This window comes from Ambystoma mexicanum, chromosome 13, assembly GCF_040938575.1.
Source record: "Ambystoma mexicanum isolate Mex_15411 chromosome 13, UKY_AmexF1_1, whole genome shotgun sequence".
NCBI lineage: Eukaryota > Metazoa > Chordata > Amphibia > Caudata > Ambystomatidae > Ambystoma > Ambystoma mexicanum.
The window spans coordinates 495,639,443-495,711,531 of record NC_090938.1 but is presented as its reverse complement, the minus strand read 5'-3'; positions in this window follow the sequence as shown (position 1 = coordinate 495,711,531).

Genomic DNA, 72,089 nt, shown 5'->3' with positions numbered 1-72,089 from the left:
GCAAGTGCCCGGGCCATTATCCAATATTCAGCCAGATTACAGTCTAATTGCGAAAACTAATGAAGACACCCCCAGCTCTCTGTGTGGGGCTGGCTCCCTAATGGAATGTATGGGCTCTCAAAAGGGTGTTCATGAAGGCGAGAGCGGCAAATGGGAGAGCAGCTCTGCAGAATAATGAAGGCCAAACAACTCGAAAGAAAACTTCAGCTATTTTATTTACAAAAAACAATATTGCCTGTTTACGGCTTCCTCAGTTGCTTAGTCTGAACTTCACAATCAATTCAATCAACCCTGCAGATTCTGCCTAATTTATTAAAAAACTAGATTACCAGTCTCCAGCTTGCAAAAGGGTGGTCGGGGTCTCGGGAAAAGGGAGCCGGGACCCGATGATGTATGCCACCTTCCCCCCATCTCCACTAAGTCACTGCTTACAACCACTGTGACAATCAGAGCTCCCTTGCACTTCGTCATCACTTGGGGGTGGGGGGGCGCCTCCCAAAGTGAGCGCCTCTCACACCCAGTGCCCTGGGCGAATTGGCGCCCCCTTTCCCTGTGCATCCCTGGTCAACAGGGGGAGGGGCGGGGCAGCAGGAGCGCCACCATTTTTTCTGAACTCCCCACTACGGCTCCTGGCAGGGAGTTAATCATTGGAATAGGGCACTCATGCGAATGCGTGAGCACCCTATTCCAATGAAAACCGCCTCGCTCCCGCGTCGGAGCGGGGAGGTAATCATCTGCACCCTATTGTCATTATTAAATGCGCACCTCCGTCGCGGGCGCCCTTAATATCAAAAGGGAGACTGCCCTGAGGGGCATGGCGGACCGGGCGGACGCCTGGCCTACCCTGCTCTAAGGCCGCCCTGCTCACTACATCACTTCTCGCAACCTCTGCAGTTTCACCAATCAGAGAGGACTAAGCCAATCTATTAACAATAATTGTGCCTGCAGTTTGTGATCGTTTTAATGTCAGATGGGTTGGCTCTTTTATCAGTAGGGTTTTGTTAACATCCCACATTCTGAAGTTTCCCTCAAAGACAGTTTAAAATGGCTCGCGCTCAGCTAGCAAAATCATATGATGTCACTTCCTGTTCCACCCATTCCGTTTGTCTCAGCAGGGTACGGTAATGTCACTTTCGGTGAAATGATGTAACCGTCCTGAGCGTATGTCAGTAAAAGGCATATAGGAAGCGCGTGAGTGAGCTCTTTCCGGCCGAATTTACAGCAACACAAGTCATCCCGTCATAGAGTACTGTATATCCCACAGCACGCACTGTAACAAGAGAGGCACACAAGTTACGTGATAGAGCTTTCATACTGTGCCACTCCCCGGCCTAGTGGTCTTATGCCCCAGGACCTTGTTCTAGAGATTGATGTGTTTTGTTGTGCCCAGGCCTCGGCCAGACCAGACGGTAGCCTGTGGCAGAGGGAGAGGAGAGGACACAGGAGGTCGAGAGTGGGGCAGCTGAAGGGAAGGAGACAGGCGTAAATGGGGCAAGAAAGACGTTTGAGGTAGAAAGGGTGCGATTGCGTTAGTTTGGTTGGAAGGCATCTGTGGCCATGTGCAGTGGTCCAGCTGCGCTGCTAATTGGAAGAGTCATCAGTCCATGCCAATGATGAAATGCACCAGGGTGGGCACTAGGTTCTTTTGGATGGATCTACAACACAAATGTGATATGTTTTCTCAGCACACAGATGTTAGATGTTAATCTCTTGCTCGCTGTTTCTGCTAGTTAGGATCTCTGGAGTATGACATCAACAGGCAGGGGTACGTTTTCCTTCAAGATGGCACTGGGGAGAAGACACCCCCAGTCCCAGAGGACTTGCCGTAATGCATGTCTTGCAGGCAGGCACCACCACAAAGACTTCTACCCAGACAAAAATGTAACGAAAGATAGGTTTAAAATGAATCATACGCACTCGCATCACTCTGGACAAAGGTAGATATCACACGCTGGTGGCAGGACTAAGACTGATGTCCGGTTGGATAGTCCATTGCATAATAGGGCAGACAGGCTCAAAATGATGGGCTGGAATGCTGGCCAGAGCAATGCCAGTGGTTATTGTTAATTCAAAGCCTTGCATCCATCTCTTATGTACTGCCGAGGTACTGCCCATTTGGCAGATGCATCTCTCTGTACAAAACTCATTTCGTTTACATTGTATGATCTTTTGATTTTACTATTCTTTCTGCTCCTGAGTTACACCTCATGTGTCAACCCTAATCCTCTCACCTATTCCTAAGAAGGTAACCCCATCACAATAGATAGGTTATAACTAAGGTACCTCAATTTGGCGTATTCACCAGCTACGGCGATCTGGGTGAAAGCTGTGCTTCCCAAGTTTGTATCCTGGATAAGTAGGTGAAATATTTCATCCTATTAAGTCTGATAAGATGATAAATATTGAATCTCGCTGTTGTAGGGATAGAGAAGCAGTAACTAGAGGTCCAAGGGGGCTTAAGCCCAGGGGAGCTGCTTGCAATCCCCAAGCATGCACCACTGGCACCAGCAGGTGTCACCTGCACGCCTTGGATGTTGGGAGAGAGGGGGAGTCTAGAACAATGTGTGGAAGGTTGCTAGCTTCAGGTCAAAGAAAACTGCCACTATGCCCAGGACCAGTCCCCCTCCATCCGCACAGCCCCTATGCCCAGGACCAGTCCCCCCTCCACTCCCACATCCCCATATGCCCAGGACCAGCCCCCCTCCACCCACACAGCCTCTATGCTCAGGACCAGTGCACCCCTCCACCCGAACAGCCCCTATGCCCAGGACCAGTCCCCCTTCACCCGCACAGCCCCTATGCCGAGGACAAGTCCCCCTCCACCCGCACAGCCCCTATGCCCAGGACCAGTCCCCCTCCACACGCACAGCCTCTATGCCTTAGGATCAATGCCCCCCTCCACCCACACAGCCCCTATGCCCAGGACCAGCCCCCCTCCACCCGCACAGCCCCTATGCCCAGGACCAGTCCCCCTCCACCTGCACAGCCTCTATGCCCAGGACCAGTCCCCCTCCACCTGCACAGCCCCTATGCCCAGGACCAACCCCCCTCCACCCTCACACCCCCTATGCCCAGGACCAGTCCCCCTCCACCAGCACAACCCCTATAACCAGGACCAGTCCACCTCTACCCGCACAGCCCTTATGCCCAGGACCAGCACCCCTCCACCCGCACAGCCCCTATGCCCAGGACCGGCCCCCCTCCACCTCCACTGCCCCTATACCCAGGACCGGTCCCCCTCCACCTGCACAGCCTCTATGCCCAGGACCAGTGTCCCCCTCCACCTGCACAGCCCTTATGCCCAGAACCAGCCCCCTCCATCTGCACAGCCCCTATGCCCAGAACCAGCCCCCTTCATCTGCACATCCCCTATGCCCAGGACCAGTCCCCCTCCACTCGCACAGCCGTTATGCCCAGGACCAGCACCCCTCCATCCGCACAGCCCTTATGCCCAGGACCAGCCCCCCTCCACCTCCACTGCCCCTATACCCAGGGCTGGTCCCCCTCCACCTGCACAGCCTCTATGCCCAGGACCAGTGCCCCCCTCCACCTGCACAGCCCTTATGCCCAGAGCCAGCCCCCTCCATCTACACAGCCCCTATGCCCAGGACCAGTCCCCCTCCACTCGCACAGCCCTTGTGCGCAGGACCAGCACCTCCCCACCCACACAGCCCCATATGCCCATATGCCCAGGACCAGTCCCCCTCCACCCGCACAGCCCCTATGCCCAGAACCAGTCCCCCCTCCACCCGCACAGCCCCATATGCCCATATGCCCAGGACCAGTCCCCCTCCACCCGCACAGCCTCTATACCCAGGACTAGTGCACCCCTCCACCCGAACAGCCCCTATGCCCAGGACCAGTCCCCCTTCACCCGCACAGCCCCTATGCCGAGGACAAGTCCCCCTCCACCCGCACAGCCCCTATGCCCAGGACCAGTCCCCCTCCACCCGCACAGCCTCTATGCCCAGGACGAGTGCCCCCTCAATCCGCACAGCCCCTATGCCCAGGACCAGCCCCCCTCCACATGCACAGCCTCTATGCACAGGATCAGTGTCCCCCTCCACCTGCGCAGCCCATATGCCCAGGACCAGTCCCCTCCACCCGCACAGCCTCTATGCCCAGGACCAGTGCCCCCCTCCACCCGCACAGCCCCTATGCCCAGGACCAGTCCCCCTCCACCTGCACAGCCCCTATGCCCAGGACCAGTCCCCCTCCACCCGCACATCCCCTATGCCTAGGACAAGCCCCCTCCACCCGCACAACCCCTATGCCCAGGACCTGTCCCCTTCCACCCACACAGCCCCTATGCCCAGGACCAGTCCCCCTCCACCTGCACAGCCTTTATGCGCAGGACCAGCACCTCTCCACCCACACAGTTGCTATGCCCAGGACCAGCCCCCCTACACCCCACAGTCTCTATGCCCAGGACCAGCCCCATCCACCCGCACAGCTCCTATGCCCAGGAGCAGTCCCCCTCCACCCACACAGCCCCTATGCCCAAGACCAGCCCCCTCCACTCGCACAGCCCCTATGCCCAGGACCAGCCCCCCTCCACCCGCACAGCCCCTATGCCCAGGACCTGTCCCCTTCCACCCACACAGCCCCTATGCCCAGGACCAGTCCCCCTCCACCCGCACAGCCGCTATGCCCAGGACCATTTCCCTTCCACCCACACAGCCCCTAAGCCCAGGACCAGTCTGCCTCCACCCGCACAGCCTCTATGCCCAGGACCAGTGCCCCCCTCCGCCCGCACAGCCCCTATGCCCAGGACCAGACCCCCTCCACACGCACAGCCTCTATGCCCAGGATCAGTGTCCCCCTCCACCTGCGCAGCCCATATGCCCAGGACCAGTCCCCTCCACCCGCACAGCCTCTATGCCCAGGACCAGTGCCCCCCTCCACCCGCACAGCCCCTATGCCCAGGACCAGTCCCCCTCCACCTGCACAGCCCCTATGCCCAGGACCAGTCCACCTCCACCCGCACATCCCCTATGCCTAGGACCAGCCCCCTCCACCCGCACAACCCCTATGCCCAGGACCTGTCCCCTTCCACCCACACAGCCCCTATGCCCAGGACCAGTCCCCCTCCACCCGCACAGCCCTTATGCGCAGGACCAGCACCTCTCCACCCACACAGCCGCTATGCCCAGGACCAGCCCCCTACACCTCCACAGCCCCTATGCCAAGGAGCAGTCCCCCTCCACCCACACAGCCCCTATGCCCAGGACCAGCCCCCTCCACCCGCACAGCCCCTATGCCCAGGACCAGCTCCCCTCCACCCGCACAGCCCCTATGCCCAGGACCTGTCCCCTTCCACCCACACAGCCCATATGCCCAGGACCAGTCCCCCTCCACCTGCACAGCCTCTATGCCCAGGACCAGTTCCCTTCCACCCACACAGCCCCTAAGCCCAGGACCAGTCTGCCTCCACCCACACAGCCTCTATGCCCAGGACCAGTGCCCCCCTCCGCCCGCACAGCCCCTATGCCCAGGACCAGACCCCCTCCACTCGCACAGCCCCTATGCCCAGGACCAGTCCACCTCCACCTGTACAGCCCTTATGCACAGGACCAGTCCCCCCTCCACCTGCATATCCCTTATACCCAACACCAGCCCCTCTCCACCCGCACAGCCCCTATGCCCAGGACCAGTTCCCCTCCACCCACACAGCCCCTATGGCCAGAACCAGCCCCATCAACACGCACACCCCTATGTCCAGGACCAGTCCCCCTCCACCCGCACAGCCCCTATGCCCAGGACCAACCCCCCTCCACCCGCACACCCCCTATGCCCAGGACCAGTCCCACTCCACCGGCACAACCCCTATACCCAGGACCAGTCCCACTCCACCCGCACAGCCCCTATGCCCAGGACCAGTCCCCCTCCACCCCCACAGCCCCACCCACAAACTGCGCCTCAGATGAGGAGCGCGTGGCCACAGAATCTATGCTGTAAGAGTAAAAACAATCACGGTGGCAAATTCTTTCCCCAGTCAAGGTCCAGACAAGCCCCCTCCCACGGAACACATTCTAGTACTTTGTTTATTTCACATCACTGTTGGGAGGAGAGAACCTTGACTCACAATTGGGGGTACCATGAGCAATGGCCAAGCAGATCAAGGGGTAATTCAGCCTAGGATGCACACTATATATCATTGTCATCACCATCCTTATTATTATTATTATTATTATTGTAAATTAAGCATACCATAGTCAATTAAACTATGTATGAGTGAGGCTTTTGTGTGTAATGCACACTTCACTGAATAACTTCTAGCAGATCCCAATTTTAGCAGTCAAAAGAAAATTAGATCCCTTTAGGTAAAGTGATTTATGAAGAGGATCACATAGATTCAGCACATGGGGAAGCCTAGCTGTGGACTTAGGTTTTCTAGATGCACCGTTTTTATATGCGTCCGCTTCATGCTAAACATTATCCTGATGCATACTTAGTTGTCCTCGGTACAGGGTTGAGATATAATATGATATGATATGGCATTTATAACACGCCTATACACAAGTGTTTGAAAGGCGCAACGAGGCAAGGGAGGGGGAACATTAGGAGGACAGACAACGATGCTACTAGCCCAGGTGACATTCAGATCGCGCAAGTGCAGGGGAAGGGGGAAAGGGAAAGTGCCGAGTGGGAGGGGGTGGGACAGTGCTGTACATGGGATAAATAGAATAACAAAACAATAAGAGCAGTACAGCCAGTTGGTGGCAAGTGCAAGGGTAAGTGCAGACATCAGATGTCAGTGCTGGTGGGCGACTGTAAGGATACAGAAACCAGTACCCAGGTGCGGGGGTTGCCAGGGAGGCAGTCCCGGTGTGCAACTGGAGGGGGAGGGGACCTGGGCCTGAGATCAGGGGTGGCCAGGTAAACAGTGCAGTTTCAGCCAGGAATTCAGCAGGGTAGAGGGGGAGAGAAAGCAGAAGCAAAAAGAAAGGCTTTGAGGTGCTTCCGGAAACCGGAGATGGTTCTCCTCAAGTTTCAGGGAGCCAGTGAGACTCTTCCAGAGGGAGACCCCAGGCGAATAAAGAGATCTGCCACCAACTTGTTGCTTGGAGAAGCGACTGACCCTGAGGGAGTTGGAGGCTGATGAGAAAAGACATCGAGAAGGAAGATATTTAGGAAGAGAGAGTTGAAGGTATTGAGGCCCCAGCCCACCAAAGACCTTGTGGACAATGCAGAGGGTTTTGAACTTAATCCTCGCAGCCACTGGGAGCCAGTGCAGAGATTTCAGTCCTGGAGGGATGTGATCCCTGGGCTTGAGGCCAAGGACAAGTCTCGCAGTCCTGTTCTGGATGAGTTGCAGAGGGTGGAGAGTAGAAGCCGGCAGATTTAGAAAGAGGCTGTTGCAACAGTCAAGCCTAGAGAGAACCAGGGCTTCTGGGGGAAGGAGAGGAAAGGAAGAATACCTCTGAGGAGGTGCAGCTGGTAGTGTGACTTCTTAGAGACGTCAGAGATGTGAGGATAGAAGGAGAGAGTGGAGTCGAAGGTGACCCCAAGGTTTTTAGCCTCGCAGGTGGGAGCAGGAAGAGGGCCAAGAGAGGCCAGCCAGAGAGCTGCAGGAAAGTAGGGAGCGGGTGTGCTGATGAGGAGAATCTCAGTCTTACTGGCATTAAGGCAGAGATCATTGGCGGTACACCACTCCTGGATTGCAGACAGACAGAGATGAGAGAAGGAGAAGAGGTGGCTGAAGGTAGCCTGAAAATGAGCTGAGTATCGTCCTCATAACACTGAAAGTTGGGGCAGAGAGCGGCAATGCGGTTGGCCAGAAGTGCCAGGTATTGGTTGAACAGCCAGGGTAGAGGTTAGACCTCTTGATAAGATGTTTGTTGAGCATGGCTTTTTAGGTCAAATCATTCTGTATTCTTGCACAGTTTCTATAGTTTTATTTGGCCAGCATAAGATGAAGGACTGCAAGCGACAGACTGCAATGTGAGAAAAACTTGAAGGCCAGGATTGGCTGAGCATCATAAATGGGATCATTTGGGATGTCCTTAACATTTTTTCGTGAGAATATCACCTATGCTTGGTCGTTGCTTGAAACAGCCATGCATCTTATTTATTGTTATGCATGATTTGAATAGAATTTGCAGACCCACAAAAAACTAAACATAGAGTTAATCACATCAGTTGGTGGTTTTTAGTTTTAGAAAATGGTATTATATTGTAACTTTTTTCAAGAGAAGTTGGAGTACCATGTTATCAATACGAACAACACAGATTGTTAGTTCTTTTTAAAAGCAAAAAGCAACACAGAATCTTTAGATGTAATGTTGCTATCAACCTTGTGAAGCAAGGTGTACCGGGCCAGTAATCGCCTGCCACCATTAGCCTAGGCAGGGCCATTAATGGCCAAGTCTGCCCCCCTAAAGCAGCAGTGATTGCTATTCACACACTAGGGCTCCACCTAGGGTCCAAATAGTTTTTTTTCCCCACAGGTGACAGGTTTTGCGCAGATTGCGCACGTCCAATCTCCTGTAAAAAAAACAAGATGGCAGCTGCTGTAGAAAATTGAAAAGAGACCAAGTCCCTTTTCTATTTCCATGGTGGTGGCCGCAGCAGGCAGGACGAAGAGTGGGCAACCGTTCTGGCCGTGCAGGTAAGTGGAGGGATGTTGGGGATGACTTGGAAGGGAGAGGGGTTAAGGGAAGGAGGGCTTTTTAGGAGTCACACTGGCATGCACAGGAGCGGAGCACTAAATAAAAGATGGCAGCACCTGCGGAAAAGGCTCTGGTGGCTGGTGGAACACGTGTGGCACACTCGAAGTTCTCGCCTGTGTTTCAAGCCACCGGACTAAAACATATCCCTAGAAAAATGGAACTGATGGTCTGCAATTCTACAGGTTCAAATTCTCCCGCAATCCCTTGGTCTGATGAAATAAGCCCTTGCCCAATCCAGTGGACCACAGTAAGAAATCTTGGAACCACAATGTGAAATACCTTCACCCTTCATCCACAGATCAGAGCCATCGTCAAAGGCTGTTTCTCCCAGCTGTGGATGCTATGCCACATTTTACCTTCCTTAACATTCACCATCATTTATCTAATACTATCCAAAGTAGACTATGCAAACAGCCTCTATCTTGGACTCCCAAATTACATAATGAGGAAACTTCGAAGAGTTTGAAGTGTAGCAGCACGACATCTTCTCAGAATGAAGCAATTTGAACATATCACACCCGCATTATGTATTCTCCACTGGCTACTCATCAAAAAAAGGGTTCATTTCAAAACAGTGTGCATTTCCCATGGTTCATACCATGGAGGGGGACCCTCAATCCTTCAGAAGTAGGTCTCAACACTGCAGTCCCTCCAGAACACATTGCTCTGGCAATGCTGCAATAGTACCAGTCCCCAATTTTAATGGGTAATGGCAAGGAGGATCCTCTTTTTCAGTTCTGGCCACATAACTGTGGAACAACCCACCCATACCTCTCCACCTGGAAGTGAACCACCTGGCTTTCAGGAAAACGCTCAAGACCTGGCATTATAGTCCATCACTTTAAAATAAATTAAAGATATTACCAACCGAATGAAAACTATGAACCAGAAACTTGGCTAATATTACAACAAACAATAGCAAAATGCTTTGCGCTACTATCTTTGGGAAGCCAATTTGATTGGTGGATCCTCTGAAGTGTGACACTGGTGCACACCTGAATCTCAGAATTTGAATGTGCCAGTAGATTATTTTCATATTAAGTAAACGCTTTTGTTCACACACTTTTCTTATAGTAGTGACTTTTCTCTTCACAGATTGGAGATTTGTTTTTGTCTAACAGGTCATTTTAGAACTTGTTTGAATTGCTGTGAAATTCAAAAGCAATAGCTTTCTCACTACAGGTATTCTCACAGCTGTTATGCACAGGTGGTGCTGTTTCTTAGTGGGTGTTTTTAGGATAGTGTCACTGATTTGAAGTTGGGTTTGCTTTAGATCACTTTATATTTCATTCTATTCTTTATTGTGTTTTTTTATTTATTGTTGTTTGGCATAATTTGCCTTTAACAAATTGACAAGAAAATACAAAAGATGATAGCATATAAAAACATTCCTTTCACATGATTCTAATAAAGATAAAACATACATAGAAACCAACTCATGAGATATCCAGGTATGACATTTTTCCTATACATTTCCTTTTTACAGTACTAATTCATATCTCATCATTTCATCAGTCTAATACTAATTCACAGACCGTTTAATTTCCTAAAAATAGGTTACTGAGTTAAAAAGCAAAGAAGAAAATCTTAAAAACCACTTAAAAGAACAACCAGATATTCATTCAATTTAAATACATTTCTAAAGTGCTTATGTGTCAGTCATCTCGTAATTTCAATGCTTTTATTAATCCTACCACCATGAGGACCGTTGATGCATTTCTATCTGCCAGGCATTCATTCCACAATAAATCCCACCCCAAGAAGTGTCAAGACTTTTGCATTTTCTGAAGTATAGTTCTTGCATCCCCAAGAGCTGAGAACAAGCAGTTATCAAATGTCTAAGATCTTTGCTCACCTCGTGGGGTGCACAGTATCTGCAATTAGGGAATTCCGCAGGGCAAACACCAGATTTAATATTTATTTGCCTAGTTCAATGTAAATTCCAGCTGAATTTCAAAAATTGCCTCCTAACCTTACGTATTGGGTATATTGTTAGATATGGGGCTTTAATTCCACACTTTTTATGATCCGTACTCAAATTATGTAATGATTTATATGCATGAAGTTTCTCCATTGTGGCAATCCAATCACTTTGATACAATGCACCTTTAACATTGCATGGATTCAATGTGAGATCTTCAACTGGTAGATTAAGGTCCACCATTACATTTAGACAATGACTGGCCAACTCATTCAGGGGTTTCTGTTTCCTTTGATTACCATTGTGGCCATGTCAGTGTAGAGTGACTCGGGGACTGGGGTTATGATCTTCCTATACAAATTAAATAGTCTCTAGTTCGCTCTACTAGTTAGTGAATAAAAACAAGCTTGTATTGGATCGCTACTAATGGCACAGAACTCTGAATACTCAATACTCTTTGCACTTAGTTTGCCTCTAGAAAGTGCAGGAGTTCCAGCACCCAAGAAAATGTCTCTCTATCCCATATAAAATCTTGGGGATGACGTTACTCTCAAAGAACTTTAATACGGGAAGTATTGAAAAACGACTAAATCGGCATATAACCAAATAGTTTGATTAGCCAATGCTGACTCCCTAAAGATGCAAAAACGTTACTATATGCGTCCAATATAGACACTGGTCTATAATTCCTTGGGTTACATCTGAGGCCCTTTTTATAAATTGGTGCTATATATGTGGTCCGCCGTGAATCTGGGAAATAGTGATATCCTAAAATCTGCTGAAATAAAATAGATAAAATAATCGACCACTCCCTTCTAGCACTTTTAAACATAGCATTACTACTCATCTTGACCAGTATTTCTTCTACTATTTCATGATTCATAGTAATCTGATATAGATATGTAGGATTGTTATTAGACTGACTGCCGAAATTTGGTTAAACACTATGGACATTCTCAGAGAACACACTTGAAAAATAAGCTAACCAAGCATTTTCTGACACTGGATTAATATGTGCATTGGGTTGCTTGTATCATCATTTATAATCCTCCAGAAAGCTGAGGAATTTTAGTTTTTTATCATTGCAAATATGTTCTATGCATCTCTTTGGAATAATGACAATCTATGATTCTTAAGCCAGTGTTTGTAGTAAGCATGACTTTTTAATTTAAAGAATGGCGAGTGGCAGAGATAGCTCTTTTCTGCCTTTCAATATTTTAATTGAATTTCTCATAAAACGTTTTCTGTTGTGCACCTCTTGGTCGAATACATGAATATGTTTCTGCTTTACCCCCAAATTCCTGCGGGAATATCCCAGAATAACACCAAGGAATTTGTCAACAAATGGCTAAATATATGTAAACCGAGATGGTGTCTCATTGCCTTCCCAGGGAGGAGTTGACGAAAAACAAAGACTATCTGCTTCATTTACGCTTTTAATGTTTGATGGGTTCCATGATATTTTGTTGCCCACCTGCTTAAATAAAATCTCTGTCGGTCCTTTTTGAGCCCTGCAAGCCATTCCTAGGTCTATCTCCGCCAACAACATGCAGTGATCACTTAGGTTAGTTGGTTGACTATTCAAAAAATGACATCTGTTGATCAACGATTCAGGCGAAGATATGTAATCTATGGTGGAGAATTGGATATTTTGCTCAACGAATGTTCATGCGGGATGTCCCCTGGAACTAACACATTAAACATATGTAAACCTAACACATGCAGTGCTCCTGACCATTTCTGACCATTGCCGGCCCCCGTATTAGCACTAACTAACCTAGGAATTACTATTGTCTTTGTATTCACATCGATACAATAAGCATTCAAATCTCCCAATATTACAGGTGAACCTCCTCTAACTCAGTTACACCAATCATTTACAAAAGTTGTTAACCTATCCAGTGTTTCGTCTAGCACAGAGATCCCACTATGTCAATATACATTTATAAACAACGGGTCATGTCTTATCAGACCTTCATCCACCACAATATGAGAGGCCAAAACAAAAAAAACCTTGTCACTTCTGTCACAGAACAATTTCTAAACCAGGACAGGATTTAATTCATGTAAGTAGACCCCTCCCCCCCCCACCCCCGAGGAACGGCCCGTACCCCCGTTTGAGCTGCTTGAAAATGGGAGATGTAACCATCAAAGGAGGGTTTATCAACGAGCCAGATTTTCTGAAAACTTATCGAATGGCATGTTTTAAGCAATTTTCCCAGATCATGGTTGGTCAGTAGGTCATGATGTTCACTGGTATTACAGGAAAAGATTGTAAAATCACTCATTACTGCCTTATTAGTTTCAAGATACAGTTCCACCCCGCAAGAAGGCCCTGTAAACCAGGACCAGTCTTGATTCTGTCCCACATAAACTTGATTTGACGTAGAAAAGCAAACCCTTCTACCCCCCAGATCCATTAGAATCTGCTGAAAATAGAGTTTCACTCTGCAGTGGAACCCATGCATTCCCCGAATCCGTGCATCTCTTATCCATTTCCATATACAATGACACGTCAAAACCTAGTTGTTGCGGTGAATAGCATTCTTTCATAAAGATATCTGCCACTACTTTAGAGTTGATATAGATAATGGCGTGGTCAGTACGGTGCAGGACAAGGAAGTCCACTCTACTGATGTCTACCAATGACAAGACCCGAAGCATCGAAACCTCTTCCATAGGTTTCATGATATTCAATCTATTCAACAAAAGACTGCGATTCTCCGGTAGTAAACTTTCCACCAGGAACTTGATTGGGCCCCTTGACCCCAAAAAGAGCCATCCGAATTCCTGGTGGCCTGGCCCTTCCACTTTGATGTAGCGCCTGGCATGTCCCCAGACATGCATTCTCTCTGGCCTTAAGAATTTTCTTAAAATGCTCATCGGTCCTCTACGGTCCTTGCTGATGTTAGATGAAAAATAATCCTCCTTAGATGTTACTTTGTGTTTATTAGGCAGCTTTCTGGCTAGGGATGTAGAGAATAATACACTAGATTGCCTGTCGTAGCAAAGGGATAACCATTAGAGGCTCCATTATTTCCAGCCATCTCGGTCTGAACATCAACTCAGCTAGTTACTTTATTTATTGGGGGCCTACCCGAACCATTATTTAGGTGGCTATCCACCTCTTGATCTTTATCCCTAATTAAGGTTCAAACAGTTAGGGCTTCACCACCACGCCCACAAGCCAAGAAGCAATCAAGGCAAGCCACGCAGCAACACTGCAGCTAACTGCGCTCTTAGTCTACCGCTCTCCGCTCGCTTTCTTTCTAATCACTTAGAGACACCGATGGTGTTTTACTAAAACCTTTTTATTGTTTGGTGCTGGGATTCCACCAGTCTAAACATTCCATATTTATTCTTTCCTTTCTTTAGTCTCACATATATCGCTGTATCTAATGTACGGACAATTGATTTGGTGCATAGAAAGAAGAAAGTGATGCTAGCTGATATTTGGAACATTGTTTTTAGTAATGATAAGAACTCAACTAATGCTTTATTGTTACATAAAAGAAATATGCGGAGATCGGTTTTGTAGATTTTCCCTGATATAACCAAAACAATGAATTGACTCTATTTGGATAATGTTGTAGATTACACCCGAAGAAGCGAGTTTACTCCTGAAACACGCTGGGTCTTTACTTTTGGAGAATGAAAATTAAAAGAAGACAACCTTCATGAACAATTGTGTAATACGAGTGACTTATAAAACTGGCCATATATGTGAATTGAATAACAGTGAATTGTTCAAAGCATTGCCTGTGTATACAGGATAAAGGTGTGCAGGGGGCGGGCATCTCCACTGAGTTGGAGAACTAACATACAATATCGTTTACCCCAGAGATGTGGTCAGGATTCTAAGAGGCTTCTGAATTGAAAGCTGGGTGAATATTCTGGTTAGAACATATTATTCCAAGTAGCACCTACACGTATTAATCAGTGAGGACCTGTGTCTTGATGGTCCTTACTAGCAGGAGCAGAAGGGGAAGCCCATACTAGATGTGTTGGCGTGATGCCTTGGACCCTTTGTCCAATTTATTGAGCGCGTACATGGCTTGGGTAGATGTCTGTTGCATGGCATTGATAGCTTGCTGTTTTCTCACATATCTTTCAAGTTCTTTGGTTGCCGAGCAAAATCTTGAGCTGTTTCCCGAACATCACTTGGTTTCATTCCAGGCGAGGATGTTTAGGTAAGGTGCTTCAGAGTTCTGCGGCCAGAAAGTAGGGAAGAGTATCTCACTTATCGTGTCTTATTGAAGTTCTGGACTCAGACTAGTGCTGTTACACATTGCCGTAGATGGTCTTTGTGGGCCTGTACCCGCTTGTGCGGAACCCTTCAGAATAGTAGTTCCAAGACGGATGCCCGTTGTGATCTTCAATCTGACTGCAGCGGTCCAGTCTTTTCACGTCTCTCCGAGACGCTACCGACCGCTCACGTGATCCTTTATCCAGACTCGAAGCTGACGGTTCTTCGCGTCGCTTCTGCTAATGGTGCTCCGTGAGTTCGTTTCAGAATATTTCTACTTACTTTGCTAGATACTTTACGTCCATCCTTTCATCTATTCTAACCCTGTTCTTTCTTACTTCTCAGAGATTGTCACCAGTCGTCCCATTCAACCCCTGTTTCCTTCGCATTCAGACCAACTCGGCAAGCCTGTTTCTTTCCCGCCTATTCAAGACACTTATCCCCGTCTTTGCTTTCTCCCAGGCTTCCGATAGAGTAAGTTTAGCCCCTTTAGAGTTCCTCCCTTCGTTCCGGCTAGGGGACTTACCTTTCTGTTCTTTACAGAGCCCCTGCCGCTCATCTGCTATCCTTCCGAGTTCCAGTTCCGGATATTCTACTTCCGACTTTATTCCTTTGATGGTGAGAGGATTTCTCTTCCGCTTCCTACTAGACTGTCCTACTTCTTTCCCTTCTCTGACATTCTCCTGTTTTCTCCTCTCATGCATCTAGAAGAAGCCTTCTGTGTGATATCCTTGCACGATCACATCTCAGAGACTCTTCGTCTTCAGCATCCTCCCGATCCACGAGACTCCAGACTCGACCAGGGTTTTCTTCCCTTAAGAGGGTTTGCCTGGCGGTCCTGTCTTCTCCCCTGGGTCTTCCCATCCTGGGTCGGAGAGACCAGGGCTGTTACAGGGGAACTTTCACGGCCCCATTTGTTCTTTCCATATTGGATTCTTCGATATGTCAAGGTGAGCTTGTTGCATCCTTTGGTGATAGAGGTTGGCTTAACAACAGCTTTAATCGAATTACAGTGATAACAGTAACAAGTGCAGCACTGTGGAGCCTTGGTGTTGGAGGAGAGTAGTACTGGAACTTCCTTCAGAAGGAGCGCGGGGCCCATTCCGTGGTACTGAAGCTGCTTCTCCTGTTGATTTCACATAAGGAATGAGGGGCGATTTCTGGTGGCAGCAGTGGCCTTGTACACTAATGATGAGACTGCCACAACTCCCCCATACATGGCGCTGTCACAAAGCTACTCACCCTACAAATGATACAGAACAAAGTGGTGAGAGTGGCCTATGGTTCGAGGACCTGGGGATTGATGGACACTGTTAGCGAAGGACCGTGCGCTAAAGTCATGTTTACCATATGTCACATGTAGACGATTCAGATACGCAGCAACATATTTAATTTGATGTAGTGGATGTATGGCTTCTATACAGCACTCAACACCATCCCTTCACAGATGAAGGGAAGGATATTATGCAGACTTGGCTATCACAAAACATCTGCTGCGCTTTGTGTCTGGCCTTACCCTTTACAAAATATGGGTTACTTTGCGACCTCCCCACGAACATAGCGCCGACTGTAATTAGGCTGTGCACCGTCCTTCCTTCCTAATCCCTGGCAGCCAGGATCTGCGTATCGAAAGCTCCGCAAACACACGCTTATTGACATTTTTTTGGAACCTGTCTCGCTTTGCATTTACGTTGCACTTCAGCGAGCAAAGCCCAACGCGGCTGAGCACTTGTAGAAAAGTCACTCAGTACCGATCTAGGATTTCAGGTTTGGTTGACTGTTCGCCCCACACTTGGGAACCCCAGTAGGCCAACCCCGCGGAATGCCAACACGTTCCATCGCAAATAATGAAGCTCAAGCTTTCTGCATGGAACAACTGCTGACCCATAAGGGTCCCCCAACAGCCTATAATTTGGACACGAGCATTGATGCAGGCTAAATACATAGGGCCTCATTACACGGTAGGCGGTAGGGGTTTACTGGTACCGGTAAGGGCACCGGTACCGGTAAACCCTTACCGCCTTACTACGAGGTCCCTTTGTGGGACCCGACCTTAACGGCTGGTTTTACCAGCCGTTAAGGAATGGGCCCGCAAAGGGACCTTGGTGTTAATTACGGTACCGCAATTTGCGGTACCGTAATTAGCGCCTTCCCCATTCCCATTGAGCCCTATGGGGGCAAAAATGGGAATGGGGAAGTGCCTTGGTGAATGGGGAATTACCGCCCCCGCTCACCTTGGAGTAGGGCAGTAATTCCGCCATCCACCAAGGCGGACACGGTAAAATACCGGCGGCAACCATGGCGCTAATAGTGCCATGGTTACCTCCTACCGTGTAATGAGTCCCATAGAATTTAATGTGCCTTACACCTTCCTGGAAACAGCATAAAAGGGAGTCCTGCCGAGCTGGGGACCAGATAATGCAGCTATAAACCTAGCATGGAGGGCTGCAAGAACTCGCACCGCAGCCGCAACCGATCATTAAAAAGCAATTGTGAATATCACAAAAGGAAAGGGAAGCATAGGGTATCCTAAAACAAGAACACAATGGTAGTGGTCAATTGCCTTTGGCTAAATTGATAGCTGTGGAATCATTAAGTTAGAATAAAGATCCCGGCTTCACCATGTGACCAAATTGTGTGATCTTGGATCAGACACTTAACACAAATCTTCCTCACTTTTTTGTAGTCATTTATTTAGCGCAATGTTCCCATTTGTATGGCCTCAATGCCATTTGTGGTTGGAACGGCCTCGGAGACCGAAGTCCAGGTATGGGAAAAAGTGTGGACTTTAATATGCGTGTGTGCATTTGGCTGAGATTAGGACTTAGAATGGCTGTCTTGGTTCCAGTAATCAGCCCAAGAGGTCAGGTACTTGGGCGGGTGCTGTGAGTGGTCATGGCAGAGCGCTAGTGCAGGAGGCTCGATGTGTACCCAGCTAGACTGAATCTGTTGTAGGTTGCCGCTCTATGCTAATGGCAGAGGTGTTGAGGCAAGTCTGGGGTTTCAGTGCCAAAACGTATGTGAACACCTAGACCAAATTTATCATAGCCGTAGCTGCATTCTGGAGTGTATGGATGGAGATTCGTGCCTACAGCAGATGTCCTCAGAAGTGGTGCGTTTATACATACGTTAAACTCAGCCAGAGTTTATCTTTGATGTCACTGTGTCCGATTTGCCTGGCACTTTGGGCCGGCTACCCCTAACTCTCCCAAGGCGATAGGCTGGTTGTCCAAAAACAAGAGCATCTTCTAGTAGGAGTAGAATACTACCCTGTAATAGAACCAGGCTAATCAGATTCTTTAAGTGTAATCGGCAAATAAATTAAATAGACATATCTACTACGTGTCTTCCACGTTCTCAAGAAGCTAACCAAGAAATCTAATCTAAGTAATCTAATAACCGCAATAACCGCAATGTCAAGGGTTACTTGCATGTGACCACCTATGCAGTTATAAGTGCCCCAGCGGTTGCTAGTAAGCAACTTTGAGCGTCATGGGTGTGCCGAAACCTTGTAGGTGTAACGCTCTAAGTGGAGCCACATGTGTTAATTAGATGGAGTGCCAGGCCACCCACATATCTTGGCCCAGTCCTATGGCATGTCCTTGCCGGTATTGTAAGGGTCTCACCTATGACCTATGCAGAGGCGTAGACAGGGTAGGCCTGAGCAGACACAGCCCACCCAAATTCTGTAAATGCTGCCCACTCAGTAGCGGTGTGTGGGCATCTACAGATGTTAATGTCACTGTGATGGGCCCAACTACAATGGCTTCAGTCCCCACTTGTTGGACAATACTGGCTGCTCCTCTGGACCTATGATATATTTCCTGCGTTTTTTGCCCCTTAGAACCATCTTAGTGCGTTACCATTTCTACCCCAAAATCCATGTGCATACCATGTCTTATACCCAAATTCAACCAGGCACACTTCATTTCTACCTCCAATGAACCTATGAATCGAGCATTCTGAGTGCTTGGGCAAGCCCCTTTTATAATTAGAAGGGCAATCCATTTACGTGTGTAAAATGTCTTATCACCATAAACCAACTAGGCGCACTTCATTTGCTACCTCCAGTGATCAGTCTATTCGAGCATTCTGAGTATTTTGGGCAAGCCCCCTTTGATATTAGATAGGACAGGATCTGCTGGTACAGGGCCTCTAGGTATTCGACGGAGGCAGGGTTAGGATGAGACTCCAGTGCATATTTCAAGCCCTGATTTGCTGTCCGGACACTTTTCAGTGGTAATGTGTAAGTTACTATCAGATTGTGAGGTGTTGTCCGGTAACCAGAGTGCACCAGTTACAGTGCAGGAAGTCCTGGTGGCTTATGTGTGATCGTGTGCAGGTGTGGAATGGGCTGAGTTAAGCAGGGTGGGCCGCTGTGAAAGCAACCGGCTCCACTGTAACGTGCACTGTACATGTTTCGGTGAGTCAGGACAGTCATGGAAATGCAGAGGGAGAGGCTTCAGGAAGAGAAAGGGAATAGCCAGGTTTTGAGGGCCTGTGGCGGATTTGGAGGGGGAGAGAGTTCCGGATGGTGTGAGCTTGGATGGAGACGGATGATCCTCCCAATCTGGCAGAGTTGTGATGGCAGATAACGAGGAACAGTGCTATGCCGGATCTGAGGATCCTGGTGGTTTGGTAGTGTAAGAGTGTATCCCGAAGGAATTCAGGACTGGTGTTGTGGATGGCACGGTGAGTAATGACCATGGCTTCAAAGGTGGTCGGTCGACCAATAGGGAGCCAGTGCAGGACTCTGAGTGCAGGGCTCATGTGTTCTCTAAGTGGGATGCCAATGAGGAGACGGGCAGCATCATTTTGGAATCTTTGAAGTTTCCAAAGTTGGAAAGCCGGTGCGCCTATGTAAAGGCAGTTTACATAATTTAAGCGGGAGAGGATCATGGTGAGGATGGCAGAGATTTGGTGTGGGTTGGTGATGTACGGGAAGATTCGCCTGAGGATGCCTAGGTGGAAGAAGCCGGTTACAGAGTTGATGTGTTGGGAGAGGGATAGATTAGAGTCCAGTGTGCATCCATGGTTTTGCACAGAAGTGCAAGTTGTCGGTGGCCGGGGGGAGGGCTAGAGAGTGAGGCCAGGGGGTAGGTTGGGGAAGGAGAGTGGTTTAACCGCATACTAGGATTTCTGTTTTTCCAGGGTTCAGGAGGAGGTGGATGGTTGTCACCCAGTTGTCAATATCAGAGAGGCATGATGAGAGATCCTGACGGGTTGTACCTGACAATTTTGGGATTTTGAGGATGATCTGAGTGCCATCTGTGTAGTTGTAACAGATGAGGTTGTGGGAGTGTATTAGTGCAAGGAGGGAGCTAAGATAGATATTGAAGAGGAGGGGAGATAAGGATGCTCACCGCGGAACCCCTTTCGGCACTGGGCGAGAGGTGGAGTGAAAGGGGGAGGAGCAAGATTTGCAAGCTATTCGAAATGAAGGAGGCGATCCATGTGAGAGCGGTGTCCTTCATTCCTAAGGAGTGTAGCCTGTCTAGCAGCTTGGTGTGGTCAATAGTATTGAAGGCGACCGCGAGTTCAAGACAAATGAGTACTGAGCATCCTTCCTCATCTGCTGTTCTTTTTAGGTCATCCAAACGGACACCAGAGAGGACTCAGTTCCTCAGAGTGGTCTGAAGCCTGATTGGGCTGGTCGAGAAGGTTGTTGCCTTCTGTTAAGTGGCAGAACTGTATGCTGTGCGGTCCAGGAGTTTGTCAATGAAGCAGGTGTTGAAAATGGGCTGGTAGTTCTGGGTAATCAGCAGGTTGAGCTTGGATATTTTGAGGAGAGGTTTGATATAGGAGGTTTTGAAGGCTTCCGGGAAGATTCCAGAGGTGAGGGATTGGTGAAGGATTGACCATATAATGATATGATATGATATTTTATTTATATCACGCTCGTACACAGGTGTTTCAGAGTGCGACCAGGCGAAGGGAGGGGAACAGCAGAGAAACAAAAAAACAATCTTACTAGGCCCAGTGAAATTGAGAACGCACAAGTGCATGGGGGAGGGCAAAAGGGGGAAAGTGCATGGGAGGGGGAGAAATTGGAAAGTGCAGAGCATAGGAGAGAACAAAATAAATAATAAGTCAAATAAATTAAATAAAGGTGATAAACAGTTGCAGTGCAGCTGGTAGGTAGCAAAGTGCTAGGTTAGTCAGATAGGGTGTATCTGATAAGTGCAGAAGAAGAGTAGGTGGGGGACTGTATGGGTACAGATACAGGCCCCAGTGCAAGGGGTGGCCCGGAGGGAGTGCAGGAGGGTGGCAGGGTGAGCAGGTACCTGGGCCTGAAGGACAGAGGGTGGTCAGGTGCACAGTGCCGAGAGAGAAAAGCAGATCAACATGGGAAAAGTGGGGCAAAGGCAGAAGCAAAGAGGAAGGTCTTGAGGAGCTTTCGGAACCGCAGATGGTTCTCCTAGAGTTCCAAGGTGACAGGGAGGCAGTTCCAAAGGGAGGCTCCAGTCGAAGACAGAGATCTACCCCCAGCTTGTTTCTTTGAAAAACGACTGACCCTGAGGGAGATAGAGGTAGAGGAGCAAAGGGCTCGAGAGGGGAGGTATTTACGGAGGGAAAGTTGAAGGTATTTTGGACCCAGGCCCCAGAAAGCCTTGTGGACAATGCAGAGGGTTTTAAATGTAATCCTTGCATCCACTGGAAGCCAGTGAAGGGATTTCAGAGCTGGAGAGTTACGATTCCAGGGCTTGAGGCCAAGGACAAGTCTTGCAGTCCTGTTCTGGATTAGTTGTAAAGGGCGGAGAGTGGAGGCAGGTAGATTTAGAAAGGCTGTTACAGTTGTCCAACCTAGAGAGATACAGAGCTTTGGAAACAGTGAGCTTCTGAGGGAAGGAGAGGAAAGGAAGAGTACCTCTAAGGAGGTGCAGTAAGAAGTTTGACTTTTTAGAGACGTCAGAGATGTGTGCAGAGAAGGAATGTGAGGAGTCAAAGATGATCTTGAGGTTCTTAGCCTCGCACGTAGGGGCAGGAGGAGGGCCAAGGGAGGCCAGCCAAAGAGTGAGAGGAAAGGATGGAGCGGGTGTACCAATGAGGAGGATCTCTGTCTTGTTGGCATTTAAACAAAGATCATTGTGGGGCACACCAGTTTTGAATGGCGATTAGGCAGTCACAGATGAGGGAAGGAGAGGAGGTGGCTGAAGGAAGCCTAAAAATGAGTTAGGTGTCATCAGCATAGCACTGGAAATTTGAGCAGAAAATGGAAATGCAGTAGGCAAGAGTTGCCAAGTATTGGTTGAAAAGCCAGGGCGAGAGGTTAGACCCCTGTGGAACAACACAGGTAGAGAGGGACATAGAAGATAGGAAGGATCCAAGTTTCACCTGAGAGGGTTGATCATAGAGTAATGCTGCCCATGCAGGTTTATTTTAGGATGTTCTTGAGGAGTGTGGGTGGGCATTGGTCTCCAGAAGAGCCTGATGGGGTGACTTTGAGCGCAGAGCTTGAGGAGCTTTTGGTGTGAGATTGGGGCGAAAGAGGATAAGGCTTGCATCGGGAGGGAATTGTGACAGGGGACGAGTGGAGAATGGGGAGAGGGCAGGGGCATCATTTCTATTTTAGAGAGGATGGCACTATGTTTATTGATAGCCATGATGTGAAAATCTTTCGACAATGCATTGCATAGGGATTGGGAATTAAGAGGGGGAGGAGCAACCTGGCAACCTGAATTCAGAGATGATTCTGTGCAGTTGCTTGCTTGGGATGCGAGAATTCAAGATTCATTTCCCATAGAAGTTTGTGTTGGCTTTTCTAATTTCCGACCGGTAGGCTTTTGTCAGTCTTGCTAGGGAGGCTTTATTTTGTGGGGCGGGGTTGGTTCTCCAAGTCCACTCCCGTTGATGCTTGAGAGTTTTGATAGATTTGAGGTGGGTAATGTACCATTTAGGGGTGGGGCCTGATCTCTGAGAGGTCGGTTTTGTTGTGGTGCGGTGTGTGAGGGTGCGGGAGAGCCAGTGATCTTTGATGGAGGGAGGGCCTTTCTGGAGAGAGAGTACTGGTAGTGAGTTGAGGAGGGAATTGGCTAGATCCGGGGCGATGATGACTTTATTCCAGAGTGGGGTGAGGGGGACGGAGGTTGGCAATGGGGGGTCGAGGACCTGGGAGGGGCGGGTGGTAAGGTTGGCAGGGAGAAGAAGATTATCCAGATTAGGGGGCAGGAAGGGAGAGTGGATATGATGTTTGTGGTACTGAACACCACATCGAGAGTGTGACCTGCAGTATGAGTAGGAAGTGAAATAAGTTATGTCCGGTTGAGAGCTTCTAGATTATCTGTGAGGAAGCAGGTCATACGGTTTGAGGGGGAGTCAAAGCAATGATGAACTCTCCTAGTATGGTGAGCGTGGAATGTTTTTGTATTTATTGGACATTTGTAATGCACCCATACACAGGGGTTTCCATGCACCACAAGACAAGATGTGGGAGGGGCATGGGAATCAAAAAAGTAGAAAAACAAAAATGGTTATAGTGTCCTTGTGACAATCCTACCGTGCAAGTGCATGACAAGGTGGTAAGTGCAAGGGGGAGGGAGTGAAGAAGTGCAGGAGTGGGGTACCCCCATGGGTGGGGACGGGCAAGTGCTAGGTGTGCTGATGCGGCAAGTGCCAGGGGAAAGGGAGGGAAGGGAGGATGAGTTTGGGGGACAGGGAGGACCAAGTTCAGCTAATACTGTAAAGGGGGACAGTGGGAAAGTGCTGAGAAAGGGTGCTGGGGGGACTGGTAGCGGATGTTCTGGCCCCTGTATGACTCTGAAGAGACCAGGCTCCAGTCTCAGCAGCAGACGGAGAGTTAGCATGGTAGCGGGTCAGGGGAGGAAGAGGAGAAAAGGAAAGTCTTGAGAAGATTCCAGAACTTAAGAAGATTTGGCTCAAGTCTGAGGTGGGGCGAGGGAGGCCGTTCCAGAGGGAGGAGCCAGGCGAGGAGAGGAAAGGAAAGAGATCTACTTCCCACTGGATGGAAAGACAGACTTGTGGGTGATGCACCGTGTCTTGAATTTGATCTTTTCGGTCACCGGGAGCCAGTGGAGAGTTTTTTGGGCTGGAGAGATGCGATCCCTGGGCTTGAGGCCAAGGATACGTCTCACAGTCCTATGCTGGATTAGTTGACGGGAGCGAAGGGAGGAAAGAGGCAATGTGTAATGTGCAGAGTGGTAATGTGTTCAAACACGTATACAAGTGGTGCAGGAGGCTGTAGAACAGGGCCTTTCAGCGTCTCTCTGGCTTTCATATTAGTAGTTACCACCCCTGTCAAGGTCATTAGGATTTATTGTGGACCCTTCACTCCAAACATAATCGATTGGTTACAGCCTTGAAAAAGACCTGAAGCTATCTGTTGTTTAGGAAAAGTGGTGGGTCTGCCCCCTGTAGTGTTAGGTTGGGGATTTCAGACTTAACATGATGAGATGAAACTTTAGTCCTGCTTCCTCCTGAAATCCATGTAGTTCCCTGTGTACCACTTGCAGGGTAGATTGGCGGCTCAGACAATGCTAGTCATGACTTTATGTTCCTCCCCCCAAATGGTATCCCCTTGATGTCATCTGCTGTCAGGACACTGGTGACATCCACACACCTGGGGTCGTGATAACATGACTCACCTTCCTCCCGAGAGAGCCACCCACATGGAAGTATCAACACAGGCGGAAGAGGGCTCGGTTGAAAGGTCAGGAGGGTAGTGATTCTACCCACTCCAGGCTGCAAGAAAGGTAACAATAGGTTACTGCGAGGTTCTGATGACAGTGCTTGGTCACAGCAAACCCAACGTTCCCTCGCCTACCTGTTTCTTGAAGCAGGTGGAAGAAGAATCCAAGGAGGAGGGTGAAGGAGGAAGACACATGACTCCGGACAGGACAAAACAATTCAGAGGGCAGAAGCTCAGGGCAAGGAAGTCCAAAAAGCAATCCACATCATTACCAAAATCCAAACAGCCAGTAGGGTCAAGTTAGAGGGGCAAATCAGAGGAATATCCACAAGGTGGTCCGAGTCAAGGAAATACATGGATAGTAATACTGATATAAATGGAACACTTCTACCCACTGAATCATTGAGAAGCGCTGCTCCGCTCTTTTTGGTGTATTATGTAGGCTGCGATTGCAACAGACATCCACATTGCTGGTGAGTCATGTAATCATACGTGACATGCTGCAGCGATGCCAGGTGCCTTAGTGTTCTCCATCAGTCGCCCTGGCTATTGCCAGTAATGGTGGCAGCAAGTGCTCCCTACACCAGGGCCCTTCCTGACACCAACTCTCTTAACCGCGTTAAGAATGGCTCTAATAAAAATTGCAAACAAGAGGATGATAGGGGGCAGCCCTGCTTAGAGCCCCTTGGCAAGAGGATCTGATCGAGATGCTTTTCCTTTACCACGAGGCGTGCCGATGGGGTAATGTTGTTTGCCTGAATCATTTATATAAAGGAGTCTTCAAAGCCCATGCATCTAAGAGTAGCAAACATGATTGACCATTCCACCTGGCCAAAAGTGTTTGCAGCGTTTAAGGCTAGAAGGTTTGCTGGGGCATCCTTCCTCTCCACTTTCTCAAAAAGATGGGCCACTCTGCGTATGTTATTGAAGGTTTGATGGCCTTTCACGAACCCGGCTTGGTCTGCCCCTAGCAATCCCTGGAGGATGTGTTCCAATCTATTAGCTAATACCTTTGTGTACATTTTGGCATAGATGCAATCCGTCTATACGACCCACACTTGGAGCCTGATTCACAGAGCATTTCCCAATGACACTGCACCATTATAAAACACTTCTGTGAATTAGGCCCTTATTCGGGGATTTTTGCGGATTCCGGATTAAAATGGTCTTGGCTTCTTCCAGGAGAATATGATCCTTCCGGATACACAGAAGAAATTTAAAAAGTCTGTTAGTTTTGGTACTAGTTGACTTCCAAATGTTTTATAAAAACTGTTCTGGAAAGCCATCTGGGCCTGGGCATTTATTTGCCAGGGAGGTTTTTCGATGATTGTGGATACCTCATCCTGAGTTATTCCTGCTTCTAGGTATTCCCTCAGCTCCTGGGATAAGTGCGGGAGGGAGACATTCACCAGATACTCGCTTTAGGTCTTAGTAGATGGTGAGTCTGAGGAGTACAACTTTTTGTATTACTTGACAAATTCGGCTGTAATTTCTTTTGTTAAAGTAATTCTCTTCCCCGTCTCATTAACCAGTGCGCTTATCATTTTGGAACTTGGTTGATCTTGTAGGGCTCTGGCTAACAGCCTGCCTGGTTTATTTGCCTTAAAATAATGTCGCTGTCACATGTGTAATAGCGCTTTCTTGACTCTTCTGGTTCTTATTCATTCTAGTTGACTAGCTGTTCCTCTATAGGCTCTAAAATTAGTTCTGGAAGGATTTCTCCACAGTGCTTCCTTCAGCCCCTGAAGTTCTCTCTCTCTCTCTCTCTCTCTCTCTCTCTCTCTCTTGCTCTCTCTCGAGTCTGCTGTAGGGCCTTCAGTTGTTTCTCCCTTTGTGATTTTAATGATATCAATTTCCCTCTAAAAACCACACTAGAAGGATCCCAGGTCATGCCTTCAGAAATGAGACCTATCAGGTTGTCCACAAATCTTGTCTCTTACTTTCTCTGTCATCATGGGGTCTGAAATGAGTTCCACCAGAAAAATCCATTTCCACATGCCATTGTTTCTCGTGGGAAGTCAAGTGTCACTTGGACCGGGGAGAGATCCGACAGGGAGATATTTCCCATTGTAGCATCAACCACTTTTCCTATTAATGTTGGAGGTCATGCCTTCAGATATGAGGCCTATCAGGTTGTCCACAAATCTTGTCTCTTACTTTCTCTGTCATCATGGGGTCTGAAATGAGTTCCACCAGGAAAATCCATTTCCACATGCCATTGTTTCTCGTGGGAAGTCAAGTGTCACTTGGACCGGGGAGAGATCCGACAGGGAGATATTTCCCATTGTAGCATCAATCACTTTTCCTATTAATGTTGCAGGTCATGCCTTCAGATATGAGGCCTATCAGGTTGTCCACAAATCTTGTCTCTTACTTTCTCTGTCATCATGGGGTCTGAAATGAGTTCCACCAGGAAAATCCATTTCCACATGCCATTGTTTCTCGTGGGAAGTCAAGTGTCACTTGGACCGGGGAGAGATCCGACAGGGAGATTTTTCCCATTGTAGCATCAACCACTTTTCCTATTAATGTTGCTAAGATCCAAATGTAATCTATCATGGAGAAAGTATGATGGGCATTAGAAAAAAAAGTAAAATCGTATTCTTGCTACCTAAACTCTCTCCATATGTCTCTAAGATTTCGTTTTTACATACCCCTAACACGTTTGGATGCAACTCCGCTGCTCCTGAACCTATCTTGACTTCTCTCAAGCATTTGGGACCAAGCCATATTGAAATCTCCCATCAAGATTATGTCACCCTCTGCAAAGTCTCTTAACTGCTGTCTCAGGGTCTCTAGTATGAATCCCTCATAGCCTGATTTAGGGGCATACAAAGTGACAATAGGAACACGTTGCTTCCCCATTAGGCCTTGTAAAAACAAGAAGCACCCATGTGTGTACTCACATACCTTGTCTACTGTAAAGTCTAAAGTGTCTTTCACGGCTATCAGGAAACAAAATGTTTTGCTGTTCATAGCCAAGAGAAACACACTTTGTTCCACTTTATTGTACAAAGGTGGGTTTCCTGCAGGGTGACTACGTCGAGCTTATTATCTTTGACATAGTGGTCTACTTTCTTTCTCTTTTTTTGGGGAGTCCCCTTATATTTTTTTTAGTATCTGGAATAATCAGTTTATGTCGCCTATACTGTATTGGCCTTCCTTAGTTTGCAAGCTTTGACAAGTCCATTCCAAGTGCCCCTTCTGACCAAGTTGGCATGTAGCAAAGAAGCCATTATATTGACTCCTCCGATATGCCCTACCACCTCACCCCAACTTCTCCTCCAATCCCCAACATAAATGAACTCTAACAAACCTAACCGTGGGATTCATGGTCCCTCCACCAACAGGCTCCTCAGTGACCTAAAGCCCACGTATGGACCCAAATGACCCGGCACAAATGCACTATTACAGTTGTGGGCCTGTTGACAAGGCAGGTCCTGGAGCGGCATGGTTTCAGAGTACAACATGAAACACAGGGTGAGTTTTCCAGCGATCCGGGAGAACCAATTTAACCGTGACTGGATTGAGACTCTTGGATACAGCATATGGATCCAGGGATCCTTAAATGTTTAGTTGATAACCATACCTTGTCACCAGGAAGATGAACAGGTGCAACAGACCTATGTTTGTCAGCCTGTTGTTTGTAAGAGTTTTTGGCCACTAGAAGATGTTCTTGGGTGGACACATAGACCTTTTGAATGGTGTGTCATGCTATCCTCTGCTGCCGGAACTAGGACAGAAGTCGCTTGATTGAGAGGTAACGAGCGGAGGTGTTATACGTTTAAGACTTAAAACGGTGAGCAACCGGTTGAGGGGTGCTGCAAGTTGTTGCAAGCAAACTCGACAGCGCCAAGCATAGACATCCATGATTCTTGGTATTGTAAACAAAGACATCACAGATATTGCTCGGGAGTGCCATTGGTTCTCCTCGTCAATCCATCGGTCTGCGGGTGATATGCAGAGAAAAAGCAGGCATCAATACCCAGTAAGGAAGCCAATGCATGCCAGAAACGGGACGTGAACTCCGTTCCTCTGTCTGAAATGATAACAGACAGAAGCCTAAAAAGGTGAAAGACACATTGAAAGAAGAGACGTGCTAGTGTAGGGTGTGTGAGCAACCCTGGACATGGAATGTGCATTTCTGTGGTTTGGCATACAGAGAGTATTCTCTCAACCGCTGCAAGACTGAATGGACATGGGTAATGTGTAGGTCATGAGTTGCAGAAAAAAACAGGATAAGATCTAGGTATGTGATGACATGCCTATCGATCATATCAAGGAAAACATCATTAATGAAACATTGGAATGTGGCCGGGGCATTACTTAACACAAACAGTGTGAACTGGGCCCTGCGGCTTGGGGCGTGAGGTTGATACTTTGGCTTTCGGTTTCAGCCTCTGCAAGAATCTCCCCTACAAGTTGACAGGTCTCCTTAGGCCCCTCTTTTTTCACTGTCCATTGTCACCTTTCCCAAATCCCTGGAATAAAGAGGGGGGTCTCATAGAAGCAGTGATGCACTGGTAACTGTGCATCTTTTCTCCCCACGGGCCTGGATGCACGTTGGAGGTATTGGGCCAGCGGAGGACACTGCGTCCCACAATATCACCTCTCGCCGCCGCTAATTGCTCCTTTCCACAGGGAGTACATAGCATGTCTTCTACACTTCTAAGGACAGAACTGCCTTGCCTGTCCCTACTCACCACCGCCACCTCCTTGAGTAGATCACATTGAAGCGGCAGCAGTTCAGGTCTCTCCCCACCCCCCGAAGAGCAGAAGAGTCCTCTGGTATAAATCCGGCCGGTTCGGCCACTGTGCCACTCAAGGCTGCCGAGCAGACGATGACTAATGGCACACACATGATATGCCGTTAGTAGCTTACTCACAGCAGACACATTTTACACCTACCCACTGCCTCAGCACTGTGGTTGCCAGCCTCCACTGCCCTGCCCTCCAGTCTGCTTCTCAGCCACAGCCGGCATTGCGATGGAGCTCGTCCACTCCGGGTTGGCGTGAAGTCATCTTCCTCTGTGGTTCACCTCTGACTACGGTTAGGCCTCAGGGTATCAAGCAACTGGACAGTCACAGTCCTCTCCCAGGCTTTTTTCACTGTAAAGGTAAGCAGGAGTGCTTCATGTGATTTTGTTCTCCGAGCGGAGCTCTGCGGGTTACGTCCACTATCTACACTGCACCATTTTCAATGATATGTACCCTTTTTATCACGCAGGACTGGCCAGAGAAAGACCTCATCAAACCTAAATGTCATGATAGAATCACTGATAAAGTTGTTACCTTAACTTGGGAAGGAGAGATGTTGCTCCTCTAAAGTCCCAGGGTATCTCCTACTCATGCACGAACAAACACGAATAGCAAATCCAAAATGTCGGACCAGGTTTTTCAAGCCACAGTTCACCTGCCCTGCGTTCTCAGAGCAGGCGGTGGTGAGATTTCACCAACAACAGGAAACAGTAAGAAACAGTAAGAAGGAGAACCAGAGAGATCGACAATGAGACTGTGAGTGACGGGATTGCACCCCAAACCCTCTTCAACTTTAAAAGGATTCCAATGATTTGTTGGAACATTGAGAAAAGACTGTATGTTATTTTTGATATTTAGAGGGAAGCTTTTGTGGAAAATAAAAACAAAAAATAAAAACAAAAAACAAGCGTGTTTGGCATATTTGCGGTGCTAACATGGCTACTTTCTGCATAGTGAGGTGTTACTGTCGGAAATGTCCTCCCTCTCTATGGAGAGCAGAGGTAAACACAAAACAACACATACATACAGCAGTTACCATGGTTAGCAGGCCCCTGCAGCCCATCAACAACACATCCCCAGAGTCAACACTACACCACAATTACTCTTTACAGTTACCATAGTCACCACTCCCTCTCTCCCCAAGAGTGATGGCGTCATCACTAGCCTCGCGCAGGCACCCTAAGGTATGAGGAGGCCGGCCACCCCATGCTCTTCAGGTCACATCACTCCCATTGCACAAACCCCAAACGAGGGCTGGATGCTCAAACCCACAGGGGTATTGCCAGACCTGTACAAGGGTTTCACCGTGTCTTTATGACGAGTGCCTACCCACCCCCAGCACACCCTCACTTCACCACTTCATGTATTTCCTTTTCTAGATGAATAGCTCATACCATGCAGCGTGCTGCTGAAATGCGCTCAGCCCCAGGTTTATATACACAAACCAAGGACCACCCATGAAGGGCTTATGGAGCATTTTCCATCTTGTCAAGTTTGAAATTTATCAAAAATGTATGTCTTGACGTAACGGTTTTCCCTAAAATTAGCTGCTTGTATATTATTAACAGCTCGCTATAGGTTTTCTGTGAAGTCTTATGTAGGATAAGGTATGTAAACTTGCTGGATCAAAGGGAAATACTACAACGCGTCATTTACTTTGTAGAGTACTCTTCAAGTTCATTCTCTGATGTCACTTCCTTTCTTGGGGGTTGGAAGTCATTTCAGAAAAATTGAGGACAGCCTAAGTCAACAAACTGCTTCAACAAATTCAAAATAAAACACATGGAGGTTTTGATGGGGAAATCGAGTTCAACTCAATAGATTAAAGAAAAGGAAAGAAATACAACTTTTTTGAAAAATGTGGGCATTTTACTGGAAACACAGTAAATCTATATAACAAGCAGATTTTTTTTTCCAGTAAGGTTCTTAATTTTTCGTAATACTTCAACAAAATGTAACTAAAATAAGAAATGTAAAAGTGCCAGATGGCATTTTAGTTTGTCTCGGCTGCAAATGTATGTAGCTCACACGTGTTTTCTTTCTGTTGCTTTGATCCATGGATGCCTCCGATGATGCATGACACTGTAATGGGTGGTAGATGTAACACTGTGTGGGTTTTGGGCGTCAAAACTTATGAGTGTGGTAGGCATGAGTGACACAGTATAGCTTGAGGGTATGACGCTGTATAGGTGGTGGGAATGATGCTGCAGCAGTGGTGGCTGTTACACCGTATGGGGTAGGGGCATGACACATGAGGGGTGGTGGCAATGACACTGCATGAATGATGAGCAGGACGCCCCATGGTTGGGGGTATGACATACGGGTGGGGTCATGACACTGTATGGGTGGGACCATGACAATAAATGGGTGTGTGGCTTTGGGCTTGACAACATAGAGCACGATCTGAGTTCCTGCCTCAGAAACGAAGCTACCTGGACCTACCACAAAAAATACTCTGCCTGCATCCTGCCAGGAACACTGGAAGCCATCTTGCACACTCGGATTGGCTCCCGGGGTGTCATGTGACACTCTGCCTCCCTTGTTATTGAGTCTCCCCTTGGAATCCAGCCCAGGCATCTGCAGCTACAGGCCAAAAGGAGAAAAGAACAACTCCATGCTTGGTCCTGTTAGGGCAGGGAAGGTCCTAGGGCCAGAACCAGTGCTTATGCCAAGGCCTTGCTGAGTGCACCCTTTGCTTTAGTCCTGCTGACGCATAGGGATCCTTCAACCCAGTGACCCTCCATTCCTGGCTGAGCTGCCGTCACATCAAAGAACCAAGGGACATTCCAGTTTTGAGCCTGCTAACTGCCTTTTGGTCATCTGTCACCCCATTTTAGCCCAACTCAGAACTTATACCATCGCCTTCCTAGCCAACCTTTCTCACCTTCCTTTCGTCTCACCCACCTGCACCCTCTCTTGGGCTACACCCTTCCTCCGCTGTCTTCACCTGTCCATTTTTCTTACCCGCCATCATACACCACGACTTCACTCCCACCCTCCTTGTTCTTGTTCTTCACTTCCCCTTCCCTCTTAACCTTCAGCCTCAACTGAGTCTAACTTGTGCCCAAGTCTTCCGCTCCCCATCTCTATCCATTTCTCCTGCACCCATTCCTCTCAAACCCAATGATCCCGTTCTCCCAGGATTTCCAACCTCATCTACTGCCTGCCACACACCTGTTTATTATATCTGCCACCTCTTTACACTCTTTCACTTGGCCTCCAGAATGCACAGCCCCTCTGTGACAATCCTTATTACATCACTGGCCAATTCGACACTTATCACCCTCAACTTTCCCTTCTTCCTGTCATAACAACCTGGATCTGCCCTCATGTCTCTGCTACAGTAGCGGCTCTCCATACTGACTCTGATACCTTCTCCCCTCTCCCTGACCTGCTAGGCAGGGCAGGGGAAGGGTGTTATCAATAATCCCTCATCTCTGCCCCCCTGCCAATCTCTGAAATCACCTCCTCCACTTTTGAATATTCTACTGTTCCACTCCTCTCCTGCTCCTCTCACGGTTCTGGCTGTCTATCAACCCCAGGGGGTCCTCTCAACTCCTTCGTGCCTTACCTGAACCTTTTTCTTGAATGACTTCCTGCCGACACCCCCGTTGTCATGGGTGAGGGGACTTTCACCTTCCAAAGCCCTCAGCAGACACCCACTTCAAACTTAACCCCCTCAATCTGACCTCTCCCTTTACTCTCAGCATGACCATCCTACCCACTGTGCTGGGAACTCTCTTGACCTTGTCTTTCTCTTTAGTTCGCTCTCCTCCTTTGACTTCTCCATCGCCTGTATAGGTGGTGGGATTGATACTGCATGAACTGCCGTCATGAAACTGTATTGGTAGAGGCATGACACAGTATGGGTGGTGGGAATGACACTGCATGAATGATGAGCATGATGCCATATGGGTGGTGTTATGACACTGTATGGGTGGGGGCATGGCACTGTATGAGTGGATGGCATACCACTGTGTGGCCATTGCATTGGGGGTGACACCATATGGGTGGTGGGCATGATGTGCCCCTGGTGTTTCTTGCCCTGACCTGAGGAAGTGCACATTCTCTTACCCCGGGAGAGGGAGGGGCCGACTCGCCCCAGTCCCCACAGACCAGCTGCAAGTAGAAGGACACTAGGCAACCTGCAAATCGAAACTAGATGTTAATCCCTTCTGTGCAACAGGACATGGGCTATCACCCTTACCGTTGATCCCCTTCCAATGGGCCACAGACACCAACGTGAGTTTTTCTAAGCGATCCCGACTGGGACACCTTTTTTTAAAAACGTAAAACAATACTAACTGAAACATATCAACTTGAAATAACCTAACTTTCCTTCACCTTGCATAACCTGCTGTGACTGTCTCCCTGAGGCCCTGCCCCGCCAACTTCCTCTTGATACCATTGTTTGTCTAGTTGTTGCGGCCTATGTGCCCATGGGTTGACTTACCGTCCTACATGTGAAATCAACCATTACATTTAAACTCAAATTTCAGAGTTAAGCGATATGAAATATTGACTACTCAAGGTGTCTAGAAGAGTTTCTACTACTCTGTCCTACTCTGCCAGCCCACCCTACATGAGTGGGGTCATGGGGAGACCCTTAGGGCAACACTGATGGAACAGACCCCCTTCTACATCAATGGCACCATCCATTGTAAAGAAGGAACCCAGATAGGGCTTCAGAGGGTAGTGTAAGGGAGGCACGCTATCACAAGTATGACACTGACACAAGAGTTACAAGTTTCAAAACCTTTATTCAATTCTCTGGGTTTGGAAAAACTCCTACTTTGCCCTATAGCTTTGATGGGAGCAGTCTCTACCATCAAATAATAAAGAAAACACAGTCCTAGTCAGTCTATGTCAAATCAAAATGGCCTATATTAACAAAACCTAATGCCTTCCCCATCTCTTATACAAATAGTGTGTAAAGGGGAATGTATATGTAAAGGAAAGTCAGTGTTATAGCATAAAGGATCAAGGTGGCTGAGTCAGCTCCCCTCCCCACGTTGGGCCGCACGGAATAAGGAGGCCCCCATAGACAGGATGACACACTCAAGCTCAGGTTATCAAAAAAAGGCAGTTCAAAGCATGGATCAAGACCTGCTGGCCTTCCATGTTAAAGTCACGTATTCCAGTTTTACAAATGTTCTTTCACAATTCAACAAAAGTTCACATAGGTCCCCCTCTGTCAGGTTTGGACTTCATAACACAAAGAGTACCTGATTCAATGTCACGTAGGTCTCCTTCAGTCGGGCATGGACCTCTCAATCACAGCACTTGCATGACTTCTCTTCGCCAAACTTTATTCACATTCCTTAGGGGCTCCCTTCCGCTAACTTATTTCACATTCCATGTCTCCCTTGGTTGGGCTCAGACCTTTCACTGATGTCGAAGACTTTCGAATGTGCAAGGCTTTTTCCTTAGACCTCTGAAGGACCACTTCAGCTTTAACTTTATCTCTTCCCCAGTGTTTCTGGTCTTGGTAGTTCCAAAACACAATCAGAAAAGTTCAAAGAAATCTTTCTCTGAAAGCATTTACCTTTTAACTTCTTCTCTCGACAGGGTTAATCTTGTCCATTGTGCATTTGAGAGTTTGTTCACTTTGACGCTTTTTAACAAGGTATCAAAACATTTCGCAGAGACTTTCGAGTGGGCTACTTCCTTTTGCCGTCCCACTCTGCTACTCTGTATCACTGGCTTCAGAGTTATCGGAATCTTTCAATTTAATTACTGATTTGTTTTTGGGGGAGCGTGACTTTGCCTGACCTGATTAACGGAACATGTCCAATGAGATATGTAAGGGTTAGCCTCCTTACTCTCAGGCATCCTCCTTCTCGGCCCAGTGTTTGTGTAGAAAGGGGAGGGGGGAGTTGGAACATTGGAGAATCCTAAAAAATAGGACGGGTTATGGGCATGGGAAAGCAGGAAATACTGCATCTCACCATCGGTTGCCTCATCCCCACTCCCCAAAAATTCCTCACCCACGTGATCCTCCCACACTGGTCCACCCCCAGGATGCATAGGCGATCGCTGTGCCCTGGCCACCTGAGAGAGAGATACCCACTGACTAGCAAACGAGACACCCTTTGTTTTCTCACTGTAGTCCCTTCCCATATGCAGCCTTGGGGAGGCCGCTACGTCCCTTTCCAGCCTCACAGTAGGGTAGTAAGTATTACACCTTTTGCAACAATTTCTGCAGTGCCCCATCTATCACGTGTGGCACTTCTGGCACCGTCAACCTGCCCGGATACTGAGATGTCCAGCAGCAGACCTGTTCAACACGTGTGATCGCAGCATCTACCACCACTGGTCTGGCATACCCTCTTTGTTTTTGCAGTGGCTCCATGACCTGGGAGCCACTGCGGTCACTGTTGAGGCCCATGGTGGGTTAACACTTCCGGTGGTGGCCCTTTTGCCAGGGGGACACAGCCTTCACATATGTGTGTTGTGCACGTCGCCCACACAGGTGCAGAAGGGCAGATCCATGCAGACTCTCTCGTGCTCCAGCACCAGAGATCTCTTCACCTGGGTTGCCTTGAACTCGGCAGCCAGAGTTCACCATATTAACTGCACCACCCACTGGCACCATGCAGATCAGATTAAACGCCTGCTTGCCCCATCATATGAGGCTGAGGAGAGATGGTGTTCCATGCCCGCGGTGTCTGTCCCCAGAGAAGGCAGACTTTGTAGGGGTATTTTGTGGGGTATTTTGTGGACCCCGGGAGACATAGGACTACCTGATGTATTCCTATATTGGGATCATGAACGGCAACCTAAAAACCAGACTTGGTGTGCACGAGAACCCAAATTACCGCTTTGGCAGAATTTTATTGGTGATAGAAACTCTGCATAGACTTACCTGATCACCTTACCATGTTATGATGTTGCTTGCGCTTTAAATGCTCTAGTAAATATACTAACGATTCTGCTGCATGTCACCTGATGTAATTTAATTGTCGCAACTGATTAACGCCTAAGTACTAGCCCTTGCTGGTCTCACACTCCAGTACACTATTATATACGCTCTACTGGTTAAGCTTGCATAGCCTATCTATTTGCACTGAAAGTTATCATGTATACCGTCTTTTGTACATCCTGGTACTTCAGAGCGGCGGCTATATCGTACTAGCCTAACTAATCAACTGTACTTGTGACCAGCTCACAACATATGCTTATTAAGTGTGTTAAACTGCCTGATCCTATCATGAAAGACTTATATACTTTTAGAACAACCAGCTACTTTAACTTCACTACCATACAGTGTCACAGATCCAAGCATCTCCCCTGTCGCTGCGGGTGTGCCGTCTTTAGCTCTCTCTGCGCTGGCTCTCCTTCCTTGGGTGAACTTCTAATTTCCATGCTGTGGGGGGCGCTGCTGTTTTCTCTTCTTGTAGGTTCTCTTCTCCAATCATCGGGGTATTTATGAAAAGAGTAGAACTTGGAGTCATAGGCACATGGAGTGTTGCGAATGGGTACGGCATATGAGCCAGCTGGCACTAGGGGCAGGTGAAGAGGGAAAATGGAGACCAAATCCATGCCCCCGCACCCCAAGCGCCCCAGCGCACCCATGGGTGACAAATATGCTGAAACACACCCACTTCACCAACAGTGCAACTTCTATGCTACATTAGAATCAATGCTGCAATATCAGAATCTACAAACACAAAAATCCCTGTTTAAAGCCTTGCAAATGCCTATATGAACTAACATGGACTAAATGCACAGTGTAAAGCTATGTTTCAGGAAAATTACAGCTAAGTTCATTTCACTCACTGAACACTGAACACTGGCTGCGGGAGCCTTATCAACATTCCTCGCAAAACAAGTCCGACTTGCCAAGGCCGCAAATTCAAGATAAAACTACTTTCTGCAGACAGACATTTTTTAATTATCCACAAATGCGAGCAAATCACGGCAACCCAGTGTGCTTTTTTTTCTTTCTGGGAAAGAAAGACATTTTCTCAAGGACACGCACAACATTGAAACATAATTTGTAACAAGCCAGAACCAGGTGCGAACTGCTTGTCCAGCTAAAAGTTATGGGAACAAAGTCACGTTGCAACATGATTAGGATTAGGTAATGGGGGCTGGCACAGCTAAATCAACCCACTGACGCAGGAGGTAAATATCCAATTATCAGGCTCTCTATAAGTGCTACATATGTAACCCACCACTCTGCAGCCAATAACGGGAGGAGATAGGTTTCTGGGAGCTGATCCAATTTTGTGAGGTCAGCCTGCAGTGTGATTATAAAACTTACTTGCAAGACAGCCCCGGGGAAGACGGCGCCTGAACTCACGATGCTTTTCTTTGGCTTTTTTCTCTTTTCTGTGCTTAGAAATAAAGCAGTTTGAAACATGTTGCTGCCTGCTTGGAACTCTGTTGCATTTCTGGGGGCCATATGGGAGGTGTTGGGGCCTCCCATAGCTGGTGAGGATATGGCTGCTGGCCCCCCACTGCCCTGGGGGTGGGGGGGGATCCAGCTTCTCCCCGACAAGTTGGTGCCCTCTGTGAGGCTCATTGCTCATTGTAACATGAGTGATTGAGCTCTGCCTGCGCAAGCCCTGTGATGGACTGAGCTCCCTGCCGCCGACTCAAGGAAGCTGTGAGACCCTCGCCTGCACCTGAAGACCACCGGAAAAACGCGTAACCGGCTAAAGGCTTCGGGGGCCACTTGGAAATACCCCGCTTGAGGGCAGGTGAGAGCCCTGCAGGAGAAGGGGTCCGGTGAAGCGCATTGAGGGAGTGTCCAGCAGTGGTGCAATTGCCAGTGCAGCATAGGAAAATGTAAGTAAACCAGCAACATGGGCTCTGAGGGGGGGAAATGTTTAAAGTAGAAATGTTAAAGTGTTTTTTTTTTTTTTTTTTTTTTTTTTTAATTTTTTTTTAGGGAGGGATTGTAAATTGGGTGGTGGGTGATTGTACATTGTCACAAAATTCAGCGCATTGGTAGTGATCGGCACGTGAATTGTAGTTGGGACTGGGGTGGTGGCAGTGGTCCCTTCTTGTGTTTTTGAGCATATTGGGTGGGGTAGTGACTCCCTACACATAGAACAGGAGTGCCGCGCTGATTGGTCTAGAACAGGATTGCCGCGCTGATTGGTCTGGATGGTGATTTCATGTACGGGGTCTGGATTTCCTATGAATTGACGTTATAGATCAATGAGTAGATGAGGTTCCCTGCTAATTGAGCGTTTTAGTTCAGTGAGTGGATGATGTTTCCCCGCAGGAGGTAGCTACATTGTTCCCGAGTGCGGAAGATAGTTGGCTGGTTAAGGTCCCCTGGTGAGGAGCGTATCATGCACTAGGCGACGCAGTGTGTGCAGTCCAATTATAAGAGTTTATTGTGGTTTACCTTGTTCCAGTTGAGACAGGAAGACAGCTGTGGGGATTGTGGGGTTTTATTTTGGGATTTTTTGTGGGGTTGGGAGAAATGGGTTATTGTTCTGTGTATGCACATTTGTCTTTTCATTTGCATTGTGTTTTTAGTTTGGTGACGTCACCTTCAGATTGATGGATAAGGACACAAAGTTTTGATGGTGAGGAGATAGTGGTGTGGTTTTGGATTTGGAGAATAGGTGACCCAGAGGCGGTGTGTGGAAGACACATGCGCAAGATTGTTGGGTGTGCCGGAGAAGGCAATGGTTTGGTGAAGATGGATTGCACGCGGAGTGCACTGGCTAAGGTGCGGAGCCAAGAAGGCTCACAGAAGTTGAATATTGTTCAATTATCTTCTAACTTTTGCTCCCTGAACAGCGGACTACCGAAATTTTCGAATTGAATAGAGGTAAAATGTATCACACAATACAGAAATGACTCCCCTTCACTTGTTGTGTAGCACACGGCTTCCATGCTGAAATAAGTCAGTAAAACATAGTGTGCAAAGATTCAAAAGTACTGAAGGTAAATTAAAAAGACCATGGCTGCTCATAGGCGGCTTCTCCAGAAGCGTGCAGCAATAGCTAAGGACACACATACACAGCACTTACACGGGAATAGCTTTAAAAGCACATGTGCAGCAATCGCTAAGGACACACATACACAGCACTTACACGGGAATAGCTTTAAAAGCACATGTGCAGCAATCGCTAAGGACACACATACACAGCACTTACACGGGAATAGCTTTAAAAAGCACATGGCTACAGTTGAACTGTGTGCACGAAGGAAAAGGAAAATGCGAGGGGTCAGCTGATGTTGAAAAAACACGAGCAGAGGGAAGAGGGGACTCACCCTTCTGAACCTCCGGGAGTGTAATATTTGATGACACAGGGGCAGAGAAAGGCAGTTGAGGACAAGTAGGCACAAAATAAATAATTCAAGCATGCGATGGGAGGGGCAGTTAAAAACAGCTTCAACACTCACGCACACAATAGCAGTGTCAACAATCACCACAATATGCACCGCCCATGTGGGGAGGATACATGGGGCAGGATGGGATCATTTCAGCAGACACCACAAGCACCAATCCAGGTACTGTCACCACTACATGTACAGACACAACAAATGACAGCACCACTACCCCAGGACTGACTAGAATAACAACACAGGGGCACTGCACAGCAGCCAGCACCCATACAGAACACTGACACAATAGCAATGGTACCGGTTACATGACTAGGTGGGGTCTTCCTGATGGGGAACAAACCTTTCAAAGGACATAGATTGACATTATACCGCTAATAGGACAGCCCAAGACAAACTTGATTTCACTCACTCTGCCACACACTCATGCTCCGCTTCACCAACAGAGCGGGCGAGACGCGCGCCGACACACACACTCACGCACACTCAATAATGCAGAGGACAATTGCATAGGGGTGGTGATAGGTATCAAAACATTTTCTTTTCTGGGTGACAGTGGGGCGACTAGGCCATGCATTAGGGAAGAGACATTTGTGACATCATGAGCAATGTGGATATGACCACCTTATTAACCGAGAAATACATAACTTGTTAAACACCAGACATACACATGTTGAAAGTAAGGAAGATTGTTTAAGAATAATGGGGGTGCACGGTACAGAGGGGGGGTGCATAATGATAGCGCATCACAAGAGAGTACATTTAGCTACATTTTGAGCACACATCTTTCAGTGAGGAGACTGGGCTCATGAATACACGATTAACACAGAACAATTAAATGAGACACACAAGGTGGAAGAAGGTGCACTTGAGGGGGGAGGACTACATTTCATTGACAGTTCACCACAGGAGGAGAGAAATAGGGGTAAAGGGTGGATGATCCATGTTCCCAACAGAATTAATTTGGCGACAAGATAACAGTGCAAGTGGTACTGCCACTAGCGCTTTTGAAAATAACACTGGCACAAATGCATTAGCCAACACACATAGGGAAAGAGGTCATTGCTGCACGAACTGGAGCATAATGGTTGCATTAAAATTTGAGAGCAGATATTGGGGGGAGAAATATATATTGTTTAAATATAACAGTAATTAGAAATATATATTGTTTAAATGTAACAGTAATTAGAAATATATATTGTTTAAATGTAACAGTAATTACAGTAGTGGAGTAATAAAATACTAGATTAAATGAGTAATTAACAGAGTAGGTAAGCTTTAAAAAGTGGACATGGGGTGGGATAGAGAGAATGAGAGTAAATTGGTAGCGGATTTCATTAGTACCAGCTTAAAGTGCCTGCAGTTCACTGCGAGGCACGCCCTGAGAAGTGTGAGAGGAGCCATAGAAAAAAATAAATAAATAAATAAATTAAAAAAAAAGGATTTTAAAACCCTGCGATCATCTTAACTAAGTAACATGGTGCACTTAATTTAGAAACACAGCCACCCTATATGACAAATTTACCACCCTGATGTTTCCCTATTTAGCTTGTCAGTGCCTGATGCCCCACGGGACAAAGGCACGCACTATAAATAACTTACAACAAAAGCACAGTAAATACAAAGATCCAAAGGCCCATTTGTACACTAGCACCCAATTTGCATATATATGATCCAAGTGTGTAATGAGTATCTTCACAAAAATTAAGTGCCTACCCATTTTCTGGGTACATTCCGAATTGTGTAATAATTTACAGTCAGACCGCCATTGAACGCCACCAGGTGGTGACAGGATGGTGCAGAGGTGTACCATTGGCTCCTCCCACTAGGACACTGAATAATGTGAGAGTAGTGCAGAGAGGTTAGGTCAAGAAAATGAAGAATATGTAAATTCTCAGGTCTCAAGCGCTTCCATTTCATTTCTCGCCAGATACAAAGGACCCAGGGCAGGCCTGAAGACAACGGACAACCAACACCCAATGGCTATGGACTACAGTGGGACATTTTCCCCTCCTGACAGACTTGGTCAGAAGTGTAAGGCGTCAAGCCCTACAAAGCGGTGGCCACCCTGGCAACGAGGGAGCAACGATCAACAGGGCCAACGCAAGAGATTTTCATGAACTGCAAAATAGCACGAACTCTCCCGAGTTAGGGAAACATGGCCATCCCATGGTCCAACGCACACTAGCAACTAGAATAGGGACTGACACACGCATTTCCAAAGTTTAATTGAGTTTCATATTACATTTTGTGCACCTACAGCTGTAACACTGTTTTGTTTCTTCTCTTTTCCCCGCACATGCAGGTTGTTGCGTATGTATGCTGTTAGAAATGTGTAGGAAATTTCCTTAATGTTATCTTCCATTAGAAACTGTGAGGTCCACTGAGTAAAACATTGTGAAGAATTCCCCACTCAATTGCCCACCCTATCAAGAACCTCAGACCCCTTAGAACATGTTTCCCTGAAGTATATTTCCTTGCTTGCATTGAATAAACAGCCCAAGATTTTCCCTACCCATATTGAGAAATTTTGAAAACACGAAATGTCCAGGGGAAGGTTTGATTTTTGCCCCTAGTGATTGTTTAGTTCGCGGAGCTTGATGTTACTAACATGTACTAACGTATTAACGCTTTTCTTGCGATTTTCAGGCGGGCAACTTTATCATCTCATCAGCTGCAAGGACCCAGCAGCGTAAGTGGTTATGGGCACGCAAATAAGGACTTTTACCTTCACGATGGGACTATTAATGATGAACAAAATTATGGGGGTGGTACTTTGAAAATTATTTGTAATAATGAGCATTACCGCTGTATCCCCTGCTAACATTCCCTAACCTAAGCAGGAACAGTTACGGCGTCAGTGGGTAAGGAAAAGCTGCTGCTAAAGTAAAGAGAGTTAAGGGCAGACACAGGGGGAGTAAAAATACACATAACACACATATCAGAAGTGACCAACAACATGCACACATGTACAAAATTGGTAGGGACACCACTGGAGAGAGCTGTCCTGACTGTTCTTTAACATATGCCGGAAGAGAATTGATTACAACAGAAATTACTACAGCAGAGCACGACGCCCATGTATGACAAGGTGCGAAGAAGATTGCAAGGGAAGACAGCAACATTGAGATTGAAAAAAATAAATAAATAAATAAATAAATAATAAAAGAAGAAAGAAAAACAAAAGGAGAGAAGAACAAATAAAATAATAAGAGACAAAAATATGATAAGTGCCTAACAGAGTGAGAGAAAAGAGCAAAGATGGTCACTGAAGAAGGACGTATACTGTTAAGGTACCAACGTTATGTTACCAGCACAACAGTGACAAGAAGTGGACAATAATGCTGGATGCAAGAAGGTTGAGAGAAGTTGCGAGATGAGAGCAGGAACATCACTGCTTATGGACTACTATTGAGCACATGCATCCAAAGGTCAAGAGAAACTACCACTGAATTGGGGAGGAGAGTGTTCATTGGAGCGCATCAGCATGCCCTTGTTGGTGATGACCAAGGAAGATGTGGAGAGTGACACATTCACCTAGATGGAAAACAACGGAAGAAGAGAAACAGACAGAGAAGTAAAAAGAGGGGGGAATTACTTCTCGAGCGAGACAGAAGGATGAGTGGGTGCAGTACCAGCATACCAAAGAATGATCAGCAAAAAATGTATCTGAAAAAAGAAAGCAAAGAACTAGCTAGTGCTTGCATGGTGATGGATGACATCATGACTGCCTGGTTGCTTGAAGGTGATAACGGAAGGACGAGTACCGAGCACAGCACCATTGTGCAAGATAGAGATACATTGCAAAAGAACAACAGAAGAAGTTATCGGAATGCAAACAAGAGACATGGTGAAAGGAAGAGCCTGACTAAGATAGCGGTGCGCAACATGGTTCCAGCAGTAATAAAGGTGGCCACTCCCTGTGATCAGAGGAAGTACGAAGGGGAGTGAGTGTGGTGGAACACAGAAGGGGAACACTCCTATATGTACTGTTGATCAACAACAATGCAGAAAATTATGGACACTTCAAGGAATTGGCAAAGATATGCAGACCGGAAGGAGGTGAATGTTGCTTGGTGGTGTGGTCGACAAAGTCGACCAGAGGGGGGACTGAAGAGGGAAAATGGAGACCAAATCCATGCCCCCGCACCCCAAGCGCCCCAGCGCACCCATGGGTGACAAATATGCTGAAACACACCCACTTCACCAACAGTGCAACTTCTATGCTACATTAGAATCAATGCTGCAATATCAGAATCTACAAACACAAAAATCCCTGTTTAAAGCCTTGCAAATGCCTATATGAACTAACATGGACTAAATGCACAGTGTAAAGCTATGTTTCAGGAAAATTACAGCTAAGTTCATTTCACTCACTGAACACTGAACACTGGCTGCGGGAGCCTTATCAACATTCCTCGCAAAACAAGTCCGACTTGCCAAGGCCGCAAATTCAAGATAAAACTACTTTCTGCAGACAGACATTTTTTAATTATCCACAAATGCGAGCAAATCACGGCAACCCAGTGTGCTTTTTTTTCTTTCTGGGAAAGAAAGACATTTTCTCAAGGACACGCACAACATTGAAACATAATTTGTAACAAGCCAGAACCAGGTGCGAACTGCTTGTCCAGCTAAAAGTTATGGGAACAAAGTCACGTTGCAACATGATTAGGATTAGGTAATGGGGGCTGGCACAGCTAAATCAACCCACTGACGCAGGAGGTAAATATCCAATTATCAGGCTCTCTATAAGTGCTACATATGTAACCCACCACTCTGCAGCCAATAACGGGAGGAGATAGGTTTCTGGGAGCTGATCCAATTTTGTGAGGTCAGCCTGCAGTGTGATTATAAAACTTACTTGCAAGACAGCCCCGGGGAAGACGGCGCCTGAACTCACGATGCTTTTCTTTGGCTTTTTTCTCTTTTCTGTGCTTAGAAATAAAGCAGTTTGAAACATGTTGCTGCCTGCTTGGAACTCTGTTGCATTTCTGGGGGCCATATGGGAGGTGTTGGGGCCTCCCATAGCTGGTGAGGATATGGCTGCTGGCCCCCCACTGCCCTGGGGGTGGGGGGGGATCCAGCTTCTCCCCGACACAGGGTGGCAGGCATTGGGGCCACTATTGATTGCCACCATCCTGCTCAGGGGTCGGACTGGCACTGGATTATTCCTTGGTAGTCCTCCCACCCCAGACTAAGAGGGGTTCCTACCCCTTCTTAACAAGGTCCGGGTACGGACAATGTCACACTGGTTATTGAGTCCCTTGTGAATTTAAGAATGTCCTCATTATATCTTGGTATAGTGATAACTGTTTAATTCAACCAGTCATTGTCATCCCCAGCCAATTAAAATATGTGACAGCAGTATTGCCGGAACGAAAGCTTCTTTTATTAAAGCAGGTATGTCGAATCCCATGCATAAACAAAACATATTGTCAAAGCAGCACTTTGTGCTTACAGTTTTGTTGAATGAAAGGGTATACAAATGAAGGGAAACACGGCTGGGGCTGTATTCCAGCCCCCCAGGTTCAGAAAAACAGACAGAGAACAAAAGGCAAGCTTGGGGAAGCACCATGTGAGTTGCCTCCTCCCCTCAGCCTCTAATGTATGGTAATTGATGCTGAAAATAAACACATGGTTTAGAAAAGGGGTTGTCAGTTCACATAATAAATCATGGAAAAATCTATGACGGATCAATCTTATATGTTCTTTTTCCAGGATTGTTGGCATGTGTCTCAGGGGGTCCATCATGTTTCGGTAATGGGGTCAGATCGGCCCTTGAACGGTAAATCCTCCACATTTTGACATTTGTAGGTATTTTATGTGAAAATAAACTCTTTTTACATAAATTAAACCAAAAGAATGCAAGGATGCATGTTAGCAACAAGAGTGTGTTATACGCTAGCGTGCTCATCAATTTCAACTGGCCTTACTGACCTGCAGATCTGTGCCCTCACTCACATCTGCAGTTCAGACTGAAAACCCCAGGCTTTCCGGTGCCCTGCAGAGCTTCAGTAAAAGCCCCGGCAATTTAAGGGTCGTGTGTCAAGAAAGACAAAACACTACCATGCACCCTTTCAGGGAATGCAGTATCCATGCACGAGGACCTCCCATAGCACCTTAAGACTGCGGTCTACTACCTGGGGCTAGATTACATGAGTTGCACCACTGCTGGCACTTTCCTATCAGTGCCAGGCAACTTTACACCAGAGCGGGCATATACTACAAGGACATTTTCATCTACTGATCAGTAACGCTTCAGATGACAGCAGTATCAGGGTCAATATACCATTCTCTAAAGTAACTAACAAAAGCTTGAACATTTAGATTTGCCTCATTTTCAAAAATTAATGTACCAATTTCTTTTTGTTTGTTTTTGTGCACATTTTGGAAAGAACTGCTAAACACTTCTTGAGATCATTGTTGGGATTATTTGCTGTCTTATAATAATAATTATTATTATTTTTATTATTATTTAGATTTATATAATGTGAACGGAGCTTGGTAGCAACTGAGTGCTGTAGAAGTCAGCGAACAAAACATTGGTAGTGAGAATTTAACAAGTCACCAAGTAAACATTAATAATAATTATGACAGCACAACATTTGGATGGGGGTGTGCACAAGTAAGCCGGAGTATAGGTTGAACCAAGGTGTGTCTGAAGAGTTAGATCTTCATTTCTTTCCTAACCCGTCTGGATTGCCACCAGGACTGAGTTCCAGAGAACAGGAGTGCAGTATCAGAAGGACTGTTTCTTACTTTTCTCCTTGTGAGCCAGTCTAGTTTTCAGTCGGGTGATGGTCTTACTGTGGTCTTACTGTGCAATGCCTGTGTGCCGACCGATGATTTCAGTTTGTCTGTTAGGTAGGCCGGTGTACTGTCAGTCATTGCCTTGTAGGTGAGGGATGTGGTTTTGAACCAGGACCTAGCTGGGATGGTGAGCCAGTGTAATTCGCGCACGGTGGGGATAATGTGGTCACATTTCCTAGGGCCATTGATAAGGTGAGCCATGGTCTAGTGGGCCACTTTGAGGGAGGACAGGTGAGCAGCAGGAGCCCTGCAAGGAAGGTGTTACTCCCGTAGATATGCAAGATTGTTAGGCCGGAGTCATTTTCTGGAAGTTCATGTGCAGGAGGAAGGACTTTATGCTGAAGACTAGAGAGATCCTGATATCAACCTGTTTGAGCTTTGTTTACGATTTGTTCTTGGAGGGATAGATTTCTATCCATAATTAAGCCTAGAGATTTTGCCGAATGGGCGTGGTGAGGGTTGAACCTGTCCAATCAAATTTTGCCCAGCCATCTTGTGGGTTTGTGCTTGGAGGGTGGCCCAGGAGTAGGAATTTGGTCTTGGTGGGGCTAAGCTGTTGTCATCTATGCTGGAATGGTTGCAATGCATGATCAAAGGTGAAGGATATCTTTTGGTCCTTTACCTATGGGTACAACTGGGTATCATCTACATACTGGTGTATCACGATGTTGGGTTCATCTATTTTGGAGTGAGCCCAATGGTTTCATTTAGAGGTTAAAGATAACCAGGGGGTAATTGAACCCTTAGGTACTGTGCAGGTGATGGGGCAGTATTTGGACCTGAGTGCAGGGCTGAACTGGGAACCAACAGAAGCCCTGGAAATCATTTTCAAAGTGGCCCCATATTACACATTTTCAGCAAACCCAACCCTTTTCCTATGGGAACATATGGAAAAGCCACATAACAGAGGCCCAGGGTGCAGTGGCATGCCCGAAAATCTCCACTGTTCCCCATAGGCCATTCCACCTCTGACTGCCACCCTTTCCTCTTCTCTTCATGTTCTCGGTTTCTCTCTTCCTTGTTTTTGTTACAGGAGTTGGAACCAGTCTGCGTGCTGCGTTAAGTGCTATATAAGCAATATGTATATTCACAACCCATACGCAACCCTCAATTCGCTTCTGGTCAAGTTCAGTTCTACTACAACAGGAACTTATTTTAATGAACTGCTCCTTTTAAAATGTTCTCTTATAAAGAATGGGTTGAAAATACACAGGCATGTGCTACTCAACCTCTTCCTTACATTTTCCTGGAAAGAATGCAATGTAAAACAAGTATTGATAAATCCAAACGTTTGGGCTTTTGTTTAGGCATGGGCTAGGTATTTTCAGGCACTGCCATAATGGCACTACTTTGCCATAAAATGGCCACAGGCTGCATGGTGGTGTTTGTACCTGGACATATCATAGCAATAGCTGAAAATGTATTTTCTAATGCCTATACAATGCCAAATCTGTTGGCTTTGCAACTGTTTCTTTTTAACAGGAATTCAGTGCTAAGGACAGATGAAAGGGCACACTTATTGCTTAAAAAATCAAATGGCTGAAGGCACGCTTGTTTCAACATTTGTATTACAATAGGGGGTGGTTTACCGCCGCAATGAAGCCTTTGTCTTTCAGAAGAAGGCTTAGAAATCACAACGTCACCCGCTTAAAAGCACACATGTAGCTCAAAGAGATACCAGGCGGTAGTGTTTTTGGCAGAGAGGGTGGGAATGGCCATAACCATTGGGTGGATGAGTTAATGGACAGATGAAAAGCCAAATAACACAGACAGGCTGTGTGTCCTTCCCACATCCCTTCTCTCTAATGTCTTTACTTCCCATGCAAGCAGTAGTAAACGTTTTCCTATGAAATAAGTCAAACTCATGAACAAAAGGGTCTGTTGACAAATGCATTTCCGAAAAGCTGTAATGTTCAGCAAGCACCATCCCAGAGGAAATGGGTTTCCATTTGGAAGCAACATTTTCAAAATGTGTGACGGGCTGAGCTGTTATTGATTTATGCAATATTCTGTTTAGCTGCCATTCTTATCTCCGACATAAAATGTGACAAGCACATGTTAGGACCGGATGCGCCTTTTACTGCTTCACACAATTAAAATGCTATAGCAGAGACGAGGAGGCCACACCATTGAGGACCCAGGCTTGGAAATAAGCCGTTATCTGCAGAAAGACTCTCAAGTCGCCCCTCCTCCAACACTTTCTTACACCTTAGACTGCTGCTTCAGTTGGAGGCAGTCACCACTTTGGACCCTTTCCCCACCCAATCCGCGCCTGCCAGAGTCAGTAACACCACCGAGTTCCTGTTGACTTCCACACTGCTTCAAAATGGCCGCATCACACAGCTACCGTGGAAGGGCGCTTCGTCAGTGTTTTTATACTACTACTGTTCGAGTATAATTCCTTATGCCAACTGGATTGCCACCTATGCTACTTACCGAAAGAAGTCCCCCTCCCCATCCTGCTTATGCTTGCCTCCCCCCTCGCGCCTCCTACACTCACCCTCTCCCTTCAGTCGGGAGATGTATGGGCTCCAGATGGCACTATATAAAACGTCATTAACAAATAATATGATTGCAGCGCTCCTGGAACAGAGAGCCGGCGTTTACAGTGAATTGTGGTGAATACATCTGTAGTATTATTAGACACACATTACAAGAACTGCTTTGGAAAACGTGCCTATACCACACAGCCCAAAATATCTCCTACAAAAATAATATTAAACCAGATGAAAAAAGTGAAAAATACATAGTCAAAACTTGCAAAGGCAGCCTCGTTAAACTACCAAACCCAGCCCAATTAATCATATAAAGTTATCATTTAAAACAAGTGAATTGTGGTGAATAAATCTGTAGTGCATTTACCCTTCCAGAAAATCTTGGTCAATTTCCCTTTTTTTGAGTTTTTATTTTTAATAAATGTACTGATTTTGTTCAATCGTGGAAAGTTCGGCGACATAGGAAGAAAGTCACTGATGGATTCAAGAGTTTGAACCAGTGCCTTAAAGGAGCCTGGTGTGCTAGTTTACTTTGGGACCTGGGCTGTACTATGAAAAAAACATACCCTGGTTTTCCCGTCATCAGGTCTGCTATCGGAGGACGTCAACCACCACCAGTCAACCAATTGGAACTGATCACGGGGCTGTAGTCCACATTTTCATCCAAGTGGAGCTGTATGCTATCAGCTAAACCATTAACACTGGAACCAAGAGACCCGAGTTCTAAAGCCCATTTGCCCACATATTTCAATAAAGATCAAATCCTATGTTCTCCTTGTGTACCCAGTTCCAAGCCAGAATCTGTACTCCAACGGCCTTTTAAGCGCTGTACAAAAACATACCTGCATGTCATCGCCTTAGGTATGCCGCAAGGAGTAGGGTTAACAGTAATGCAAGTAACACTTCATTGTACACCGAAGAAACATTGAATTCATTTAAACGTAAAGAAGTTAAATACAGGGAAAGGAGCAGGAGCAGGTGAAGAAACGGACGGCACTTAGCCTCTCTGGTCAGAATGCCATAGTTCAGCTTGCTCTACAATAAGGTTTAACTTGAAGCAGTGCAACCCACCTGCTGGCTTCCATCATCCCGGCCGTGCTTTTGTAGACTGCCTCTGACCATCATCAGTGCTCTAGTGACTGCTCTGCATCGGCAGACGGCGCCAAGGGCTACGGTCAGTCATCTGCATTAATTACCCAGTTCATTGTGTGTGGAGAGAGTGGGCAAAGCCTGGGGACAGCCCTTTCTATAGCCCGGTGCACCATGGAACTGCCGTCATGTGAGCAGAGACACGCGGACACGTGCGGTTTGTTTGATGACCGGCCCCAGACAGTGTCCCCAACAAATGCACAGGCCGGCATGGCCCAGGTGGGGAGAAAGACAGCAGGCAGCGAAGAGCGAACCACGATCATGGATGTACCACCCGGTCGGCCAATCCAGCACTGCGTGAGTGAGCCCATCTATACAGTCTTGTGTCTGGCAAATAGATAGGATGTGAACCATTTCAAGATGGTGCCAGAGAAGCCCTTCCTTTGTGCAACAAGGGTGAGTGGTGTGTGGTTGGCGACCATGCCAAACCGAGTTGAGTGGTGCAGGAGGACTATCAGACACGAGTCCCCTATGTCGAAAATCTGAAGGGTGTCATCAAGCACCTGGATGGTGGCTGATTCAGTGCTGCATTTAGGGCAGAACCTAATTGGTAATCCTGGAGCAGACCGAGTGGATCGATTTTTGTCAGTAATTGGATTGCAATTTCCTTCTCAATCAATTTGCCAAAAAATGGGAGGTACGGGATTGAGTTTATTTTCGGCCGTGGGCGCATAAGCCGTGTTTTGGTATTTTTTAAGAATAGTGGTTGGGAACATGTACATAAGAGGTTGATTTAAAAGATGTGAGCATGTACAAGTAGTTCCCAAGTGACAGGGTAAGAAATTGGTGGGCTGTTAAATAGCTTGTAGAGGAGGTCCCAGACATGGCCTACACCCCAACCCCACAGTTTGAGGTACCAGGAATATACTCGCCAAAGTATGTGACGTATGAGGAACAATTGAACCAACTGAGAGCTGCACGGACTCTATGCCCAGTGCCCAGCAGAAGAGCAATACCTGCTGAAGGGCCTATAACCAGACAACCCTGGGCAGCTCGGTACCTGCTGAGGCAACCGTACCCGCAACTGGCCCGAAGTGAAGACTACTTACAGGCTGTCCCCGAAGAGACCCAAAGGGCCCTAATGGAGGGTAAATGGTGATGACATAAGGGCCCGGGCAGATGTACAGATGCACATAAATGACAAGCGAAAAGGATAACATGAACAAAACACAGATCAAAGAAGTCACGCAAGGACGAAATGGAAAGAATAATGATGTAATGGATTTATAAGAAGAAACGATGTTGATATATAAGGAGACGTGAGGAAACGTAGCTGTGAAGCAAGATGGAAGTATTCAACCATCTAAAGCTTGTAAATAGGCTTGGAACGCACAAAGCTAAGAAAACGGAACTGCTTGCAATGCTTAGTGGAAGAATTGAGCGGCATGCGCCAATTATATATCTACCTCAATGAAGCATAGTATACAAGTGCGACTCCTTTTTGTAAAGCAGAATTAAGCCCATGCTGCAAGGGGCTAACAAGGCCAAGATTCATATTCCAGCCAAAGCCAAAGGAAAGAGTGGAATCGAAACACAGTAAGAAGCAGCTAATGCCTGGGAATTCGAGGTCAACCTAAGGAAGGTAGGAGAACGGCAACCTCGAAGAATCGAAACTTCAGAGCATACCAGCCAGCCAGTGAAGGTCGCGATAAAGAGGCCCCAGGCAGGTGGCGAGGCTACAGAAGAATCAAATACACGAATACAAGGAAAATGAAGCAGATTCACAGTGAACAGACACGTGACCAGCCATGCGCGAAGAGGTACCAACGTCTGATGTCACCCAGAACCCGAGGATGCCATAACTTTTCCTGATAAGAAGCTACAGTTTCGAGGTCATCCTAGCCAAATAATTGACACATAGCCCTAAAAGTACTGATTGGTGGAAAGGAGGCAAGGTGAATCTTGGGCACAAGGCACCTGGGTGTCCATTCTGCATGCTGCTAATTAAAGTGGAGATTTATGTCTAGGGGTGTAACCCACCCAATCACAATGGACCAAATAATCTAGGGTCCTATAGCTTCTCGAACCAATAAGACGTCGTAGTTGTAGTGACGTCTATCACGAGTGATGTAGAGGGATGGGCGCAGACGGCCACCCGATAAGAGTTATCCAATCCTCATGCTCTGTTACCATATACAGATAAAGCACCTATACTTAAGTTACCTTTTCCAACCAATAGAATTGCATGACAAACTTTGAGTTTTACACTTCAAATGATGACGAATTTTGCCAATAAGAATTGCTGTTTGAATGGAAAATTTGGGAGTTGAAGCGAGACAGGCGATCATGACACTGTTGATTTCCATTTGTTTCTCCGTTTTTTGTACTTGTCATTTAACGGACTTCCCTTTGCCAAACTATTGTGTTGTCCTTATTGAATTGTGTCAGAGTAAGATAATCCTGCACCCAATCCTCTTCAAGGTGCAGCTATCTTGTCTTACAGGTACCCGAGGGTGAGCTCTGACCTATGGGCCTGTCAGAGGACGCTCCGCCCTCCAGTACAAGCTCATGGGGATATAAGGAGGGGAGTTAGAGGATTGGGAACCCTCTATGTGGAAACTCTTGGTATCGAGCTTGTTACTAAAGACATTATTTACAAGCCTCACACAACTCTCGACATTCTGCAACATCTGAATCTGGTGTGAGGTTCAAGCAATGTTTGACTGCTGAGAAAAGGGCTTTGCTCTTGTTATAGCAGCTGTAATGTTGGTTGATTAATAAATTGCCTCGGTTTGGATATCGCTGTCTGAAATTTGCAATGTAAGTCCTTGAGGAATCAGAAGTCTTCTGGTTGGTGAGCCTTGTGCCAGAATTTTTGAAACGCTCTAAAGGACTGTTTGTTGATAGAGAGCCCTTGAGTATTCCAGGGGACACAACGTATAGTTTTGGCATGGCCCAATTTTCCAGAAGAAAAGCATCTGCCAACTCCTTTGAGGTTTGGCTAAAGGTTTCTAACAGCGAGGTGATGTTCGCAGAGGTGAAGATGTTGGAGGAACTGTTATCCAGTGCCACCACTGGGATGTTTTTGAAGAAGTGACATGCCACCATGGGGCATTTATTCTCACCCTGGTGGGCTGACTAGTCAAGCGGGATTGGGTCTGTGCAGCTTCAGAGGGGTGAAGAGCATAATATGAGATTGAGGGTATTACTCCTACTGTGTGTGGGGGCTAGTGCGCATTGGTTTATGTCAAGTGGTTCGGCCACGGACAGGAATGTATCTCTGGTGTTTTTGGTTGTTCTCATCCAGGAGAGGTTGAAGACTCAAAGAAAGATGATGTAAGTGTCAGAAACTGAAGCTGTGAAAAGTAAGTCTGTAAACTCATCTAAAAAGGTACAGCATCTCTGAGGGGTCTGCAAAATGAAGTGGAAAGTGACGCAGAGCTTCTGTCATAGAGGGAATTGGCATGTGAGTTTGTCCATTGAATCCAATGGTGATTGATTGTACACGCACATGGTCAGACAATTTTGCGCATGATTGCCACTCCTCCCCCTGTTTTCACTGACTAGACAGCATGTGAGGGAGGTTTTGGTATTTGAGCTACCATTGGGTTTATTGGCAACTATCACATCCGAAATACCTGCTGCATGCAGGGCAGCTGCATGGGCATTCATATGCATAATAGAGTGTTTATGACATGAGGGGGTAGGGCGTGTGGTGACAAAGGGGATTTGGAGAAGGTTCGGGGAAGGGTTGTCAGTTTAGATGTGCAGTGCACCCACCACCTGCTAGAGAACCAATTGTGATTGGGTGCCGCCTGTGTCCGAAGTACTGGGGAAGCTGCACTTAAACAGCCAGCCTCAAAATCTTGAGGGGCCGGGTGAGGTTTGAAAGCTGGTCTTGAGTGGTGCCCTTAGCCCATTGGGCAGTCAACCCCCTTCACCCTTCCTCTGTGCCCAGGAGGCTACTTTTGGCCCATAGATGCTTCTTTCGACCCAATTCCAAGGCTATTTAGTTTCACAGAGAAATGCTGATCATTGGAGGCATGGCCCACCTTAAAGTGGAGCCCTGCAGTGAAGCCTTTGGCTTCATCATGGGGTGGGGGGGTCTATTGATACCGCCTTGGCAGGCTTTTGTCCTCTGCCCCTGTACACTTGCTGCTGCATCATTAATGATTGTTTAAACATAACTACGCCTATATTTGACAGGTTCTTGCAGTAGCATCCCTTTCCCATTGGAGCTCTGGTCTGAGTGTCACAGCAGAGTGCTGCCTTCTGTCTGCCACCTATTCCATTTGGGAGGGCTCAAGCCCTCCCATGCCAGGGGCTGGCACTGCCCCTGAAGAACAGTGTAGGTCAAGAAGGAGATGACCTTGGGGGTGGAGGGCACCATCTCTCATCCCCAGGTACTGCTCACACTGGGGCACTCATCTTAGTGCTCCCCGTGGAGATGAGCTGTTTCAATTGTAGGAAGCAGCTGAAGCTGCTGCGCCTGGATTGAGTTATGTTATGAGTTATGATAGGTTATTTATAAGGTGCTTAATACCCAGAGGTTTCTAAGCGCGGACTCGGGATCAAACCTGTGTTGCTCCGTATCGGTTTGCTTCTAAGGCGAGCACGTTGCCGCTGAGCTATCCTCCCGAGGCATTGTTATATCTACGGGAGTTGCTTGAGTCTGGGGGTGGGAGGAGCAGTGATGCTCTTCGCAAATATTTGTGCTACTGTGTTGACGCATGTGGACGCTGGATTGACGCATGCGTACCTCGTGGTGCGTCTGGCCTGGTGCAAAATCACAGCCTTGTTATTTTTTTGATTTATTGTTGATTTATATAGAGCTTATACACGGTGAAGTGCTTCAAAGCGCTTTTGAGGGTATCTAGTGATTTTACGACTGAATATTCACTGCACAATTTTTTCAGAACAGAATTTTGAGTAGCAAAAATCACTGAATATGAAAACAAGTGGTTGCTTTGGGGAAGGGCATATTGTTTTCATAGAGGTGTCGGATAGGGTGGCAGTGGACAGGGGAGTGTAGAAGATGTCACCTCCCATTCCTTGAAAAATATGCAGTAAAAGATCTGCAGTGAAAAGAACTTCAATGAAAAAATCTGCAGTGAAAGAAATGGGCAGAAAAAAACACATGTTTGAGCCTGCAATCCTTTCACGTTTTACAGGAGCAGCATTAAGTCAGCTCACATGCCTCCCCTCTGAGTTCCTATATCTCCAGGTGCTTCTGGAACGCCTTAAAGTTACTTGATCATCCACACCTCCTGGGGGTATCTGCCCAGTGGGTGCCTCAGTGAACATCAAGATGTGTCCCTTTCCTCTGTGTCCTACTTGGGCTAGGCACATTTAACTGAGACACAGTGAAGCAAGCAGTCTATGTTTATCCTCATCACATTTGGGGATCAGTTTGCTCACTTCATCATGCCCTAATATAAGCAATGATTACCATTCACTCTGCTCTGCTGAAATACCAACAGTCCCCCCCTCACTCTTAAGGCAAAGGGGGCGAGCAGCAATCTCATCGGGATTTCCCCCCGACTGCGAGTGAGGTGCTCAGCTATGTTTGTGTCTGGTGAGGGTACCACCTCTGCTCCCCCTTCTGACCTTTCGACAGTTATCACTGAGCTCAAGGATGGATTGTGTGTGATGGGTGCCAAACCCAACAGCTGACATTCAAAGCTGACATTCTCGACGCAATGAAGCTGATGAGGGGTTTGGGGGAAATAGAAGATTTGAAGAATACTGCCCAAGACACACTGGACAGGTGAGTTCATGATATGAAGGCTAAGCCTGAGGATCTGGAGTGGTGCTCCCAGCTGGAAAAATATCAGGATCGTTGGGATTCCTACATCCCCATTGACACCTAACATGGAAACCGATGTTGCAAAAATGCTGCAAGAAATATTTGATCACCCTGCTTTCTCTCCACAAATCTTTGTTGACCACTCTCACCGTTCGCTAGCACCGACACCTAAACCAGGCAAAGTAGCAAGACCCATTATTGCCTGCCTGCCTGTTAAACTACAGGGGCAGTGATCTCATTTTGAGACCTGCAAGTGAAAAGGGTGAACTTCAAAATCTGGGGGCACAGTTTTATGTTTGCCTTATTTTACGACATCAGTCCAAAGCGCACTATTACTTAAGTGAAGAAGCAGAGATTTCGTATTGTCTATAAGAACAAGCCCCTATTTTTGCAACAGCACATGGAAGGCAGGTGAATTCTTTGATGGATTGCCACTGCTCTGGATGACTGTATATGTAGTTTGAATTTGCTGCTATACAGTTCTCTCCAATTCATTGTCATTGGGGTATGCTTCTAATGCCACTATTCTAGAAATGCAACAGAGCGGTTTTAGCCACGTGACCGGTCGATCTAATAAGGTGATGATCCTGGTTGCAGCATGTGCTTTCATGTTAGGGGATGTTTGCATATCTCACTGAGAGTTAGGGTTTGCAGTGTAAGTGGGGTAGGGTTAACTTTGCGAGGGATATTTTGTAATAAAATGTATTATAATGTTCATGAGAGCATATGCAGATGAGTCTGGAGGATCATGTTTGGCGATGCAGCTATTTATTAGTAATATCTACTATCATGAGTAACACATGATTGCATAAGGTTCTCTCTCTGAGGTTTATACCTCTCTAAAGCGTATAAGCTCGATTGCTGGTGCTGTAAATGACCATGTCAAAGTTAGAAGAAACCGCACTAATATAGTCAGGGGAGGTGCTAATGTAAGGATGCTACAAGAGACGCATCTCAATGGCTCTATGTAATATTTCTGCATTTTGAAGACCGAACACAAAAAAGACTGTTTTTTTGGCCGATTTTGTGCGGCCTTCAATATGTGGAAATATGACACTAAATGATCCCCCACAACCCCCCTCACCCCTGAATCAGAACCCCTGAATCAGAACCCCTGCCTGCCGCCAACCCACCTGCGCTGGCGGGATTTCTTGATAATCGAAGGGATACACCCCCGAACCCTCTTTACTCCTCCGCCACCTTCCTTCCCTACCCACCCCACCCCAGACGCACTAAGAGTCACACAAGCACGCACGCACACACACACACGTTTACCCACCTCCACCTCCTCCCTTGCCCTCCACAAACACTACCCGCACGGAAACACACAGACACCCACACACACACACACACACAAACAAACACACAAAAACACTTATTTGAGAAAAAAACACTTACCAAAACACTTACCTGGTCCGCCAGAGACTTCCCTCTTCCGGGTCAGCAGTACCTGTCAGCCCCTGCCCACACTCGTGTGCGTCAGAGGGGCTTACAGTTCGATTTGAAAGACCGCTCAGAGCGGTCTCCTAGGAGATTAGTGTATAAAATGATTCACATAGTACGATCTCCATAGCATATAGAATGAGGTGTTGGGTAAACACTGGCAATACTCTCCGAATTTGGGAGCTGTATTGCTGCTGATACATAAATCTGGGAATTGTTTGGGATGGGGTAGCTGGTTCTGGGCGCATATAAGTTAGTTTCACTGAGTTTACTCGTGGATATAGGATTACATTTGTCAACTTGTATGCCCTGAATTTGGACAACTCTTAATTCTATGCAGCAGTAGCAGATACATCCTATAGATGCACATATTCTGATGTCATTTGGGTGAACGCGAGAGTGTGCGGCCATCTTGAAAATTTGAGTCAGCGGCCCTAACGGACTTTACTTTTCAGAGTGAGATAAGAGAATGCATTGGTCCGCATTAAGAGTTTGACTGTATTGTAATGTTTAGGTATGTGTTAAGCGTGTAGTAACGGGAAATGTCCATGTGATTCAGAGCCATGCGAACCCTTCATTGACTCCCCATTTTGGATCCATGGGGAGATTCCATATAACCACTTCTGGTTACTGAACCGCCAAACTCTTAATGAGACCCGTTGTATTGTATCTTAACACCAACACACGCTGTATATCAGGAGGATTGCTATCATTCAGAAACTGGTGAATTGAAAACTGCTCGTAGAGAACGTCATGACCTACGATGATCACTTGCGGAACTTGACAATGACTATGCTTGTACTAATGATCACACTGCACTCTGAGGAGAAGAATTTGTGTGAGTCATTGTATTTAAATCTTGGCTTAAAGTCGGTCTCAGAGTTGGAAGGACTTCTATCAGATATTCCATGAACAACCCTTGGCGATAGGGCTACGGCAGAAATGGACAGCCAATTACAGTGCAAGAAATGTTGAGAGACATTCAAGACTTCCCCACAACAAATGCTCCAGGAGCAGGGGGTTTAGGCGTGTTTCAAGTATGTGTGGATCTCTGCCTTCTCCTAAAAGGTTATGACAGGGATCCTGGGAAACGAAAAACCAAGAAGTAATGTCACCCAATCTTCGAAATAGCAGGAGGTAGAACATGGCTCTAGAAAAGTCCCCCTGAAGATAAGGAGAACCAAATCATATTGAAACAGGTTTGTTTTTACTGGTAAGCATGATCACAGTCTTGCAAACCATATAGTAAATAATCCATAATCAAATGCTATTAATGAAAGAAAATGGGCGGGTTTCAAATGCACTGCTTCATGCAATCTCTAAAACCCGACAAATGTGGGTGCAGGTGCGCTGTTCAGTTCAAGCCACTGGATCAATCTGCCCGCACAAACATGAGGCATCACCGATCGTAGAAAACAAAACCAATAATTGCTTCACCCAGGGTTGTCCAACTCTAGGCCTTAAGAACCCTGACGGGTTTTCAGGATATTCCTCATTAATATTCATGAGGAAAAATGTGCAGACATTTAGAATCACGGTATGCAAATTTATCTCATGAATATTAATGAGGGGTATCCTGAATACCCCACATGGATCAGGCCCTCGAGGCCTGGAGTTGGACAACCCTGAAAGTATTGCATCATGGCAAAACACTCACCGGGGCTTTCAACTGACACTTTCAATCATTATCTGTCAGTTGGCACAGAGGTGCCATATTGAAGGCGAACATTGAAATTTAAAAAAGAATGATAGTCTAACTTGGCATAAATCTCTACCAAAAACCTTGGCAACCTTTACGGCTTAGTTTTGAAATCTCTTTCTCCTTCGAGAGCACTGACAGACCTGGGCCTCAGGTGGCGCGGTCAGCTTTGAACTCTTTTGGCATCCTGTGTACTTCCCCCCCAGGCTGTAAGCCATTTTGTTACATGTTTTTGTTTAACACGTCTGCCTTCCCAATTTTGTAGCGCGTGTTGCGGAATATTGAGCCATCCGAGGAACTAAAAAAAGAAGCTCCATCTGAAAGTGAAGAAACCCTGGGGAACAATTTAAGGCTGTCTCTTTAATGAAATGATAAATGAGCAGCCGGCGAGAAGCCTTTTACTGGCTGATGAATTATGGACAATGTTTCCTATTATAGTACCCATGGAATTAAAATCACATCAAAGCAATTAGAGAAATGCAAGCAGCAGTAGATGCCAAGCAGGCATATGGACAGCTCTTCACATAGATTCTTTTCTGGGGCATTATAGAAATCAAGCAATCCGCCCACCACACCCAAAAAAAGGCAAGGAAATAAGTCTTCGCTTGCGCAAGATCCAGACCTAAAAACCGGAGAAACCCACAGGGAGGCCAATGCAGTGCCTTCAAAGGGTCAATAGGATGCAGCGATCGAGGAATGAGCCAAAAATGCCTGCACATGGATGGAACTAATTTCTAATTACCCATCTCTCCACCAACAAGAGGTGAGACCAGCGCGGTGGAGCTTGAGTAGATTTGATATTGGTGCTTTGAAATGTCAGTCATTGAGCAGAGCGATCGTCTGCAGCTGACTGTTCCATATTCCACAAATTGATTAAATATGTGCAAGAGCAAACAGCTTGAATTAGACACATAGGGGAATATGCTGTATTTTCATCATGAAAAGTGCCTCAGGAAATTACCGCTAACATATATGGTGTCCAGAAGGGACCCCATGGATTATTATTTTACCATTAATGAGGCAGTAAAATGATGCCGGGAATGCGGTATCGCAGAAAGAACCAAGTCGAAGAGGAAATCAGGCATGTCAGGAGCAGGTAGCCTAGCACAAGGTCAGCTAAGTATGGCTTTCCGGATGCTTGGAACAACTCCCATCACTCCTGCCTACAATTTGGACTGCACCTTCCATCATCCCAGGCCAAGAAAGCCAATATTAACGCATCGGTGGAGTCGTAGTCCAAACCATCTAGAGTACCGCAAGTTGCAGACTCTTGGCCTAGAAGCAGGGCGTTTGAGAAGATCAGGAAGATTGGGAAATGCTTTTTCTGCATAGTTGGGTGGGATTTTGCAGGTGGTGGCTCAAGCAAGAAACAGTGAGGAAACAGGGTGAGCCATTAGTTGCTCATTTTTATTTTTTAAGGAAGGCATATGTATTACGTTAAGGTACCATGATAATTTGAGTCGCTGTGTAATGGGCATGAGATGTGCTCAAGTGGACCATTGAAGCAAATCTCTTCAAATGTGAGCATGTACACATTATCCCAGACAAAGTATCCATGCTGTTATAGACTGCGCCTCTCTTCGTTATGCTGTAAATTCCAGCTAAATCAAGATGTCTCCGCGCACAGATGTAAATGGGGGAGGGAAAGGGAGGAGGGAGAAGAGGAGATTAAGGGTCATGTCCCCAGCAGGTGATCCCGTTTGACGCCCTACGGAATGGGATATGTCCTGAGGATGAGCAGGGATGAACTGGGAACCAGAAGAGGCCCTGGAAGTAATGTTCAAAGTGGACCCATATTACACATTTTCAGCATTTTCAACCCTCTTCCTATAAGAAAATGTGAAAATAAAATAGGTTACGAGACAAAAGAGGCCCAGGGCGCAGAGGCCTAACGGGAAATCTCCAGAATTCCCTACAGGCCAGTGCACCCCTGGCTATGAGTATGCCTTTCACTCGGGGATGGTTGCCACATGACGCCTTCCACAATGCCTGGGTTTCAGTGTTAGCGTGGCTGTGTAGGAACAAAACACTCAGGAGAGTACAGTCCCTTCAAAGTCCCTCAAACGGTCAGGAACACCAGGTTCAATAAGCAAAATGTTGGGTGGCAATACTGACACCCTTAAATGTAGCCAGGAATGGCACTGTGGTTTCTCTGGGAGCACATCCCTGGACTAGGCTGGCTTCAGATGAATGAGTCCTGCTAGGAGCTGTATGGGGATGGTTGTGGCGGGGTGTTAGGCTGGATATGTCATGGGCTGATCTGGGATGTAAACAGAGGTTGCGATACTATGGGAGATAATCCGCCATATTCCACCTGGTCTACCCTCCTCAACGTGAGTTGCGATTACTGCGCCGTATTAAAAGAGGTAGTGGGGTGTTCTTGGTTCCAACTGTAATGTGGACTAAGCTTACCAGCTTTTCAGGTCTACAGTGTGCACTAAAGCCCTTTTGGTGGCTTGAGTGTCACTTGAGGTGTATTATTTATTTACTTGGGTGTTTTGTAGAGTGCTACATATCACCTTTCGGCTGCTTCAAAGAGCATCTCATCTTTGCCAATGTCTTCAAGTTCGAACGTTTGGGTCTCATCTTCATAAGTCGGTCTGATTGCCTCATCACCTTGGGCAAAGCGTCCTCCTATTGATGAGGCCCAGTTTCTTGACTGAGATGGGGGAGTGATCCTTGTCTAGTCTGCTGGAGGGCACATGCTATGCTTTGCATGCAAAAACAGTGACGGCTTAGACAAAGCTACATGACATAATGTCAAAGGAAGGACTTAACATAAAATGACAGTGTTACATGTTAAATGTTAAATGTTAAAGGTATTTGTACCGCGCACCGTCACCAACGGAATTGGTCCCCAGGTGCTCTGGCGTATCTGTAAACGATAAGGTGGGATGGGTTAGTAAGGTGAAGAGGGAGTAGGATAGTGAGAGGAGTGGTGTTCTGTTGGCAGCTTCAACTCGGTATACACCGGGTGCTGAGCTTTGGTACGGGTATTGGATCGGTGTCAGTCCGTGTGTGCTGTTGCTCCAGCTTATGTGTTGTTGCAGTGTTGTGAAGTGCGTGCGGCTTGTTGTGCGAGAGATGGTTGTGTGAGTTTTTTGAGTGAGATAAGTATGCAGAGTTTGAGCTTATATTGGTTAGTAAATTATCTGACCTTTAGTATGCTAACATTCACAATTTTGTCTAAGTGTGGCACTTCACAATCCCATCTAGATGCAGTGCAGGCCAATGTTTAGCATTCCATCCAGGTGTAGGCATGCCAACATTTACAATCCCATAGTTATTGACCTGAGGTTATCCTCCTTGGCTCCCCTTAGCACCCCCCCCAGGCCCTCCTCCAGCACTTGTCCACTCCTATGCTCCCCCCCCTCCTTCCATCCCCACCCCCTGCACTTCTGCTCAATGAACTTTCAAGGCTGAATGCCACAATCCCTAGTAGGACTACAACTGTATATTTACTGTTTTTTCCATTGATATTTTGGAAACACCCAAGTTGATCGAAAATAAATGGTCGGATGGACCATTTGGCCGAATTCGGCCTGTACCAAAAATTCAAACCCCAAAAATACCAAACATGAGGAGCAGAGGTTGCAGGGTGTCCCCTGCTTCCTTGACAATGGAATCGGGGGTCCCAAAAAAACAAAAAAAAAGAAGAAAAAAGAAAAAGGAACCCTGCAGAGTCAGATCCGACCTGCGTTAGAGGGACAGAACTGACACTGCAGCTAAAAGGTAAGTAGGGGTCGAGAGGGTTTGGTCTATGGCCACATTTGGGTTGTTTTGCAGAAGTAAAAGCCAATTTGCAGCGAAATCGACTACAGTCAATTCCGCCGCAAATCTTTCTACTTCAGCAAAACAACCCAAATCTGCTATTTCCCTTGTTCCCTTCTCATTTAGCTTTGTGGTGCTTTGAAACACAATTCTGTTGTATAAAACACCTTACAAATGTTCAATAAAATAAAACAAAAATCTAATAAATAATCCAGAATGGAAGGGTGGCCTGGGCAACTGTATGGGGCAGCAGAGTGCTTTTGTGAATGCCTGCTTACAATAAGCATGGTGCATGCTGGGCATTTTAGTTGGCGATATTAAGTCTGACTGGTGGGGGGGGATGCCAGAATTGTACATTTTGTGCCTAGCATATTCTATAAAGATTTCTATATTTGTGTATTTACTTTACTATGGTTTGTGTACTTTTCTATTTCTCTGTATAAAACAGAGTATTGTTGAAAGCCAAACATGGCGGTGAGAAGGGAAAGGATGAGCATGCAAGTGTCATCAAAGCACACGTCTTCTGTTTGGATTTTGTTTTACTTGGAATACTTCATTATAAATTGTTGGATTTAAAATGTGGGCACCTTTTATACTTTGAGAGCATAGTTATTGGAAATTCTACTCTCTCAGGTTATGCTCTCAGTGTTGATTACTTTATTTGAAAGGCAAGTACTCATTTGTCTTGTACACTTTATTGTAAATGGAAAGGTCAATTGAACTAAATATTTAAATTTCACTTTCAGATATGTTCACTTACTGTGCATATATTAATAGTGGCAGCTTTTGATTTCTGCTACGGGGCAGAGATTGCCACACTGAATATCGCAAGGGAGCTGCGCCCATCCCCAAGTCGAAACAACACATTTTACAGCACATTTTGCAGAAGGAATAGAAAAAAGCCATATAATTTAAACTCTGAGCAACCCAGTTGTGACACACCATGCTGTAGAATCAATTGTGCAGTTGCAATTGCCTTAGGAGGCTAAAGTAGCATATGCAAGGCAGTGTCCCTGGCTTATGTTGGTTCTACCGTGTCTACATGACTCCCTCCATGGAATATGTAGGCAGCTCCATTCTGTGGTTGGTATCTAAAGAAGTCTTGGATCTGCTTAAGTACCAGTTTGGCATTTCATGAAATGTAAGCTTTTGTGTGTCTTTATAAAACTGTCTGTCACTTTAGGTACTAACAACAGAGTTAAATGCCATGTGATGGCATCAAGGTCAAAGGTCATGTGACATCACTTCCTGTGATGTCATCTGGTGTGCGATGCTACTTCTGCTACCCCTGGCATTTTGGTAAAATGATGTCCCCGCTACCATCTAACCCGGGGTATTTATTTATTGTGCATTTGTTAAGCACTTATACAACAAGTAAATTGTGTTTCAAAGCGCCCACAGGGCTATAGTGAGGGAACATGGATTACAAAAAATGAATACAATGGAGGATAAAGACAGCCCTACTAGGCCTTGGGAACATTCCAAACATGCAAGTGCAGGGAGAGGAGAGGGGAAGAGGGAAGTGGGGGGTAATTGCTGGAGTGTCCGTGCTCTTGAGTGAGCAGCAGATGTAAGTGCCCAGTGTGGGAAGTGCTAGGGAGCGAACAGCTGCAATAAGTAGTAAAGTGCAGGCCTACAGTGGTATAGGCCAGTGGGTGCCAAGGCAAGCACTGTGGGTGGGTGGAGGCGGATGGTGATTGTGTGAGAGGCCAGGGTCCCAAAGGACACATAAAGGCCCTTGTCACCAATCTCAGCAACTGGAGGGTTAGCAGAGGAGGGAGGGAGGGAAGGAGGAGGTGAAAAGGAAAGTCTTGAGGCGCTTCCAGAACTTGAGGAGATCCGGCTCAAGACGAAGAGGAAGGGGAGGCTGTTCCATAAGAGGGAGGCAGGTGAGGGGAGTGATCGGCCACCGCCCCTAAGATTTGCAAAACGCTTGACACACAGAGTGTTGGTACCAGAGGAACATAGAGGTCTAGAGGAGAGTATTTAGTGAGAGCAAGTTATAGATAGCGTGGTCCCCAGCCTCAGACAGCCTTATGGATGATGCAGAGGGATTTGAATGTGAACCCTGCAGCAACTGGGAGCCAGTGAAGACTTTGTAGGGCAGGAGAGATGTGGGCCCTGGCCTTGAGGCCAAGGATAAGTTTTGCTGCCCTATTCTGGATTAGCTGGAGGGGTTGTAAGGAGGAAGAGGATAGATTCAGGAGAAGGCTATTGCAGTAGTCTAGCCTAGAGATAACCATGGCTCTAGTAACATTGACCTTCTGGTGAAAAGTGTGAAAAGGGAAAATTCCTTTTAGAAGGAAGAGTTGGAAATGGGGCTTCTTGGCAATGTCCTGAATGTGAGGGAGGAGACAGAGGAGTCAAAGAGGACTCCAAGGTTTCAGATTTCAGATGAAGGAGAAGGGGGGAGCCCATAGAAGATGGCCAGAGTGAGAGGAAGAAAGAGGAAGCAGTGGTCCCAATAGGAACGATATCAGTTTTGCTGGCATTGAGGCAGAGATAGTTGCAAGTGCACCAGGACAGGGTGGCAGATAGGCAGTCCGGGATGATGGAAGAAGTAAGACGGTCAGAGGGAAGCTTGAAGAAGAGTTGTGTGTCATGTGAATAGCACTGGACATGGTGGAAATGGGAGATGGTGGAAATGAGGAGGGTCAGTGGAGCAAGGTAGGTCTTAAAGATCCAGGGGGAGAGGTTAGATCCCTGAGGGACACCACAGGTGGAGAACGAGGAAGGGGAAGAGAAGGTGCCCAGAATAACCAGGGATGGACGGTCACTTAGGAAGAAGGTCAGCCAGTCCAGTGCCCGCTCCGAGATACCCAGGGTATCATGGAGCTGTTGTATGAGGATGGAGTGGTTAACCGTGTCAAAGGCAGAGGAGAGGTCGAGTAGAATGAGGACAGCTGTAGAGTTAGAATCCAGGGATGTGATCAGTTCTTCATAGGTGTTCAGAAGAGCAGTTTCCGTGCCTCTGGATACTCGGATTCAAGATGGATGGTCGCAGAGGCCACCAACTAGTTCAGTGTGTGAAGTAAGTTGGGCAAAGGCCAACTTCTCCAGGAGTTTCCTGAAAAAGGGGGTGATAGAAATAGGGTGGTAGTTGGCTGGACATGTGGGGTCTGCTGAAGGTTTTTTCAGGAGGGCCGCACAAGGAAGTGCTTGAGGGAGGAGAGGGAAGGTCCAGTGTTAAAAGAGTGTTCGCAGAAATCAGAAAGTGCAGGGGCAAGAGAGCCAATGTTGTCTTTAATGGTTCTGGGGGAGCAGGGGAAAACCTGTTTGAAGGAGACCTTCATGGAGCAGACAACTCTGGTGACCTCATCAGGTGTGACAGGGGAGAAGAAGGTGAGAAAGGGAGAAGGAGGGTGGGAGACCATAGGAGGCAAGGTAGTGGAGGAGGGGAGGGGAAGAGGGACGCAAGGATTCTCAGAAAATCCTAAGTTTTAGTAGTAAACTGTGTGGCCAATGCGTTGCAGAGGGTTTGGGAGGGGAGGGGTGAGGAGGAGACTGCGGAAGGGTTGGCTAGTTCCCTGCAGATTTCCAAGAATTCAGCCGTGTTGTTGGGTGCACCAGAGACGGATGTGGGCCCTTTTTGCTGGTGTGGATGGAAAATCTATATTGTCTTTGGAGCAGGCGACAGGCCGGTTTGTCAGGGGGTGAGCCAGAGGTATGCCACTTCCATTCCCCAGCTCTGCACTTCGGTTTCAGGGCTACAAGTTCAGAGTTGTACCAGGTGTTACGCTTAGATGCCGGTTTCAGGCGGATCTTCATGACTGGGACAAGAATGTCCGGAGTGTTAGTTATGGCCAGATGGCGGTTGCTGAGAGCAGAGTCAGTGGTTGTATCAGGTGGTGGGGAGGGGGGATGAAGGTGGATGTGAAGGCAGCAGCTCCCACTCGTTTCATCAGATGGATGTTTGTGAACGAGGTTGGCAGGGCTGGGGGGGTGTGGCTAGAGAGCTGAGGGGACTCAGGTGAGAGGAAAGGAGAGAGTGGTCAGTCCAGGAGAGAGTGGTGATAAGTGGGGAGGAGAGTGAAAAATCAGAGTGGAGGGGGGCGTCCAGAGTGTGTCCAGCCGAGTGGGTTGGACCAGAAGGGAGTATTTGAGGGATAACAAAGTTCAGAGGTAATGGAAGAGAGTGGATGCTGTGATAGAGGAGTCCAGATGGATGTTGAAATCGTACCAGAGAAGAAGCTTAGAGGTGGTTGAAAGGAGAGAGGAGCAGAAATCGGTCCATTGAGAGAGGAACAGGGTGTTGTTGGAGCCAGGTGGCCTGTTGATAGTGGCAATGGTCAGAGAGGAGGAGGGAGAGATTACCAACTTTCAAACCGGGCTCTCAAAGGAAGAGTAAAGCTCAGCGGGTATGAGGGAAGAAGGTTCCCACTCAGGGAAAACCAATGCAACCCCACCGCCAACATGGTTAGGGCAGGGCTTGGAAATTATCTTGTAGCCATCGGGGAGAAGGGAGTCAAAAGCAGTGACTGAGCTGACATTGAAAAGCGAGGATGTCAAGGTCAATGTCTTCAACAAGGAGCCAGATGTCTGATGAGTGTTTGTTAGCTGAGAGAGCATTGAGTGTGGCTTGATGAAGGAGATCTCCACCTTTCAAGGTTTTCCGAGGATGGATACAGGGACGTGCTACACCAGTCAGAGGGGGAGAGACAGAGAGAGTGGGTGGGGGAGAAGCAGATGTGGGATTGAAGTTAATGAGAGCCGGCATAGAAGTCACTTCAAAGCTCTCTGCAAAGTTGAGTGAATTACTGGGGCGCATGCTTGATAAAATGTTATAGGTTTACAGCTTTCCGATCACTGATTTTGCCATGCTTGATGCAAAGTTACCAATTTATTATCTCCTGGCCGAGCCTTCCCAAACTGAACATACAATGTTACAAATTAATCACAAACAAGCTTTCTCAATACTTATAGAGATTTTTAAAAGTTTACCCAGAGATTTTTTCAGAGCGCTGAGGAAGCAGGAGACCTGGGTTCTGGACAGGCAGCACATGAGTGGGGCAGGACTGGGAGAGTGCAATCCAAGATGGCAGATGGGTCAGATGATGGCTTGGTCTGAGGTGGGCACTGTGGGGATTCCAAGAGGAGGAGAAGTCCAATTAGGCAAAGGAGAAGAGCCATCTTGATACATTTGAGTTTTTAATTGGCACAATGTGCAAATTTTCCCTTAAACAAAGGTTTGAACTTAGGGTCTTTGTTTGCTTTTTTATTTTTTTAAACACAGGCAGCCTTGTGGCAGAGCATACCGTCCTTAAAACCCCAAAATTAAAAATGTTTACATTTTAAATGTAGGCATAGATGTGGTGAGGGAGGCTGTGGAGGGCCAACAGTGTGGTGAGGCAGGAACACCCCATAAATGCAAAGGGAAGGTATACATTAAAAAAGACCAAGTTTGTTTTTAAAATTTTGGAAAATATGCATTTGGGAGGAAAAAAAAAACATAGGTCTGACTGGCCAACATTAAAATGTCTCAGAAACTTTATATGACACAGGCAGAGTAGGCATAGGCCCTCATTACCGGCAGGTTACCGGCAGACTCACCTTACTGTTTCCGCCGCCCGATATCCTAGTAATGCTGGGATATTACGGGTGGCGGAGGAACAGTGAGTTCCCATTCTCATGGAGTCACATAGGACTCCATGGGAATGGGAACGCTGAAGCACTGGCACCGTTAGTAACGATGCCAGTGCTTCCGAGAAAAGTCTGCCGATAGGGGTTTGAACTGCCGGCAGGTCAGGCCTACCGTTCATTCAGAGCCCCTAATGGCAGACTTGTAGTTTGCCGGTCTGGAAAAGGTGCCGCTAACCGTTGCTTCTGGCACTTTTTTCTGGACTGTAAAACCTCTAATGAGGGCCCTAGAGTAGCATATCAAACCACAAAAGCTCCAAATGCATAACCAACAAGGAAGGAGCCTTCAAGGAGTGCTACAGATGGTATTGAACCCCGGAGATCCTCAACAAATGCAACCCCACCATCCCAGAGCACTGCTGGAGAGTATCCCCAGATAAAGGCACGTTATTCCATCTGCTATGGGTCTGTCCCAAGGCAGCACAGTTCTGGAGGAGCGTCCTCGATCAAATTAGACAGGCCTTACAATCCTGTGGGACCCAGGAATCGTCCTTCTGGGGCCGACAGGCGAAGGCCAACTCCCACTAACCGGACGCCTGGCCGACCTCTGTTCACACCTCCTAACCGCAGCGAAAATATCAATTGCCAGGCTATGGAAAAATCCAGATGGCCCGTCGATCCCAATGTGGTGGACCAAATGCTGAGCGATAGTGGCAGCAGAGAAAATTACGGCCATCCGTTTTGACAACAGAAGCAAATTCCACCAAATCTGGGCCCCCTTTTTGGACTACACGCAGCAATTCCCAGGGGTGGCAAGCAATGTTCCCTCTAAGCTGTGCGCATGTGCTCTTGCCCAGCTTGCTTCTGGGTGCCGCACAGAAGATTTTAAGCAGCGCACACAGACAATTCTCACCTAACTAAAAAGATGTAATAAGGTACAAGCCACAAAAATTACCTGATATTTGCTTTCTCTTAAATTAACTAACTAATCTTAATATTCTGGTATAGCTGATTTGCATTAGCCTACTATGCAAGCATGACCTTAAAAACATATAAACCCCAACAGAATACACCCACAAGAGGTGAAATACTAATATGAAAAAGTGGCTCAAAGAACAGCATAATCGAAACTAAGATTTGCTTGGACACATTAACCAAATAACGTTCTCTCCCCACCCATGACTCCGACCTTTGGCTCTACCATGCTTTTACCTTATGACTCCAACTTGTGCCCCAGAACACATTTAGATATCAACCTGGACTCTTCCTCTTTTGGCTCTACGAAAGGTTACCAGACTTGTACCGACATCCACTTGTTTTATATTTGTTGTAATATGAATAACGTTCAAGTACCAGAATATCTGTTGCTCATGATGCCTCACCAAAAGTGTCTCCCACGCTATGTAAACCAACCATCAGCCAAAAATGGGTTACTGACTTCGAGTAAGTAGTCTACTTGGATGTGTAGTCTCATCCGGTGCTTCGTCTTCTTTGTACATATGTCACGCAAGTGTTTTACAGCAGTCCCCTTGCAAGTTAACACATTATGAAACTCAAATAATAATTTGCCATCTAAGGATTTTGAGTAGACACATGTTATGCTCAGCATCTCCTACTGTAACACTGCTTACAATGTTAGAGAGCAACATTGCAATATCATTTTCTTGGCCTGCAAGGGAAAATGGGTATCGACTATGCCTAGCATTATTCCTCTATAATATCAGGGTGATGGATATTCAGATAGTTAAATGATTTTCACAAAATCTGCAACCTTTGCAAGTGTTCAGAGTTCCTTTGGGGATAGACCTTAACAAATTATATGGTAACTTGCTGGTATACAGAAACGGCTTCACTGAGCACTTGTTTAATATTATAGGGTTGTGGGTGTGGAGTATGTTGCAAGAAATCTTGTATGCACTGCAAAATAATTATGTACATGCCGATGGATGACATTTACTTAAAATGCACATAATATAATGAGACATTAAATATGTTTTGCTTGCAAAGTATTGTTGGTATGCAAACATGCCAGTGAGTGTTTACTGCTACAATCCCTTTATTTTTACAGTGCTCTGTCAACTAGTATTGGAGGCCAGCACAGAAGCCGGGGGATGCAGGAGTACAGGTGGAGGGGCAGGAGAGAACACTCCTTGTTGATGAACAAATCAGCAAACTTAAAAAAAACAGTTGCACCTTTCAGCAGGACAGGGAAGGAAATATGTTGTTTGTTTGCTGAAGGGTAGGAAACTGCACCTTGTATTTCTATCTATGGTCCGCTTCTGAAACTTTTCTATATAATCATGTGTTCTTCTGTTTATTGACTCAAGCATCCCTCTGCAACTTTAAGTGATAATGCATTACAGAAGAGAGATCACTGGTTACAGAAGAAGTCACTCTGTTGTACTTATGAGCATTGCTTCTACTAAGTTTAAAGATATATATATATATATATATATATATATATATATATATATATATATATATATATATATATATATAATTTATTTTTTTTCTTCAACGGGCTCCATTCGAAACCTCAGTAAGGCACTTGTTACATTTTGTCTTGGCTGTGAGGAAGGGAGGGCTGTCTGGCTATGGGCTGTATCATGAGCCCTGTCATTTCACTTCCTATGTCAGGGCTGCAAGCAGGGCTCTGATAAGATTTTGCTCCCTACATTGATTCAAATGATTTTTCAGAGAGTAGAAAAGTAATGAGCTTTGCCATTAAAGATATGTCATGCTTATTCAAATATGTTCTTTCCTCTTAAAACTCCTCTAGAGATCGGGCAGCAATCCTATTGCTCCAATGTGTTCATTGTTTCCCCATTTATTTTGGGCACATTTTCCTATTTATACAGAGTGAAAATGGTTGGTCTATATGCCTCTTAGCTGTAAGGCTTGTTTTGAGTATGTGTTGTCACAACTTACAGGACAATGCAATGTGGATAGTAAGCAGAGGCCCAGGATTTTTGACCCATCATATTCTGAGGTGCAGTTATAACTATGCATGTTAACCTAGCTCTTTGATTACTTAAAGTGGCCCACAAACTCCTATTAGAATGTGCTCCGACACATTCCTTTTCGTTTTATCCCATATGTAAATATTGTATTCTGCCTGAATAGTTTGAATAGTTTGACAGCTCCATCAATTATGCAATGTGCTTTTTTAATACACATGAGGATTTTTCCAGTGGCTTAAAAACAGTTTTTCTGCACAGAAGTACTTGTTCTATGTACTGAGGGAGATCTTGAAGTCTTGGACTAGGTGATGAGTGGTCTTTATAAAAACATAACATATTTCTAAGCCTATGCATTTGGAAAAAGGTGTTGCAAGATGCAACTTTTACACTGATTTTTAAAGAATTGCAGTGTATGGGAAGCGGAAATTCCTTTCCAAACTCTATTCAGAGACAGTGGCTCACTAACTTCGCATGCTCACAAAGTGGCTTACCTCATTAGTTAGTTGCGCCCAATGGGAAATAATGTACGCACAACAGCCAACCAGTTCTGCACATAGAGAAAAATTATTAGGGGGAACATTGGTGGCAAGACAGCCCCCAACCCTGCGTTGGATGGAGAAATTCGACTAACAGCACCCGACGGAAGCAAAAGAGACAAAGGGGCTCCCGAGGCCAAGCCTGGGCCAAACGACAGCCAAACCTTAAACCCCTATACTGCCTGGCGGACTTATGCCAAGGAAAGCCTCCTGCTACAATATGCAATTGCCGGAAGCAGACTCCCAAAACAGCTTATTGTGACAATCGATGTTCCCCTGTGTCTCCCCTCTCCCCCCCCTCCCACCTTTTCCTTTTTCTTCGCGCCCTCAGCAAAACTGTTTGGTT